The following is a 72,089-nucleotide window of genomic DNA, read 5'->3' as shown; positions in this document are numbered from 1 at the left end:
GCGTGGAACATTTGGGGGTGCTGAACTGTGATCAGATTCCATCTGGGGCAGGGAGGGAACATCAGCTCTGCGGCTCTGCGGAGTGGCCCGCACTGGTGGTGGTGGAGGTGGTGGTGGTGTCTTGGACCGCGAGGTTGGTGCTGGTGGTGTCTTGGACCGCGAGGCTGGTGCTGGTGGTGGTGGTGGTGCCTTGGACTGCAGGGATGGTGGAGGTGTTGACCGCCGTGGTGGTGAAGGGGAGGACATGGCTTCAGCGCCATGTGAGCACTCGGCTTCTGACAACACTGGCGTCTCAGAGATCACGAGGCGGGCACTGTCGTCTGAATCGTAGGGGGATGCATCTGTGTGTGAAACAGTGCATAGTTATAATCATGGTATAGTATGTGGAAATAGCAGTGGCATCTCACAATAAATAACATTTTCAGTCTGACAATTGGCCCTTAGCTGCTGTATTCATCTCTGTGCTCTGGCATGCACCCATTCATGTATGTACTACAACTCCCATGGTGCAACACATTGGTGAAGGTATGTGTTTAGGGCAACACTACATGGGCACTGGGTCTGGCATGGGGGATTGGGCAGGGACTTAGTACACGCTGCATTGTTACGCTGCCATGCTTCTTACCTTGTCCTCCTTCCACAGCACCAGAGGTGTCCAGACGTGTGACCCCCACAACAGCTTCCCGTTCTATGGTGGACTCCACTAGATCCTCCAGGACAGTGTTTGGCGTCACGTTGGATGTGCCCCCTCCTGTGCCATCAGCATCCTTGACCCTCTGCGCAATCTTCTCCTTGGCCCTCTTCCTTAGGTCATACCACCGTTTTTTTAGGTCGTCGATGCTGCGGTGGGTGACTCCGCAGGCATTTACCTTGTCCTTGATGCGCAGCCACATCTTGCGTTTTTCTGCCTCTGGCACCTTCAGGGACAATTTGCCAAACAGTCTGTCACTATTGCTGGTCACACACTCGATGAGGATTTCCAGCTCCTTATCAGAAAACTTCCTTTTGCGCTTTCGGTGTGTGTCCTTTCCCTGCTGGGGGGCCTCCTTCTCCATCTTCTCCTGCTTGCCTTGTCCTGCTTGCTACAGGTTCAGTCTTGGTCCTCAGCTCCTGTGCTCTGCCTCCTCCTCAGTGCAACTCCGAACACAGAATGCAGCATGGCGGTCCTACTTCCTGGTTGTGATGTCATCGGCCCGCATCCGAAGCGTCGCGTAATTTGCCCGTTTTCGCTATTACCGAAATCGCTAATACCGGATTCAGTAATACCGATTCGGTATTAGCTAACTCGGTATTTGCTACTTGTGCGGGTGTACTTTCGCTATTTAATAGCGATTTTTACTGATTCGGTAATTTTTACCGATTTGTTTGATGCATCGCGGTTTGCATGTCCTTAATAGCGATTCGGTATTTTTCGCTATTACCGACGTGTATTACCGAATGTTGATGCATATGCCGGATAGTACTTTAGTTTTCATTTATTTTCCTTTTCATAACCTAGGATCAAAAGAACATTTTTATCACATTTTTTATATTTTTTTAGACAAAAACAGATAAATATTACAGTGCAAGAAATTCATTATTGACAAAAAAGAAGAAATTTTGACTCCACAAAAGAGAACTGTAAAGTGCTATTTAGAGATCCATCATTCATTCTTCATCATTCACGCCTAATCTTACATACTCTCATTTATAACAAAGTGCTATAAAAAACAAACAAAGAACAACAGTACATCTGAGATCCCAATTGATTCTTTGCGGCTAGATGTCCACTTCTTTTCCTTTTATTATATCGAGTTCATGAGTCACTTAATCATAGGCTTCTTCCTCCTTTTTATCTTTTTGTGAAGGGGTCTCAGGTGTATATGGCCTACGTACGTTTCGATGAGCCTAATTTTATCACCTTCATCAGGGCCGACAAAAGACAAAGACTAATACACATATATTTAAAATCAGGGGGTCCTTTACATTTAATGAATAAGGGAACCGCTCTCCTTGGTGCAGTTCAATAAAATACGCTGTGCAGGGAAGAGTAATTTTAACCTGCTGGCGCAGTATTCTCTAAGATTTTGTCGCAGTGTTCAACATATATTGTTTGTATTGCTTCTAGATGGGATTGTGCAAAAGTTATAAATGGCACAGAGTAGTATGATCCTGTCCTCGTGCTAATGTTCGTCATGGCGTCACCAGTCACCCACGCAGTCGCGGCTAGCACAATGCATGTATGACTTACCTCATCTGCAGTGGAAGTCTTGAGCACTATGAAGTTCAGAGGAGTGTGTCGCCATGCCCGTCCAGCATACGCAGGGCAACTTATCATGTCAGTGCCTCCCAAGAGTTGATGGCTCCAAACTTAGCTGGATGATTTCTATGGAATTCTCATAGTAAGTGTGGAGCATGCAGATTTGAGGTTGACTCCCATGATCACTTCTCATGATCATACCTTTTCCAATCCATTAACTATTGAAATTGTCTTCTAACAATGTGTGCAATTAAGGTCTTATGTATTTCATAGTCATTTTCAACATTCGCCTGAATAGAAGCATGATTTGGAGGGAGACGACTCTTTAGAGAACAAGGATAATAAACCAAGGGGTGAATTGTCATTGACTTTGGCACTTTTTAGCGCAGGTACAGGAGTTCAATTGTTTAAATAGTAAATGGGCTGAGAAGCAAGGGTTGTAAGTAGAAAGCTTTTTTCAAATGCAAATTCTTTGTGAATATTCCTCCTTGTTTTACTTCAGTACAATATTTGAGTGCTGGAATTCTTTTCTTGTCCCCATGGAACTTATATGTAGGCTTGGACTCTTCTGTTGGCTTTGGATTCTCTGAAGTACATTTAAATGTTTCTGTACTGAAGGAATTGATGCAGACAAATACAGATCTAATGGTAATACTCTAAGTTAATTTCCATGCACACAGAAAAAAGAAGCGACATCCCTGCAGAAGTAGGTTCAGCATTATAAAGGATAGTTCTGCTAAACAGAACATCTTAACCCAATCTTCTTCTTGCAGTAACATTTGACTAGTTTTGAACATTTGGTGAAGATTTGTCAAACCGCACCAAAGTTATTAGCAAAACAAAAGCAACCAATCAGATCTCTATATTTCTTTTTTCTTTAATAACTCCGAAAATACTGCACAGATGTACACCAAATTACAAAAAGAGATCTTTCTTGACCAATATATAGCTTTCTGCCAAATTTGGTGCCAATCTGTTCAGTGGTGTCTGAAAAGTTATTTTTTTTGTTGTATAAAAGCAAGAGCACATCCACCAAACACACACCACTCAACACTATGCACCAATTTACAAACATACATAAGCTTCTGGAATCACCCTGTGACATTGCATAACATTTCCACCCCTTAATGGGGGGTGGGGTCCAGTGCCACCACTCCCATGTATGCATATCATCGTGCTCCCAATGCAATTAGTTGAACACAACCTGGGGCATGGGCCCTCCGCACCATCACCACCCCAGTGGCGACTCACCCCATTACCCCACCTAGCATAAAAAATAGGCACACCTGCCTTGATGACACACAACCCTGACCGACCACAAAGTACGCACCTCCATGTCCCAAGGGCCAGCAGTCTGGGGTCCCCACCCAAACGCAGCAGCAAGAACATATGTTCACGCACACTTCAGAATGACAGCACTCAGCACACCTGTGGATCATTAGAATGCATTGCAACCACAGCCCCCAAAGGCATCACAGATGAAACCACAGGACCACTGCATACATAGCCAGACACCCTAGCAGGAATGTCTGCCAAAATAACCCCACTTTGCCAATTACATCACCACACACCAGTACTTCACATTACACATGTGACCTTCAGTCCCACTAAAAGAAGTAACATTAGTAAAAGCATTTCTGGTGCAAGTACACCTCTCCATCTCCAGGCGATGCCCCCCAAAACATCCCCAACTCAGCCCCTCACACCTGGATACACCTCTCAACACACCCTCAGCTGTAGAACCAAAGTTCCAGCCCAGAGGGTGTCAAATGCAAACTGAGCCCCGAGGGGTTATACCCTTCAAGTCCCCATCTGACTTAGGTAGGGACTCCTCTTCATGCTGGGGGGAGACTGTGCTTCTCCAGCAGCTCCCCCAGCACCTTTGCATATGTATTGTGGTGACCCTGCTCTCCTGGGGCCATCACAAGCCATGAAAACACTGGGTTGCCCTTGCAGGCCGGTCCTGGCCTGCAAGGCATTATGGGTTATGCCGCATAATTGATGAACAGCTCTCCCGCTGCTCAGGGGAGAGCGCGATGTGGGCCTCCGCCCACTTCTTGGGCCTCGGTGGGGGGCCTGCTCCCACCCGGACCCCCAGGTCTCTGTATGCAGCTCAGGGAGCCCACCCCCGGCCGCTCCTTTGATTTTCCGGGGCCCGGTCCCACCTGGGCCCCTCGCACCTCCAGTGGTCATCTCGGGGGTCCTGGTTCCACCCGGGACCCCAGCATGCCTGTTCAATGGAGGGCAGCCCAGGAGCTCACCCCCGGGATGTGGTCTGCTGGGGCGGACGGTGCTGGAGCCTGGCGACGGGCAGCTGGAGGGAGAGACGCCCTGGCAGCACCGGAGGAGGAGAAGCAGGGACCTCTGCGCAGGGAGAGGAAAGGTGCAGAAGTAGAGCCAGGCAAGAGGATGGTGCAGGGAGCAAGTGAAGACCACTACCTGCAGAGTGCACCCTCTTGAAGACCCGGAGGGCAAAGGAGAGTGCTCCCAGTGGCTTGGGGCATCACCAGGAGCAGGAAGACGCGAAAATGGGTCAGATCAGACCCCAAGGGGCTGAGATATGGCCCGGGAAGGTAGGCGGCCTTTGGCCCCTCAGAAGACCGACGACGAAGCGCGTGGGGCTCTGCCACCGGTCTTCAAGATGCCCCTGGGGTGGGTCAGGTCCCAGGGCTGCCTCCAAGGAGAAGGGAAGCCAGGGAGAAAGTGTCCTGCAGAGGGGCCAGGAGCCCACCCTCGCACCCACCGAAGATGGTGAAAGGGGAATGCTGTCATGACCCCCCATGAAGAGGTCTGGAGGGGGCCCAGGACCCCAGCCCTGGGCCCCAAAGCCAAGCCAGGGAGCACTGTTGCTCTCCCTGTTAAGATTCCCCAAAGCAGGACACCATGAGCTCACCCTGGTGCCCGCTGAAATGTCCAAGGACAGGGAGCACTGGCACACTCCCCATGAGGAAGAGGAGGAGGAGGGCACTGGGACCCCATCCCCGGGCCCGAAGCAAAGCCGGGGGCACCCCCGTAAAGATGGCCCTGGGGACCAAGGACCCCATCCCCGGGCCCTGATGTGCGGGAGAAGGCAGGGGAGTGCCGCCACACTCCCTCGGGCCAGGAGGACCCGCAGGATTCCAAGCGTCTGCCCCCCGGAGTAGGCAGACCCGAAGACAGGAGCCGGCTCCCACGGCAGCACGGAATAGTGTCTGAAAGGTTATATTAGGGTGTGAGTAGGTGCATCAGATATTATGTGGATGATGTCATGAGTGATGTCATCGGTGATGTCACGGGCCATGTCATGAGTGATGGAAGATGTGACATCATCAACAGTGCATTGCAGGGACGTGAGTTATAGTTAGCTCAGCTAACTATAATAAATAACTGAATTTCTCTGATTTTGTGAAATATCAGCTTAGCTATAACGTCTCTGTAATCTTTGTTTTTTTCTGTGAATTTCTAAGAGTTTTTAAATGCAAATTCCTAAATATAACATCCCTGAACCCTGTAATTTTTTCAGTAAATATTTATATGTATATACATATATATATTATATATATTACCTTCTGGCGGTTGCCAGTATGTAGTTATAGTTAGGACCTATTTTCCATAGGAAATCTGCAACATTCTATTTGGAATAACTTTGGTGCCGGTTGATGAATCTTTGCTAAATTTTCAAAACTAGTGGGGGGCTCAGTCTGCTCGAATCCTGAAAGTCTTGGTGATTCGTGAAGCAGGGTCTGATGAAAAAGGAGGGTCCCAAAACGTGTTTTCCCCTTTCAATTTTCGGTAGGAACTATTTATCGTGGCTACATCCCGAACTGCGGAATTACACCAAATTTGGCAAAGAGCTAGTCCTTGGTTCAGACTCATGCCTTTTGCTTAAAAGGTGTAAATTGTTCAGTAGTTCCTGAGAAAATCACAATTAAAAGTACATATATACCTGAGGCCACGGTGGATCCACGCATCCGGAGCGCACCCTAAGCGCACCATCCCGAACACGCGCTGAATGCTAATAGGCTGTCAAGTGGTTGTCAACATTCAAAACCAGGAAGTGTTGGAGGCCATTTTGTGCCTCGGTAGAAGCGAGGGTCTAGAAATCAGTGTGACAAGTGTTCAAAATGTATAAAGGGGCAGGTTATAAATATCTTGACCCTCTAGACCTACTTAGGGTGTCGAACAAGGACCCCAATATTTTTTTTGTTGTTGAAAAAAAAGAGAAATGTGCGCAGGGTGCATGGATCCGCCATAAAAAAAGTAAAAAAGAAGTGCGGGCTCCTGTGCTTGTTTAAAAATTAGCTACCTGGGGGGGCCAAATCCCGGGGTCTAAAATATTAAATTTGTTGGGGGTCCAGAGGCCTGGGGACTGCCATCGCTCGGTTCTACAAAAGAAATGTGTGAGGGACTCAAAGGCACTCCCCCTGTAAAATACTTGGGTAGGGGGGGGCTTAAAGGTCCTCTCCAGCCCTGGGGACCCCTACTCTTTGGGGCTTTCAAAAAAAATGGGTGGGGGGCTCAAAGGTCCTTCTAAGCTCCGGGGATCACCACCCTCCGGGGCTTTTTAAATTGTGGGAGGGGGGTCAGGTGGCCCCCATTCTGGAGCAGTCTTGGGCCCTGGGAATACCACTCCTCAGGATCAGCTCCTGCTGTGTCTCGGGGTGCCTACCCCTGGGACACTGCTGTTTGGTATGGTAGGGTGGAAGACGAGGTTCCCACTCTATCATAGCAAACTTGAGGCCATATTAACAAGGGCCAATTCACCGCATTATTTAAAAAAAGGCAAAAATGTGGTGAAAATGATATCGCCCTGTTTACTGTTTAGGTGTATATACAACGTTGGGGACTGTGGGTGGAGCCCCAATGTCTCTTTGGTCCTAGCCAGCTCTCTGCATCCTTCTGAAGCCACCATTACTTTTCCACACGGGGACCTGCTAATATGCAGCTCCCCGTGGGGAAAAGCAATCTGCTTTGCATTTTGAAAGGGTGAGCAAGTTTCCCTGTTCTCTCTGTCAAAATCCAAACCAAGTTTGCTATGGCAGGGCGGGAGCTTCGGCTCACACCCTGCTATAGCAAACAGCAGTGTAGAAAAAATCTTCCGGTAAGAGAACAAAGGATTTTCAAGTCCATTATCGCTGTTTTAGCACCGATAATTTTAACGCCGTCCTTGTAAATATGCCCTTCAGTTTTGGAATGTCAACAATCCCGTCTCCCATTTAAATAGCCACAAAGTATTTAGTGAAGTGCACACTGTGAAATGTGAAGCAGCAGTGTCTGATTGGGATCAATAAAGAATTGCCCATTTTTGAGTAGGCAAATTGTACATGGGGTTTTGTAATGCCAGTGGCTATTGCTCGTGCCCTCTCTTGAGGTTAATTTGAAGAGTTGTGCATTTCTTTTGCTCCTAATGTACACAGTGTTCTGTCATCTCTGTTTGCTTTCTCTTCTGTCATGTAGAGGACTTTGGGTAAATATGACGGTTTCTGTGCAGCCAGCACCTTCGAACCCTCCCCTCAAACTGCTTACTGCCTGTTACCATAGTAACAGTTCATGGAACACTCAATTGAGCAAACAGGTCACAAGTTCAGCACACAATGCTGCTAATCCAAACAGCAAGTGTGCTTGACTTTTAAAAATGTTCCATAGGAACCGTTAATCGCAGCTACAGCCTCTGGTAAAGAGCTGGTAAAGAGTTAGCCTGGGTATTACACTTCTAGTTATAAACATCATTATTTTCATAGTAAAACTTTGAGCCCCATCAGTTTTTCTTTTACAAATTAAGGGGTATAATTTTAAGGGCTTCCTTGTAAATATGCCCCCCACGTACTGTGTTAATGTCACATGTGAATTGGCCGAATAAATGCAGTTATTTGCTTAAGACTGCATCTTTGCACTGTTCTTGTTTTTATTAAGGGAGTGATCAAGTTATATTAAAGTTTTTGTATTGATCTACTATCCTTTTTTAACCTCACCACACTTTAATTTCTTTGCACTGCACCGGACTCCATCACGATCCCTTTGCTCACATGGTCTTCACTGCATCTGGAGATAAGACCCAGACAAACCTAGGTTATGAATCAGTCCCAATGATCATGGGACACACTATTCCTATCTGGATGGCCAAATGAGAATATATGATCTACATCTGACGTTGATGGACATCCAACTCTTCTCTGTATGGGTCTAGTGTATATTTTTAAGTGAATCCCACTGCATAGGTCGCTGTTGTTGGCACCCCATGAGTAAACTTTATGTTACATAGCATCGGCAAACGTTCACTGACTTGGTTAGCAGTGTGCATCTTTGTCATTTTGTTGTCTGGAGCGTACTAGGCCCAGCTTTAGACCCCCGGTGTGTGTTTCTTGTTTCTTACATGTGAATTGGGCGCAGGAAGGTGCAGAGACGTTTTGTAGTCTAGGAGACGGCCACCTTCCTGAGAATTATTTACTAATTGTTCGAGGAGTTCGAGGCAACTTAAGTCTGGGAATTGTAATACTCAGGATCTTTATTTTAATATGCAGGGTGTGCCTCTGCAGTCTCTGAAGCCTCGGTGGTGCTAGGCAGTGCCTTATTTGTTTTGTAATCACACAGACAGTACTTATGGTGTTATAAATTAATACACTCATAGAACGCTTGTAGTTGTGTAATTACTCAGGATTTATGTGCCTAAGAGTTACTTACATTATTTTTGTAGGTGCACTCTAGGGTTAAATAGTTTTGATTTTAAAAGCTTCTCTAAGCAGATAATTTTCACACTAAATAATAGTCAAATGTTGTCAGAAAAAGAAGACGTATACACTCAGTTATTTATTTATTTATTTTTACATTATTTTTAAGAAAGATAATTAAACCACCAGGGCATAAAAATACAAGTAAGTTTCATATACTGGGCCTAGCAAATACATAAATTCATAGGACCAAAGTTAAAAAGTAGTACAGGACAAATATTAAATTTATATATTGTAGAATTCCATAAAGTGCCAATTTAGTTTGCATCAGCTTTTTTTCTGTTTCTTATCAACCATGCATGAAGGAGAAACCTGGGGGGCACAAATGCAAGATGTGGGGTTGTGTCGGCTTGAAGGATCCTATAGGCTTCCACATTCCTTGAGGTGCCTAATTCCTCACAAATAGATATCAATCATTTTACATTTGGTCCTTTGTTGGCTTCACAGAAGAATAGCAGATGGATGGATCCTCTTTCTTAGAGCCACACTTTTGACACTAGTATCGATATTATTCACTGTTCCTAACCATTTTGAATTAAAACTGTTGAGGGGGAGATTTGCATGTCATAACCCTTTAACACATGTATCGATTCGTAATGATGCCTTCTGTCGATGTCCTATCAGAACAGTTCATAAGATGGTATTGTCAACCACACAATTTATCTTTTTCTGATTCCCACAGGCTACACTCTTGTCATCTGAATTGATACAGTCCTGTGGCATAATTGTTACATGAAGGAAGGTTCCCAGGAGAACCCTCTTACCTAATCTAAAGACGCATTTTGAGTTTCAGCGCAGAAACAAAGGCTAGTCAGCAAATGTGAAAACATATATTGAATTAATAATAAAGAAACTTTATAAGTCCACATCACCATTTATTCTGTTCAGTTTCAACAAGTTTATTATTCTTGATAGAAATGATCTAACATTGAGTGAGAAGAACTGAATAAAAATAATACTAAAGTCAGCACATTATTTTAGATGACATTGATGTTAGGCTGTTGCACAGAACAACATTTTACTATGAGCAAAGGTCAAAAAGAAGCTTTGGGCCTAGTGGCTGCACAGGCTTAAATATAGTTGCTTGGTGAAAAATGTAAAATACATGCAAGTACAATGAAGCATGTCTATTAATATCTTTTACATCTATATTTGTCACTCTACAATATGTTTGGGTTTTATTTACTTATTCTACTAAAATATGTTCAAACATTTTGTCAGCCATTTTACTTGTATTAGAATATTATCTAGACTACATTTCTAATGTGCTAACATCTTTTGATTTCCAAATATGCAGTAATTTCTCTCACACCACAGAGAGAAAGCAGCAATTTGTAGGAAAGGTTGGGGAAAAACATGGTTGTAGAAGGTTTAAAATTGATGTAGCAGTTTACATCCAAGTAATCTTATTTATCCTTTGTTTCTTTATAAACACACACAACCATCCACTTACACCACTCCTGAATACCACTCAACAGAATAAATAAGAGACACATCTATGCAGAAAGTGGGCAGGCTGCTCAGAAGATGTCTCTCTCACTTCTAGTGCGATTCCCATTCCCTCTGGGGGTGATCCATTCTGGAGTGTAGAACTGTGTCAGGCTGTGGTAGTCTCTGGAAGGATGTGGGTGCTATCACCTTTGAGACCCACGTCACTCCTACAGGATCACCCAACTTATCAGGTTAGTGCTAAGGTGTTACACAGATATCCTCATCCGCCCTATTACAAGTTCCTTAGGGTATTAAAGGCTTAAATCTCCACTCAGAAGTGCCGAACAGCGAAAAAGTGACCAGCCAGTGCACAATAGTGGAACTGACAGCCATATAGTTTGTGCATTTATTTTGCCTGTATGGGGTCCTTTTGTCTGTAGATCAATCCACCATTGAAAGCCATTATTGTTTCATTTTGGGGTCCATTGAGATGTCTTTGGGGTTGCAGTAATGTGCCTGGCATAATGAGATACTCTGCCTTTCCCTCTATACAAAATGTGGCATTTTCTATTGCCACATGGGCTTATAGTCTGATATTGCGTAACGGCAACTGGAATAAAACATTTTATTTTGTATCAAGCTAATCAGATAGATTGTGTGGGTTCACAGAACCTTGCTGGTTCTTTTGGCATTATGCTGAAGGTTGGATAAAATGCACCCTGTCAATCACACATTCATTTTTCCTTTAATTAATGGACACGTTATCATTTTAGGGAAAGAGAGAGGGAGGGAGAGAGAGAGAGGAAGTAACAGAGAGAGAGAGAGAGAGAGAAAGAGAGAGAAAGACGGAAAGAGAGGGAGAGAGGGGGAGAGAGAGAGACACAGTGAAAAAAGAGAGGGATAGAGAGAGAGAGTGCTGACATTGCGCACCCAGGCCTCAGTGCTAACCTGCTGGCACTGGTGTGTCTCCAACCATGCGCCGGTATGCACTGCAGTTCATCAGGTCCCTCATCTGAAATAGAGTCCAGAGTTAGGAATGGCGCACCCAGGCTGCTGCACCCTCAGGCTGCTGCACCCCAGTCCTCCCGCCACCCAGTGGTACCTGCCCACCCAGCGCACCCAGGCTGCTGCACTCCAGCCCCACCCGCCAACCAGCGGTGCCTGCCCACCCTGCGCACCCAGGCTGCTGCACCCCAGCCCCTTCCGCCGCCTAGTGGTGCCTGCCCAACCCTGCACAACCAGGCTGCTGCACCCCAGCACCTCCCGCCACCCAGCGGTGCCTGCCAGCTTCTCTGCACCCAGGCTGCTTCACCCCAGCCCCTCCCGCCGCCCAGATGTGCGTGCCCGCCACTGCTCACCTTCAGCCACCAGCGTGTCTCCAAGAGGGCACACCAAGTGCAGGTGCAGGCCCCAAGCCTGGGGCCCGCAAACATGGCACCCTCCACATCTTGCAGCCCGCTACGTGGGCCACCAGGTCTCACACTTGATTCTGGGTCTTGATTTCGCTATGGCAGAGTTCATATCAGTGCACACTGCATCATCGCAGGCTTTACACCTGCTCAGCCCATTATGTGCCACTAACTCTGTGACCCGCGAGGCAACGCCACATGGCGGTAGGCCAGCACAGACCGCTGGCTCAGGCCTACTCTGTGGTCCAGAAGGGCTCACAATGATCCTCACCAGTCCGGACCGCCAGGACAGGGCATCATTGCCGGCTGCAAACCCGCTCAGCAGTTAAGGTGCCCCAACCTCAGTGCACCAAAAGTCACCGTCCTGTGGCGGTGTGCCTGTGCTGGACGCAGTGTATCCGGTGCCACCAAGTCCGTGCCCCCAAGTCATAGACCCTCTATGATTGAGTATTGGGGTGCAGACACCATCATGTCACCTCCGGCCCTGGGGAATGTGAAGTTGCAGGGCAATAGGCCCTCATACATGAATAATAACCACACAGATACACCCAGAAAGACAGGGGAAATGGTGTTGAGCACATGTGTCCGGCCCTTTTTTTTGGCAGGGTTCCATGTCCTGTGATGCATGTGCTGGATGGGTGTGGTGTGGGTGTAAACCAGCCGTGAGTGAGTGGCTGTGGCATGCTGACAACTAGACCTGTGATCAGCACATCACTACAGGGAAGACCTGGGACATGCAGCATTGTCATCCCCCCCTGTGAGCGTAAGTGGAGTGGACTGGCGACTGGAGTATAGGGTAATAAAAAACCCACTTAACAATGTTGGCCCATGGAGGGCCAGCCTGAGCCCTTAATGGAATGACAAGTCCAAGGGAAGAGGAAGAGTTCAGTCCGCAATCTGAATGCTGTGTCATGGTCGATCAAACTAAATATAGCAGTCCATTTCGAGGTCCAAGGTGAGTGTCGCAGAGTGTATCGTGGGCCAGTGGAAGGTGATGATGCAGAGTGTAGAACCAAGCAGAGACTGGCCATATGGTGGAGATGAATGCTACCTTGTCCTTCTTACCATGAAGGCAGGCTCATCCACATCTTCGTCCACTGTTGTTTCATGTGCCTCATGTTTGGGTGGTGGTGTTCTGTCTCCAGCCTCAGGGACCAGAGGTGGAATGTCTGCTGCACTGCGTGGCACTGACACTTCAGGGGGCAGAAATGTGGATGTAGTGGTAGTAGCAGCATGCATCAGCCTTGTTGCAGCAATGCCATGAGGACGTCTTGAGGTCATTGAGGAACCCAGCTACCTCATACTGGTATGCAGCCATGGCTGCCGCTCTATCTGCCTGCGTCTGCTCCATGGTCTGCATTATCCTCCGCATGTGTCCCAACTCAAATGTGACATCGCTAGTGCCACTCTGACTGGACAGTTGTTCTTGTCTCTGAGTCAGGACTCCAGAAATGTCAGCCATGGTTCCTTGTAGAGCATGGAGCAGACTGTGGGTGTTCTTTAGGGACTGTGAGTGATCCCTGATGGGTCTTAGACACCCACATCTGGTTTTGCTGCCATGCGGTCAATCCTCACCCGCACCTGATCAGCCAGCTTCTCCTGGCACCCCAACACAAAGGTGTTGGAAGACCATATGCTCTTCTTGGGGGTCCTGGGAGGCAACCGTGGTGGTGGGTGCTGCCTGCTATGTGGTAAGTGCAGGGGGTGGGGTCTCATTGATGCAGCTGGGCTGCCTGCTCCAGGAGGTGGGGTGCGGAGACAGTCAATGAACTCTTGGAGGGCGTCGGTGTCGTAGGTGTGGTGGTCCTCTTCCGCATCAGAGAGGAGAGGTTCGGGCTGCTCTGCAGGAGGTGTTGGTTTTCCCTCTGCAATGTGAAGGGGAGATGCATAAACATTGTGTTCACATGTATGTTGACGCATTGTACAAGTTTACATACAGACTGCATGACAATGTACATTGTGACTGTTTGGGAGGAACTATTTGATGTGGGCCAGTGGACATTTTAACAACATCACGGATGTATGTTTGTACTTCTGCATTGTCAACTCACATTTCCCTGCAATGCTACATGTGATTGGTCAGTTTCTACACACATGCGGCATCAGTTGTGTCCTCTCTTCTGTTGTGGACGTGTTGCGGTTTGTATCACATCATTGTCAACGTTGATGTGCTCTGCATGTTATGTGTGTGTGCTGCATTTTGGGGAAGTCCCCCTGAAGCTCTGATTTTGCTGCCCCTCCTCCTTTCATGAGGTGTGCCTTCGACTTCTGTGCTTATACAGTGCTGAGATGTTGCATACTTTAGTACATTGGTCTCTTGGTGGGTGTTGGGGGTCTGTGGCATGGTTTGTGTACAGATATGCTGTACTTAATTGTGCATGTGTGCCATTGTGCCCATCTCCCTCCATCCCCCAGTCCCTGGTAATTACTCACCCTGGTGCTGTTGTGTCAGGTCATGTTGAGCAGTGTCCAGTTCCCCAACTCCTGCCATCGTCTCCCCACTGATGAATGTGGACACCATTTCCTCCATATCGTCCAGCTCCTCCTGTGGTGCAGGCCTCCCACCTCCTGTCTGCATTGCTGCCTTCCGGTTGTTTGCGAGTTTCTGCTTGGTTTTGCGCTGCACATCATTCCAGCGCCTCTTGACCTCTTCCATTGTCCTCTTCCGCACTCCTACTGCATTCACCTTGTCCACGATGGACTGCCATATTCCATTTTTTGTTGAGATGATGAACAGTAGTTGATGGTGTTCTACCACCTCTTTTATTTAAGACCTATTGGCCACCCTGGTGGTCAACTACGCCTCTGTCTTGGTGCTAGGCAATTTTAATTACTGGCCCTCGGACCCTTTAGAGTGCACTTCATCTAAACAATTCACTGAATCTCTCCAATCCTTGAACTTTGTCCCTCACATATCCGTCCCTACACATTCTCATGGTCATATACTAGACCAGGTTTGGTCTCTTAACCTTTCTGTTTCCCCTGTGTCTGTATCTCCCTGTCCCTGGTCTGACCATGCCCTCATCTCCTTTTCCATCCTTCTCAACTCTGTCACTAAGGTTCCGCATGCCAAAAACACCTGGGCGCGGAATTGGAATCGAGTTGATCTTCCTTCACTGACCTCCCTGCTTCTGAACTCCTCTCCGAACCTCACTGGTCTATCATCTAATTCACAAGCCATCGCTATCAATACCTGGCTGGCTGGAGGCTGCAACTCGGTCGCCCCATTATGTTGTATCTCTACTCGACGACCCAAGGACTCTAATAGGTGGTTCAATGACGACCTAAAGGAACAAAAACTGGCCGTACGGCAAGCTGAGAGGCAGTGGAGAAGAAATTACTGCCCCTTGTTAAAAAATCATTATTCCTCATTATTAACTGAGTACAAAAAAGCCATTCTAGCTGCCAAAACCATTTATTTTTCCACAAAAATTCTGACAGCAGAAAATAAATCTAGGGAGATTTTTGGTATAGTCAACGATCTAGCCTATTCTGATAGAGCTTCACCCCAACTCCCTCCTACCCAGCCCCTGTGTGACCAATTAAGCTCTTACTTTCTGGATAAGATTGCAACTATCAAGGCTAATATCCCCCCCCCCCTTCTATTTTTGTTGATCCTTCCCCCCCCTACTGTCCAGTGCCATCTTACCTCAATTCCCCCCTTACTGAGGAAGTATTCTTAGAGATACTTCCTAAGGTCAAATCTGGTTCTCCGGCAGACATCTGTCCGGCACGAATCCTACAACAGATTTACTCTGCTTGCCCCCAGCCCCCAATTACTTTTCTTAATAGTTCCCTTACCCAGGGAGTTGTGATCCCCGCACTTAAATCAGCCACAATAGTGCCCATTTTGAAGAAGTCCGGCGCTGACCCGTCCACCCCAGCCAACTATCGCCCCATTTCCCTACTGCCCTACTTGGGCAAGGTGCTTGAGCGCTATGTCACCTCGGTACTCACCGCCCACGTAGAAGCAAATGGTGGCTTGGCGTCTCGTCAGGCCGGCTTCCGCCCCAGGCACTCCACCGAATCCGTCGTGGTGTCGGTCCTGGACAACCTCAGGGAGGGCATGGACCACAACAAACATCAGGCTCTGGTGCTCCTCGACCTCTCCGCCGCTTTTGACACGGTGGACCATACCATCTTGCTTTCACGTGTCAGAGCGGCGGGAATCGAGGGCTCAGCCCTGGTCTGGCTATCGTCCTTCCTGAGGGACCGCACCCAGGCGGTCCGGTTGGGGGATTTCACGACTACCCCACTTCAAGTCACTTGTGGTGTTCCCCAGGGCTCCTCACTTTCTCCCTTACTGTTCAATCTTTATATCTTTCCTTTAATCTTTGCACTTCAGCAGCTGGAGGTCACCGTATATAATTATGCGGACGACCTCCAGCACATCTTCAGCCTCTCCTCTTCTCCCCTCTCTGTCTCTAATTTCCAGTCTATTATGATTTTCATCAGGGACTGGATGAACCACAACCATCTCAAGTTGAACCCGGACAAAACCGAGTTGGTTCTCACAGGTGGTTCTTCCAGTCTCTGGAACTCTCTTTTCTGGCCCTCTTCTTTTGGCCCTTCCCCCACTCCTTCCTCCACAGTTAAAACCCTGGGCGTCAAAATGAACAACCAACTCACTTTACACTCACAATCAGTTCTGTTGTTTCTTCCTGCTTCCTCACTCTCCGTACCATTCGCACTGTTTCCCATTTTTTTTCCCCCCTGGCACTCAAACTGATCATGTCCGCTCTGGTGATTTCGCGGCTGGATTACGCCAACGCCCTGTACAACGGCATCCCAGCGTACAGCCTGCGGAAGCTCCAGATGGTTCAGAACCAAGCGGCACGATTGGTGTATGGTCTCCCGCGCTTTCATCATTCAACACCCCTCCTTAAGGAGTTTCATTGGCTTCCTATCAAGGAACGTTCCCTTTTCAAAACCGGCTGCATGGTTTTTCAGGCTCGCCAGGGTTCTGCCCCCGCTTTCATTTCTTCCCTGATTAACGAATATGTTCCTGCCAGAGAGCTTCGTTCATCGTCCAAATCCCTTCTGCAAATCCCACGCTTCAAACGTAAAAAGTGGGGAGGGGCCAACTTTTCAACTCTGGCTCCTACCTTTTGAAACTCCCTCCCCGACCACCTACGATTTGCTTCACATTATTCCTCCTTCCGCAAAGACCTTAAAACCTTTTTGTTTAAACAGGCCTTTTCCTTGTAATTTGTCCCTGCTACTTCTCTGCGCCACTCTTCCACGGCCCTGATTTGCTGGACCTGTCTCCATAGCGCCAAGAAACCGTAGGGTGAACGCTGCACTTTACAAATGTTTTAAATTTAAATTTAAATTTTATTCCTGTGGACTGAACCGCTTCTTCCTACTCTTCTTGTCCTTGTCATTGCCCTTCCCTGACCCCGAGGTCCCAGGCTGGTCTTCGGGGGGCTTGTGGGGTTCTGGTTGTCCTCTGTACTTGCTCTGGCAACATCCATTGTGCTTGCCTGTGGTTCGGCTTTTGTTTGTATGTTTTTTTTACTATATTTATGGTGATTTTTCCCACCTGACATGTGTGAATTGCAGGCCTGTCGCTGGTTTTCGCTGATTTTTGTATCGTGATTGACCTCATTGCAACTTTTTTTGCATTCATGTTTCACATTTTTGCGGCACCGCGTTGACTTTATCGCGGACATTTGATGCGTTATCGTGTGCCTCTCACATGGTACCACCGTGTTGAGAATATAATGTTATTTTCACGCGATAGACTGCGATGTGAAGAGTTGCGTTAAGATAATTTTGCGGTAATTATCACACGTTCTTGAGAATATCCCCCTTAATGTAATACTTTGAAGGCTACCTGACACTATTTAGTAACACAGACATCTCATAAATTACTGAATGGGTTTACAACAACCTGTGAAAAGACCCTACCAAGGGCCTAATTACAAGTATAGGTGCTATTTACCGCACCTGATAAATAGCAATACCACGGGGTTCGTTACTTATCAGGTGCGACAAATAGCACCAATTATGACTTTTTGGGAAATAGCATGCAGATTTTGGTGGTTAGCACACCAACATCTGCATGATTCTGTAATTACCATAGGGGTTTTCCCTGTTGAATTTTGGCAGGATTGACATATGTAAATGTAAGGAAGGTTGAGGTATTTAACACATCCATTAACCAACACTCAACTTGGAATTCTGACCCCTGCGTAAACAGAGGTTTACGCACAATTTGAGAAAAAAATGAAAAGCCTCGTAATAGGGTCTCAAGGTTCCAATGGTCCCCTGAATAGAACACTTTTCTGTCCTCATCTTTTCCCCTTGGACAGACGTGCACAAAACTAGACATAAGGAAACCTAGATTTGCTAATTGTTTGCCTTCTCCAATCATTTAGTTACTTGCAAATGCTGTTGATTTTGAGGGCTTCAGAGGATGTTCAAATCTTCATTGTGGTATGAAAAATAAGATATCATTGTAGTTTTACAGTGCAAGAGCAAAGCATTGCTTAAGTATACCTTGTTTTTGTTCTGTGGCTGCAGCTGAGCCAGGATCTGGCAAATTAGTAGCGTTGCATGTTTTCAGTTCTGGAATTGTTCCATCTATAGTTGAAAGGTAAAGCGAGAAAATAAGAATTCTTATATTTCTCCACTGCTAATGAATGTTTAAAATAAAATGCATTGAGATGGTTTGTATATACCATTACGCTTGTGACCTTTTTTATTCATCTGATTTAGAAACAGATTGTGTCAATTGTTTTGCAGACGTCAACTTGTTGCTATAGAGATGATATCTGTGACTTGTCAATTGTTATAAACCAACATTAATCAAAAATTTGATTTTATGTCTACATGCATTGTTGTTGATTTGTTCTCTTCTGAGTGAACCTGGATAGAGTGTTTTTTGCTAACAAAAGGTAAAATGTATACAAAACTTTGAAAATATTACCCCCCAAACGTGCTTTTATTTTCAGAATTTGCATTCAGTTTTCCTAACGTCAGACTGCACAAATGTGGTTGTCCTAATTGAATGATCACATTCTAATTTTGAATAACATATAAAAGATAGATTTTATATAGTGCACATATAGATAATTCAATAAGAAGTGCAATCAAATTGATTTCAACCTACCAATTTCACTTATGATATAATGAGTATATATAATAAATGTCTTTCACAGTAATATCAAATTATTTAATGCCACGTGATTTCTGGAAGTGCCTTTGTCCAGTGGCCTTAACTGTTTGTAATGACGTCCTCTTTTGTCTTGTGACGTTGTGTGAATATGCATGTACACTTTCAAAATGCTAATAAAACGTACTAAATAATGACGACTCTTGGAATTTGGACTTCTTTTGCTTTGCCCCCTGCGATGGAAAGTTATAGGTCCCTGAGGAATGAAAGGAGTTAGGTCCACTACAATGTACTAATTACAGTGCAACATATTTGGCCACACAGTAAAGCTCAGAATCGAGTGATGCGATTAAGTATGTATTTAATGCAAATTGAAAACCAAGCTGATATAAATCATTCACAGAAACCTAGTAAAAAAATACAGAATCACTAAGGGATATCCAAAACGGCTTACAAAATGAATTCTTAATACGTGGAAGCAAATGAGGAATTCTGTAGCTGCTATGAGAAACAATGGGGCTTATTAACAAGCCCTTGCACTGTCAGTGGTTCATTTTTATTACATAAAAAGTGATGGCCTGGTGGTGCAAGGGGCTTGTATATAAGCCCCAAAGCCTGCTGAGTAGATTGAAAGTGTTGATCCTCTTGCCTATACATGAGGTTATCTAAGAAGACCTACTAAATCAAATTCTAAACTGGGAATCAGGAAAACCCCATTAAGTCAGGGAAGCAGAGAAAATAGTCCGTAAAGCAGAGATGTCACAACAAAACCTTCCAGAATCCCATGTCACATGGCTCATTAATTTCCATCTTCAAACAACAAAACTTGGAATCTATGTTGAAGATATCTTTATTTTGGTACACAGATTAGAACATCCTTGGATTTCTCCCTTCTCCCTATTACGCTCGGACAGTAGTCCTCCCTTTGTACATTAAAATTTCTTGTCCGTACCAAAAGATACTACTTTTGAGTCTCATTATCTCTTTCACACAATGTGCCTTTCTTTAACCATGAGCTCATGGAACTGCACCTGCAGATGAAAGAAACATTCAGGTTAAACTTTAAACATTATTAAATCCCAATTCTTAAGGCATTTGGTAAACTAAGTGCAGCAAGCATTTCAGTACACGCTTAAGTGCATGATTACTGTTAGATATGCATTTACAATATAGATGTAAAGCACTATTCAAATGGATACATTTTCAGATATAAAACAAACACAGAGTAATAGTTAAATGAATATTCCGATACATACTAATTAGCAATATTATTCAAACCACACCAGTGCAGATATGTGTAAGAACTGCAATTTGTTGTTACTGTAAAGGAAAATATGAATATGCACACTCATATGAATGTCGAGATTGCAATATAAGTATCTATTCAAGTGTGCAGCATTACATTTATAATTTTACAGCAAAAGTACATAAGGCCATGTGTAAACATGCATGTGGCCTAATCACACATGAAGGAGTGGAAACAAAATTACGATACTCAAAAAAAATAGTAATACCCTCCACTTATTAACTATAAAATAACTGTTGAGATGTGTGTTGGGTGTATTATTTAACTTTCCATATCATGAATTCTTTTTGAGAGCACAGCCAATTAAGTCTTTATTTATCACAGCAACTTTAATTTCATACAATTTAGTTAGCTCCCCTCATTACTTTAAAAGAGGAATCAGTGATCCCATATTAATAAAAAGATGACTGTATCTGTGCCAACATCAGAATTTTATTCACAGTAAAATCTTTGCATTTCTTCTATAAATATGGGGTAAGACTTTGTATGGCTCTTGAGTCGACATGCCTTTTTTCGTGCAGAGTAGGTTTCTTAAATTGGACGTGTTTTTTCCAGTTTGAGTTTTTGCATTAAATAAATCACTAATAATTTTAAATGTCTAAATGAATAACAGCCAGGGGGCGTGGCTTGGACGCCGATCGGGATGGCGGCGTGAGCTTGCAGCTCCGCGCGGAATCCCGCTAATTCTCCTGATTCCTGCACCCTGAGCGACCCGTGGTTGATCATCCTGCCCTACGAAGTGTAGGGGAGCCACTGGGCATCAGTAGAAAGCTGCTGGGGGTCCGCTGGCCCCGGGGAGACCTCGGTGAAAGACGGCCGAGGTGTTGCCGAGAGTGCGAAGAAAATGGCGGCGGAGCGGACCGACAGCTCTGGACGACGACATTGAGCAGCCTTGGTGCCGACTAGTGGGGGGACCCACTGCTGTGAGATCGACGCTGTGGGGGTTGTGGCGACGGTCCTGAAGATTGGGGGACCGGGAACCCGGCGCTGTTCGGACACCGGGGACGATTGCTCGCCGCTATCCCTCCTCCTTCCTCTCCTCCCCCCGGACCCGGAGGGGGCAAGTCGGACGGTGCTAGCCCATCTGGTCCTTGGAGTTGCGGGCATTGGAGGTGGCACTAGCTCCTGTACATTATTGAGACGTTTGCCCCGTCGCACGGTGACTGCCGGGACTAGGCGAGTCTTTTGGCCTGTGACGCAGTAACCTAAGATGGCGGCTTCGGGAGGAACGACGACCATGGAGCAGAGACAGGAGGACTTGGCTGCGCTGTCCCAGGTGGGCGAGGCCCCCCCGACGATGTTGGACCAGGAGCAGCGACTGAATCGGCGCTTGGATGCCATACTGAACGCTATCACCTCGACCAAGGAGGCGTTGCAGCAGGACATTGCGCAAGTCGCCACGGGGCTGGGGCTATTGCGAGCGGACCATGCGAAGCTGGCGGATAAGGTCAAGGACCATGATCAACTCCTATCGGACCTGAAACCGTCGGTGGTGACCGCGGAACATAAGATAACAGACATCCTGGCCCGGTTGGACTCGCTGGAATGACGTGCGGAGGATGCCGAAAGCCGCAATAGGAGGAACAACGTGCGGGTTGTAGGCCTGCCGGAACGAATTGAGGGGGAGGATGCGGTGGCCTACATGGGGAACTGGTTTCGAACTGTGGTGGCACCAGAGGGGCTCACTCCTTTCTTTACCCTGGAACGAGCCCATAGGGTACCGGCTCGCCCGCCAGGGCTTGGCCGCCCCCCCCGACCGATGGTGGTGCGGCTCCTCCATTATAAGGACCGGGACCTCCTCATCCAGAGGGCTCGGGCTTCGGGCCCGTATGAGGTGGAGAATAGCAGGGTTACGATCTTCCCGGACTACACCCAGGCGGTCCAGAGGAATAGGGCATTGTTTCTGGCGGTGTAGAGGGAACTGCGAGAGGAGGGCATCCAGCACTCCTTGCTCTTCCCGGCCAAGCTGCGGGTCATTCTGGATGAAACCACGCACTTCTTTCAGACCCCGGACGAAGCATGGCAGTGGCTGGAATCGTACAGGGCTGGGACGGATAGGTCTCACAAAAGTAGACGAGATCAGCCTAAGCCACCTCGGGTCAGACAATCACAACGGATCCGGTCCCGCAATAGGCGCCAGCGGGAGATACGGGAGGCCCAAATGGCTGCGGACAAGAGAGAGGCACTTGCAGCGACGGCGGCCATTACGAGGTCGCAGCAGGAAAGTGAACAGGCGGAGTCAGACTCTGGCGACGACGGCGGCAGGACTGGAGAGGACCTTTCGGAGGCGGAGAGTCCGAAGGGGCCGGTGGTCACCCCCCAGACATCTGATGGGATTTTTCATGGTTGATGCTTCATTGGGACTTGGACTCGGTTTTCGGTAGGGTGATATCCTGTTGGAGATGGGTGGGTTGCCGGGCAGGGTGCCGCGTTGGCACGATGGGATAGGGAGCGCGGGGCGTGGGCTCCGCTCGCTGAGGTCGGCGATAACTCACCCCCCCAGGGCCCTTAAGGCCTTCTGCGGTGGCGACCACAGGTTAGGCGGATGTGTGTTTGGGTTGAGGTTTGGATCGGGGCTGTCACTGGGTTTGTAGGCTCTGTCCTGGGGAGTGGGGTTTGGGGCGTTTTCTTTTTCAAAGTTTGTTTCGGGGGGGCAACTGCTATGGTGGGGGTACGAACTGGCAACGTTTGACTTGGAGTGTTCACTGCTGGTATGGGGACGTTACCTAACTTAAAATGCCTGATGTGGATTGTCCGGGGGCTGCGAACTATGGTCAAGCGCCACAAGGTACATGCATATTTGGTGCGAAGGGGGGTCCAGGTTGCCATGCTGCAGGAGACCCATCTGACGAAAAAGGAATGTGCCGCACTGCAAAAAAGATGGCGGGGTCAGGTGTTTGGCACCACTTACTCAGCGTATGCTAGGGGGGTACTGATATGGGTGAGAGCGGGGATACCGTTTCAGGTACTAAACCAAGTGGTGGATCCTGAGGGCAGGTTTGTGGCGGTGGAGGGACGGTTGTATGGTCGGGATGTGGTTCTCTGTTGTGTGTATGCGCCAAATGCTGATCAGGCTCGATTCTTTGATGGCCTTTCCGGGTCCTTGGCCTCTTTCCTGGCGGGCCCGGTGATACTGGGAGGGGATTTTAATTCAATTACGGATGTGGTCTTGGACAGGTCTCACCCTCCCCTTGTTGATTCCCCGGTATGCAAGTTAGCCATGCACAGGAAGGATTGGCAGGATAGGTGGGGGTTGTTGGATGTATGGCGGGAACAGCACAGGGATGCCAGGGATTATTCCTTCTTCTCAGCCCTCCATGCACTACATGTGAGAATTGATTCGGTGCTTTGTGGCGGGTCTCTGGCCCCATTGATCTCTCATACGGAATATTTGGCCAGAACCATATCGGATCATAATCCCCTATTGATACATATCCAGTGGCAGCGGGAGCGCTCGGCGATTCCAACATGGCGGCTCCGGCCAGACACGTTGGAGGACTCAGTGTTCAGTGAAGCGGTCCAACAGGGCATCGATCATTATTTCAGTGAGAACGAGGGCACTGCTACGTGTAGGTCTGCTGAGTGGGATGCGATGAAAGTGGTGGTGAGAGGGGTGTGCCTGGGGAGGTTTTCGAATGCTCGTACGACTGTGTTGAATGCACTTGCCAAAGCGGAAGAGACACTGAGAGACCTGGAGCGGCGCCGGCCGGCCCGACCGGACTTGCAGGCCCGGTTGCTGGAAGCGAAGGAGGTGGTCGCCACCGAAACGGAACGGTTGAGGTGCTACGACTATAGGCAGTACGCCATCAGAGCGCATGCTGAACGGGATAAGGTGGGCACGCTCCTGGCCAGACTTGCTAACCCTGAAATTAGGGGCTGCCCGGTCCTTAGCATCAACAATGCACTGGGGGAAACGGTGTATTCTCAGGCAGCGGTGCTGGAGTGCTTTCGTGTGTATTATGAGGAATTGTACCAGAGTCAGTTGGGAGTGGAGGCCCACGAAATTGCAGAGTACCTAGGGGCGAGGCAGCTTCCGGTCCTTGACGATGAGGATGCGAAAGATCTAGGCGGGCCGATCACACTAGCTGAAATAAGGGCGGCCATTAAGCATATGGCGCGGAATAAAACACCCGGTGTGGATGGGTTGCCAATAGAGTTCTACCAGAAGTTTGTGGATAGTTTGGCACCCAGACTGCTGGTGGTGTACACGGAGGCCTATAAGTCAGGGGGTTTGCCCGGATCCATGAGGGAAGCATTGATAGTGCCGCTGCTAAAACCTGGCAGGGATGCATCGGATGTGAGGTCCTATCGCCCGTTGTCCATGCTAACGGTGGACTACAAGATACTGAGCCGGATCTTGGCCACCAGGCTGGCTCCACACATGACTGGCCTGGTGCACAGGGATCAGGCGGGGTTTATCCCCACGAGGAGTACGGCGTTGAATACTCGTCGCCTGATTGGGATAATGGAAGCTGTAGTGGATGAGAACGGGGCACAGGCGGTACTATCGGTGGACATTGAGAAGGCTTTCGATAGTTTGGAGTGGGTTTTTCTGGATGGAGTGCTAGAGAGGTTTGGTATTGGTGAGGGGTTCCGCAGATGGACGAAGGTGCTGTATTCCTCGGCGACGGCGCGAGTACGCCTGGGTGGCTTGGTGTCCGCGGCTTATCCGGTCGGTAGAGGCACGCGGCAGGGGTGCTCCCTTTCCCCCCTACTGTTCGCCCTGGCGATGGAACCATTGGCGGTCCATGCTAGGTCGGGAGACACATACGCGGGGATAGAAAGCGGCGGGCGGCCACACCACATCTCGCTGTATGCGGATGATCTGTTGCTGTATTTGGATGACACGGAGCGGGCTTTAGAAGGGGCGATGGACCTGTTGTCGGAGTTTGGCCAGTTGTCGGGCCTCAGGGTCAATTGGGCAAAGACCTGTGTGTTTCTGCTGCAAGCGGAGTCGCCCTGCCCTGCTCGTGACTTGGGGGTGGTTTGGGAGCCATCTTGCTTCACTTATTTGGGAGTCCGCATCTACCACGTGACCGCGGACCTATTAGAAGGCAATATTGGACGGTGTGTACGGGCGCTGAGAGGTAGTATGTCTTTTTGAGCAACCCTTCCACTGACGGTACTGGGTAGGATTGCTCTCTTGAAAATGGTGGCGCTCCCCCGGCTCCTGTACTACTTTCGGACGCTGCCCATTTGGGTTCCTCAGAGGATCTTTAGGGACCTGAGGACGATGGTTATCGGTTTCCTGTGGGGACATGGCCGCCGTAGAGTGGCACTGAGCACGTTGCTACGCCCCAAGATTGAGGGGGGGATGGCCGTCCCCGATTTTGAACTGTATTACTTGGCGGCGCAGCTCCAGGTTCTCACGCAGCACGTGGCTCGGGTGTTCAGGGGACCGGAGTGTGATCGAGAGTTGGGGATACAGCGCCATGTGCTGGCCTATATCGTCATGCAGCAGAAATTGGAGCTGCGGGGCCTCACTATGGAGGAACGGACGCTCAGGTTATGCTGGCAGAGGAGTCTCAGGAGGGCGAAGGCGACTCGACCATATGCGCCGGAGATACCGATTGGCATGCTGACAGCCCTACCGCATGGAGGCGATTGGTCCCCATTGCTGGAATGGGAAGAGGCGGGACTTCAAGTGGTGGGGGACCTGTATGTCGATGGGACTTTGGTGCCCTTCGGAGTACTACAGGAACAGTTCGGGCTACCTGAAGGGGGTTTCCTCTTACACACGGCGGTGGTGGCGGCTATACAGAAGCATTGGAGGGGAGGGCTCATCTTACCGGACACGACTATGGCATGCCAGTACGTAGTTATGGCAGCGGGCACCTTTAAGGCGGTGACCTGCCTCCATAACAGGATGTTGCACGAGGGACTGGAACCGCTCCTGGGGCTCAAGGCGAAGTGGGAGGAGAGTGTGGGTAGGCCCATTCCGGACACGGCGGGGAGCCATATTCTACAGCGTACGTGGAAAGGCACAAGGAATGCGCGTTTCCAGCAAATGCACTTCTTTGTGTTACATAGGGCCTATCTGACTCCGGAAAAGATAAGGCGGTACTTCCAGGTGCAGGACGCACGGTGCCCGAGGTGCTTGTCGCCGGAGGCGGACATGGATCACCTGTTCTGGGGTTGCCCGAATCTGGAGGCCTATTGGGCAGAGGTGGGGGACCTTCTAAACGAAGTGACTGAGAGGGAGGTGGAATTTTATATGCCGGCATGTCTGTTGCTCTGGTTCCCGCACACCAAACACACTAAGGTGACGAGCAAATTCATTGATCTGGGGTTGATACTGGCACAAAGAGAGATATCGTGGCATTGGAAGTCTAAGGGAGGGCCGTCAGTACGGAGGTAGAAGAATGACTTGCTGCGGTGGTCCGAGTGTGAGAGTGTGCTCCGAATGAAGCAGGCTGTCAAGCTTGATAATGAGAAGGCCTTGGATACAGCGCGAGCGTGGGAATTGGTGGTGCAGGCCTTGCGTGATTCATTAGTAGAGGATGAGGACTGAGTGGATGGGACCTGAGGACGCCGCGAGGCATACTAGTTCAGAGTTACTATTGACACTGTAGCGGGACCCATACTACATTCAGGAACATGACACAAGCCATTAGCGGTTGCCGGGGAGGGGGCACTAGGGGATTGTTTAGAGGATGATCGGGGTGGGTTAGGAGCCAGGAGGTTGATTGACCGCGGTGGCGATTCTGGGACTGGAACTGGACCTGTGGGGAGTAGGTGGACAGTGGGTGGTAGCAGAGGGGCACGGGACAGACATGATGGCCTCACAGACCACGGGGGTGGAACAGTAGCGGTCTTGTAGCATTGAACTGCACATGAAGGATGGCTGATGTTGTTGTTGGTTGTGGTTGGGGGGGTAAAATGCGGATACGTAAAACGTTTTTTCGACCATTGTCCCATAGGGACGCTCACCATGATGTCTTACTGTTACTTGGGACACTGCGCTGCCCGGCCTCCGGGATGCGGGCTGAATGGCTGTGTATGGTACACGCTCTTACGATTGATGCGGGGGGACACCATGAGTGGACTGGTTGAGTAATTGTAAGCTGTGGTTCCTAATTCTGCAATAAAAACAAATTTAAAAAAAAAAAAATGAATAACAGCCAGGGCCCAAGGTTTTAATCATAAGCATGCAATTCATGCTATTGAATGTTGGGGTGGTATTGCCAAATATCAAGGTTGCGTATTTTTCCGTCTTTCAATTTCTCCTTCTTTCTTCATTTTGGGTTGTTCTCTCTCATGTTACAGGTCAAAGTATAACAATGAAAAATAAATGCCAGTCCACAAAAAAGTTTGTTGGGGTATTGCATGGCGACTGTGAAATCCACTGGTTCAAATTTAGCACTGGTTCTTGATCACAGGTTTGCATTAATTTCCTGCTGTATTTACATTGGGATTCTGGATAGTTGTCAATCTGATATGAGAATACATTTCTGAACAATATTTCAAATTTATTATTTTCATGAATAGGGAGGAAACATTACCAGGAACGCCTGGAGGGGGTGGAGTATGGGAACTAGATGGCGAATGAACTACAGGTAGTATGGGCAGAGTGAATGCCTGCTTCACTTTTCCCATGTGCATTACCTTCAACAACATTTTGGATTATGGAAAATTGTACCATCTTGCTTGGAGCTGTAGGAAGGTTTTGCAACTCATTGCACAACCTCTGTAACTGCTAGATGAAAAGGAATGAGAATTGTAGGTATTTGCAGCAATAGCCAACATCAGTTGCTTTACCCATTGCCATCATTTGGCCCATGCCAAACATATGCCACACAGGCCGTTTCACCTGCAGTGTATTTAGAATATATGATCCCATTCCGCATTCCAAAATCCCGCATACCATGACTCCGCATTATTTACAACGCAGAGCCATTACTCCGCACTACAATCACTCCGCAAAATGTAACCCTGCATATAACTTTACAACGCATGCCTTTACAACGCAAAGGCATGTGTCGTGAAGTTATATGTGGGGAAAAGTTAGAAAATGTACTTACACTATATATATATATATATATATATTACCTACTGGCGGTCGCCAGTAGGTATATATAGTTAGGATTTTTTCTCTATGGGATTTTTGAAAATTCTATGTCTAATAACTTTGGCGTTTGTGGACGGAATTGGCTGAAATTTTCAGGAAAATGGAACATTTTGTTTCTGAGCAGCCCCTGACAATTTGGGGGAGTTTCATCAAGGGGGGGCCGAGAAAAAAGGGGGGTCCCAAAACGCGTTTTTCCCATGTTAATTTCCATAGGGCGGTTGGCCTCACTTTTAGCTCGAACGGCTGAATGGATTTGCACGAAACTTGGCAAAATTGTAGGGACTGTTAGCCCGATGTGCCTTTGCTAGGTCTCAATATATGTGCTCCAGTGGATTTTGAGTAATTAAGGTTCAAAAAAAGATATATATCTGGGCGGAGCCTAACCACACATCTGATCTGATTGGCTGTCAGCACTTCATCCAAGAAGGGTTGGCAGCCATCTTGGGACCAATATACATGATAGCACCTCATTAAAAAGCATTGTAGTTAATAGAGGGTTTTAGGACTTTAGTTACATTATAAATCATTTGTTGATGGTACCATACTCGTTTTAGGAATTGTGGTGGGTTCTAAGGTGATTTTACCATGTGAAAAAACCTTCTGCTGTGATATCATGAATATTGTTTGAAAGAAAACTAATATCTCATGATTTTCCCACAGTGGTTTGGAAGGGGATCTATAAGCTAAACTGAAAGCATATTTTCTGTAAATTCACATTATCTTTCTCAGTCATGTGAAAATGAAGTCTGACATTCTCAGTAAAACATAAACATCCAACAAGGACAGAGACTGTCAGTTGATTCCTTTGTGTTCTACTGCAGCCTCCTAGAGTGTTCTAAAGAACAACTAGAGCGCTAACAGTCCTACTTATTACAAAGGTATGGCACACCTGAAGCCATCTTGATTGGAATAAAGTGGTAACTCTTAAAACATTTAATTTAAAAAGAAACAACATGAGGGGGTATATTTTGCCATAGAAAGTATGATTAGTGCTGCAGAATGAAAAATTAGGGCACATTTTGAGTGACTTCTCAAATCCTTTTCTATTTCATTAAAACATTCTGACATGCAGTCTCCCAAAATGGCCACCAGAGACAAAAGAGCCCAAATGTAGCCCAAATATCACCCAGATGTAGCCCAAGTATAGCCCAATGACAGAATGTCCCAGAGTGTTCTAAAGAACAACTAGAGCGCTAACAGTCCTACTTATTACAAAGGTATGGCACACCTGAAGCCATCTTGATTTGAATAAAGTGGTAACTCTTAAAACATTTAATTTAAAAAGAAACAACATGAGGGGGTATATTTTGCCATAGAAAGTATGATTAGTGCTGCAGAATGAAAAATTAGGGCACATTTTGAGTGACTTCTCAAATCCTTTTCTATTTCATTAAAACATTCTGACATGCAGTCTCCCAAAATGGCCACCAGAGACAAAAGAGCCCAAATGTAGCCCAAATATCACCCAGATGTAGCCCAAGTATAGCCCAATGACAGAATGTCCCAGAGTGTTCTAAAGAACAACTAGAGCGCTAACAGTCCTACTTATTACAAAGGTATGGCACACCTGAAGCCATCTTGATTGGAATAAAGTGGTAACTCTTAAAACATTTAATTTAAAAAGAAACAACATGAGGGGGTATATTTTGCCATAGAAAGTATGATTAGTGCTGCAGAATGAAAAATTAGGGCACATTTTGAGTGACTTCTCAAATCCTTTTCTATTTCATTAAAACATTCTGACATGCAGTCTCCCAAAATGGCCACCAGAGACAAAAGAGCCCAAATGTAGCCCAAATATCACCCAGATGTAGCCCAAGTATAGCCCAATGACAGAATGTCCCAGAGTGTTCTAAAGAACAACTAGAGCGCTAACAGTCCTACTTATTACAAAGGTATAGCACACCTGGAGCCATCGTGATGGGAATAAAGTGGTAACTCCTAAACCATTTAATTTAAAAAGGAACAAAATGAGGGGGTATATTATGCAATAGAAGGTATTATTAGTGCTGCAGAAAGAAAAATTAGGGCACATTTTGAGTGTTTTTTCAAATCCTCTTCTATTTCATTAAAAAATTCTGACATGCAGTCTCCCAAAATGGCCACCAGAGACAAAAGAGCCCAAATGTAGCCCAAATATCACCCAGATGTAGCCCAAGTATAGCCCAATGACAGAATGTCCCAGAGTGTTCTAAAGAACAACTAGAGCGCTAACAGTCCTACTTATTACAAAGGTATGGCACATCCGAAGCCATCTTGATTGGAATAAAGTGGTAACTCTTAAAACATTTAATTTAAAAAGGAACAACATGAGGGGGTATATCTTGCCATATGAATTATGATTAGTGCTGCAGAAAGAAAAATTATGGCACATTTTGAGTGACTTCTCAAACCCTCTTCAATTTCATTAAAAAATTCTGACATACAGTCTCCCAAGATGGCCACCAGAGACAAAAGAGCCTAAATGTAGCCCAAATATCACCCAGATGTACCCCAAGTATAGCCCAATGACAGAATGTCCCAGAGTGTTCTAAAGAACAACTAGAGCGCTAACAGTCTTACTTATGACAAAAGTATGGCACACCAGAAGCCATCTTGATTGGAATGAAGTGGTAAGTCTGAAAACACTCAATTTAAAAAGGAACAACATGAGGGGGTTAATTTTGCCATAGAAAGTATGATTAGTGCTTCAGAAAGAAAAATTAGGGATCATTTTGAGTGACTTCTCAAATCCTCTTCTATTTCATTAAAAAAATTCTGACATGCAGACTGAAACATGCACTTTGAATACCAGCAGCAGACGTCCCTGGTGAGCAGTAGCTTTACTACAGTGATCTAATGTGCAACTAGAGTGCTAACATTCAGAATTTATGGCAAATGTGTGACACATCTGAATGCCTTCTTGATGGAACCAAAGTAAACAAGCATTGAAAATGCAATAGATCTCGCCCTCGTTTAAGTTAAAGCCATTCTGTTTGTAATGAGGTGGCTTTTTAGCTTTGCTTTTATTAGTGTTTTTTCAACTTTCATGTAAATAACATGCATCTGTATGCATATAAGTATATGTATGCATGCATTTATGTTTGTATTTATATAGATATACAGATGATATATGTTTATATATGTATGTATATATATATATTCACTGAAAAATATAGTTAGGAATTAGCATTTACAAAACCTTGAAAATTCACTGAAAAAACCATAGGTTATAGACCATATATAGTTAGGAATTAGCATTTACAAAACCTTGAAAATTCACTGAAAAAACCATAGGTTATAGACCATATATAGTTAGGAATTCGCATTTACAAAACCTTATTTTACTCACACAAAACCATTGAAATTCCATATATAGTTAGTTGCACTAACTATATATCGCGCACCCGCAATCCACTGCTGATGATGTCACATATTACATCATTCATGACATGGTCAGTGACATCACTGATGACATCACTGATGACATCTCAAATGACATCACTGATGACATCTCAAATGACATCACTGATGACATCACTGATGACATCTCATTTGACATTACTGATCACATCACTGATGATATCATTCATGTGATAATACGATGAACCTCTTCAGACTCTAATATAACCTTAGATACAATCAGTGTAAACAGACACTCACAGACTGTCACTCATCCATGGAGTTACTCACACACCTAGTCAGTCATGCAAAGAATCAATCACACCTCCATTTCCTCAACTATACAGTTATACAAACTTTACTTATTCAAACATATACTAACACATATTTACTCTCTTATACAATCCCTGATACAAGTTAACAATGATCCATACAGCCACTCACACATTCACTGGCTCTTATGCACAGTTATTTATATATGTCAACTCTCACATGTACTGTGTTTTACATATGTACTTACTTTGACATGTAGCACTGAGATATCCATTCACTCACCAATACACTCATGCACACAGTCAACCGCCCATACAGCTGTTTCCACATGCACTTTTGAAACCATACATCTAGTGAATCAACTGCTCACACATCTATGCACAGAGTCATACACCTCCCAGCCACCCACACACACACTCAGTCTCCCATACAAATACTTGGGCAACCAATCAATAACCCATATAGTTACTCATATAGCTACTTATCAACACATGCAACAGTTTACAGAACAACAGACATAATGATGCACAAATTAAGACAGTTTAGTCACTAACCCATGCACTCAGTGAGACACATTTAATCACTCACTCATACAGTCAGTCATGCACCTACTAAATCCTTCATCCAGACACTTATACATCCACTCATTCTTCAATATGTAAGACATATTTTAACTTTACAGAAACATACAGTCACTGGATGTTGTCATCAGTGATGTCATCAGTGATGTCATTTGAGATGTCATCAGTGATGTCATCAGTGATGTCACTGACCATGTTATGAATGATGTAATATGTGACATCATCAGCAGTGGATTGCGGGTGCGCGATATATAGTTAGTGCAACTAACTATATATGGAATTTCAATGGTTTTGTGTGAGTAAAATAAGGTTTTGTAAATGCGAATTCCTAACTATATATGGTCTATAACCTATGGTTTTTTCAGTGAATATATATATATATATATATATATATATATATATATATATATATATATATATATATATATATATATATACACAAACACATAAATATATATTTATATATATATATATTCACTGAAAAAAACCATAGGTTATAGACCATATATAGTTAGGGATTAGCATTTTGAAAACCTTATTTTACTCGCACAAAACCATTGAAATTCGCATATATAGTTAGATGCACTAACTATATATCGCGCACCCGCAATCCACTGCTGATGATGTCTCATATTACATCATTCATGACATGGTCAGTGACATCACTGATGACATCACTGATGACAACTCAAATGACATCACTTACAACATCACTGATGACGTCATTCATGTGATAATTCGATGAATCTGTTCAGACTCTAATATAACCTTAGATACACTCAGTGTAAACAGACACTCACAGATTGTCACTTATCCATAGAGTTACTCATACACCTAGTCAGTCATGCAAAGAATCAATCACACCTCCATTTCCCCAACTATACAGTTATACACATCTTACTTATTGAAACTTATTCCAACACATATTTACTCTCTTATACAATCACTGATACAAGTTTTCAATGATCCATGCAGCCACTCACACATTCACTAGCTATTATACACAGTAATTTATATATCTCAACTCTCCCATGCACTGTGTTTTACATATGTACTTACTTTGACATATAGCACTGAGATATCCATTTACTCACCAATACACTCATGCACACAGTCAACCACCCATACAACGGTTTCCACATGCAATTTTGAACCCATACATTTAGTGAATCAACTGTTCACACATCTATGCACAGAGTCACACACCTCCCAGCCACCCACGCACACACACTCACTCTCCCATACAAATACTTGGGCAACCAATCAATTACCCGTATAGTTGCTCATATAGCTACTGATCAACACATGCAGCAGTTTACAGAACAACAGACATAATGATGCACAAATTAAGACAGTTTAGTCACTAACCCATGCACTCAGTGAGGCACATTTAAACACTCTCTCATACAGTCTGTCATGCATCTACTAAATCCTTCATCCAGACACTTATACATCCACTCATTCTTCAATATGTAAGACATATTTTAACTTTACAGAAACATACAGTCACTGGATGATGTCATCAGTGATGTCATTTTATTTGTCATTAGTGATGTTGTCAGTGATGTCATTTGAGTTGTCATCAGTGATGTCATCAGTGATGTCACTGACAATGTCATGAATGATGTAATATGTGACATCATCAGCAGTGGATTGCGGGTGCGCGATATAAAGTTAGTGCATCTAACTATATCTGCGAATTTCAATGGTTTTGTGCGAGTAAAATAAGGTTTTCAAAATGCTAATCCCTAACTATATATGGTCTATAACCTATGGTTTTTTCAGTGAATTTTCAAGCTTTTGTAAATGCTAATTCCTAACTATATATGGTATATAACCTATGGTTTTTTCAGTGAATTTCAATGGTTTTTTAATAGCAAATATCAAAAGCTGTAAAATGTATTCTTTTTTTTTCTCCAAAGTACGCTCCCCGGTTCGCTTACTGGTGCGCGTACCGGGCACTCCCCCCGCGAAATTTGTAAAAAAAAAAATTCTTTATTTTTGCATGTATCAGCATCCTAATCCTCCCTCCGAAAACCTAGAGGGTCACAAAGTGTCTACCGTGCCCCCTTCTACCCATTCCGAACATTGTTTGTCCTCCATTTTGTGTCTCAATTCTACCAATACTCAAAATGGAGGACTCCCGTAACGCTGCCGGTTCGCGTACCGGGGAGCGCACCGGTGAGCGCTCGATAAAAAAAGGTGGGAAAGTAATTTACAGAAAAACCACTACAGACACTTTCATCAAATATAGAATAGCCCCTACTACATAACAGTCCCTACCATTTCCGCAAATTTGATGGAATTTCATTGTGAAAATTATGCTGTAAGCCTGATTAAATATCCTGAGGTAAATTACCTAACCAAAACACTTATGAAGTGTTAGAATTGACAACCAATCAAAATGCTACTTTCAAAATGTTCTATTATTTCATGACATTTTATTGGTTATGTACCTGAATATATATAAAGAAAGAGAGAGAAACACAGCCATTTTGACTACTACTTCTTGAAGTACATATCAAGTACATTTCAACTGATAACTTAAAGTTCTATTTGAAAGGTAAGATGTTATTTTAAAAACTGAAGTATGTTCTGTACTGTAAGTTAATTAGGTAAACATTTTCTGATAGTTATATACTATCCCTCTGTAATACTTATAGAATAAAATAGACTTCTCTGTTTTAGTTATGGATGGAGTTAGACTTGTCTTGTATAATTAAGAATTGACTTAGAGTTTATTTCATAAATGTTTTGATATTTCTACTTCCAGTTTGATACCATACACTGCCCAACGAAAAAATCACTGTTTAAAGAACCAAACTACCTGTCTGTACTTAAACCCAACAGTGCCCTATCTGTACTGATATATTTTTTTTAAATTCATTTTACAGCATACAAAATGGAAGGAGAGCAGAAAAATAACATAGAAATTGTTGCAGAATGCAACCAAGACACAGCAAATGATTCAGAATTCTTTGATGAATCAATGGACATAGAACTTCTGCAATGTGTTGAAGCTGTGGATTTCCTAATTGAAAATGAGTCAAAATCTGACCAAGAATTATTAGAAGTTCTTTTTAATTTTGAAAATAAATCAGAATAATAAATTTATATATAATAATTCAAAAATTGTTTGAGACATTATTCATTTTAATATGTATTTTTAAACTAGTAGCAAATTGATTTTAATGTAAAATCAGACTTTAAATATACTGTGCAACTTTAAGTTTGCTCATAGTTACTTCCTTTCATCCACTATATCATCTCCAATGTGTATTTAACATCTCTTTATCATCTCCTGCCTCCATGGTGTTTCTGCTTTCCTGACAGACTACGCTATGAATTCCATATACCTCAATAACTTCTGAAACAACCTGCAAGATATCTACAAAGGAAACAATGTATTTTTATTTTTAGACTCTGCATTGGCACCTACATGTTGGTACTTAAATAAAATAAATTAAAAAAAACCAAAAATAACAGTCAATAAACATACAATATTTGAACATTCTTTCATCCTATTTTCCCAATATTACGCTTTCCGGACCATTTCCCGGTGCGCGTACCGAGCGCCCCCCCCGCAAAAAAACGATATAAAAATTATTATTTTTTAACCCCGTGAGGCCCTTTTAAAGCCCCCTCATCAAACCTAGGGGGTCAGGGAGGATGTACTCTGCCCCCTTCTGCTCATTTCCCACTTTGTTTTTCCCACCTCTTGTGTCTCGATCCTACCGAGACACAAGATGGCTGCCGGGCCGGACTGTTTAGAATGTTGACAGACACCGGAGAGCCAATCAGCTTCGCTTCGCGAAGTTCCGTTACGCGTCAGGTACGCGAACCGGAGCGCTAACCGGAGCGCTGTCACAGATATATCTGTTTTTTAAAACGTTAATTTCTCAAAATCCTCTGGAGCACATATATTGAGACATAGCAAAGGCATGTCGGGCAAACCATATCTACAATTTTGCCAAGTTTTGTGTAAATCCATTCAGCCGTTCGAGCTAAAAGTGAGTGCAACCGCCCTATGGAAAACTCAATGTTAAAAACGCGTTTTGGGACCCCCCTTTTTTCTCAGCCCCCCCTTGACGAAACTCCCCCAAATTTTTAGGGGCTGCTCAGAAACAAAATGTGCCATTTTCCTGAACATTTCAGCCAATTCCGTCCACAAACGCCAAAGGTATTCGACATAGAATTTTCAAAAATCCCATAGGAAAAAATCCTAACTATATATACCTACTGGCGACCGCCAGTAGGTAATATATATATATATAGTGTATACATATATATATCTATATACATATAAATAAAAATAAATATATAAAAATAAACCAAATAAAGCATATGTATATAAATAAATAAATATTTTACATTTATATTTTAAAAATAATTAAAAAAAAAATATATATATATACAATTTTAAAAAATACACTTAACACCCTAAAACGAATACCACCCTACTCCCTTAAAATACCCCAGCACCCCAAAATCCAAACCCACCCTACTCCCTTAAAATACCCCTGTACCCCAATACCCAAACATACCCCTTAACCCTAAAAATACCCCAAAACCCAAACCTACCCCTTAACCCTAAAAATACCCCTGTACCCCAAAACCCAAACCTACCCCTGAACCCTAAAAATACCCCTGTACCCCAAAACCCAAACATACACCTGAACCCTAAAAATACCCCTGTACCCCAAAACCCAAACCTACCCCTGAACCCTAGAAATACCCCTGTACCCCAAAACCCAAACCTACCCCTGACCCCTAAAAATACCCCTGTACCCCAAAACCCAAACATACCCCTGAACCCTAAAAATACCACTGTACCCCAAAACCCAAACCTACCCCTGAACCCTAAAAATACCTCTGTAACCCAAAACCCAAACCTACCACTGAACCCTAAAAATACCCCTGTACCCCAAAACCCAAACATACCCCTGAACCCTAAAAATACCCCTGTACCCCAAAACCCAAACCTACCCCATAACCCTAAAAATACCCCTTTACCCCAAAACCCAAAGCTACCCCTGAACCCTAAAAATACCCCTGTACCCCAAAACCCAAACATACCCCTTAACCCTAAAAATACCCCTGTACCCCAAAACCCAAACCTACCCCTGAACCCTAAAAATACCCCTGTACCCCAAACCCCAAAACAACCCCTGAACCCTAAAAATACCCCTGTACCCCAAAAACCCAAACATACCCCTGAACCCTAAAAATACCCCTGTACCCCAAAAACCAAACATACCCCATAACCCTAAAAATACCCCTATACCCCAATACCCATACCTATCCCTTAACCCTTAAATACCCCTGCACCCCATACGCCTAACCCACCCTTAAAATACCTCTGAACCCCAAAAACATATACTCCAACACCCCCAAACTAAAACCATATACTTACCATACACTTAAATATAAAAAACATATGCTTTTACCAATCATGCTTTTACAACGAATTTCGTTGTAAAAGCATGTGTGGTAAAAGCATATAATATGTAATCGCATGTGTTGTAAAATTTTGCGGAGTAACGGTACCTGCGTTATCATGGTATGAGGAGTAATGGTATGTGGAGTAAAAAATGCGGAGTGATGGTGTTTTATCGTGTATTTAGCCTAACTCTCATGCTTGGCATCACTCCATAAGGAATCTTAACTAATCAAGCTCAGAGTATAGAAGTTATTTGTATCTTTATCCAAGATCTTCTTAACTGTTTTTATGGGAAAAATATGCACCCGCATTATTATCAGAGTTTCCATGTCTGTCACATGTAGCCTATTTTTATGTGTGTGTTTGAAAAACATTTATAAAATTCCAAGTAAAAGGAGGAGGGCTAGTGTTAGATGATCATTGCAAATAAAGGGAAATGTGTGTTGCTTTGCATTGCGCTATTGCATTCTAATTCTGTTTGTTCAACAAATGAGACGAGGTTTGAAGTAGGCAAACAAGCAGTTCTTTTTTTCCACAATATATGGCCCTCAGATGGGAACCACCCATTCTCAGCTAAGGTGAGAATAGGGTTGAACTGAACTCCACATTACAACTCCAGGTGCTAAAGGTATAAGAGAGATTTCTCTGGGGGAACTGGGGAGACCATGCAGCCCAGCACTCAAGACCACTTATTAGGCTAGGCAGCATTAGAGTGGTTAAAAATATTGAACTATGAAGTCAGTGCAAGCTTTTTATTTGCATTGCTAGGGGTTTTAAATGAATTGTCTTTGTAGTAAAGCTAGGTTAGGAGGAGTTTCAGAATCAAGGAGTGTGAATGTCATTCAAGGTATAAAGCAAGTGGCCACTATAAGGAGTACAAATAGTGAAGATAGGCAGATGTCCCAGGACCCAGCCATACACTCTATAAGGATGAATATAAGTTTGTAAGGGGCCCACTGTTAAAGCCACCACAAAGTCTCTGCAAACTTTGTCGATGAGATCAGAGAATTTCCAAAAGCAAGGGGGTCAGTGTGCACAACATGTTCGCACTTCTTACAAAAGACAGTTAGAGTGATACATGTATGGTCCTTCCTTTCCCATTTTCCTTTCTCCCTTATCTCCGTCCATGGGATGGGCACCAGCAGAAGGCTGGCAGACTCCATACTATGTTCCTATGAATTAGTGTAAAGAAATACTTGGGATGTGGGCAAGAAAATCTAAATGATGAATGTCTCCAGTAAAAGGGACTCCTAACCAACTACTAAATACTACCAGTATGGAAAAAGCATGAGCAGATATTTTAGACAGTGGGTAAGACTCACTAGCGAGGAGAGGATCAAGTCCTTTCTGGAGGAAGGTATCTTTGATTTTAAACTGCTTAAGTAACTTGAGAAGTTAATTGAAAAACCCGAAAGGATAAGAGTGATACACACCAATGTGCTGTTTCACTAACTTGGCTCAATAAAGTAAATGAAAATATGAGGTGCAAATGTGTGGGCTAAAATAAACTCATGAGAAGATTCAATATCAATTAGACACTTGAAGGAAATGATCAGAGCTTGTACCATGACTAATTCACTTCCTCCTTGTTTTTTCCCCAAAATTATTACAGAGAAGTCTGGTCAATAAGAAGAAAGGGGGGGACCTTTTAGATGTTTTGTGTGTTTTCTGTTGATGTTGAATGATGGCGAAGGTGCATTTGGTTATGATGGGTGTTTACTATTCAGCCAGCAAAAAAGGCACAAGGACACAATGCACGAGTGAACGAAGTGGGAAAAGCGAGACAATCTAAAGGCAGTGTGGATGATAGGAATTAAAGGAAAACATGTGGTGCACACAATGAGAGGTTGACTCCAAGACAGCACACTCTCGCTTTGGACCTCAAGCCTATTTGGTATCAGGGCTTGCAGTCCAACTATTGTCTGAGTTAGTCTAAAAAGTACTGTGAGTAGATTAGCTAGAGAAATAGGGGCAGATTTATTTACGTTTGACTGAGCACACCAAAACAACCTGGTTGTAGCACTGCATTGTGTTAAAGGAGAAGAGCAGGAGAGCACCATATTTACTACAATATGGGGCTATTTTTCTCTTTGTCTGTGCTGGTACACTTTTGGCAGCCCTGCATCAAGCATACACCCTTGCACTATTGTGCAAGAAAATGTGCATGATGATTAACATAGGTTTTATCATGGAAGGAAAGCTTTTCAGCATAAAATCTTTTGCTTAGAAGAGTTTCCAAGTCTGTCTGTGTCCTGTGTATTACAGCATGCAGTTGGAAAAGTTCGAAGAAAAGACATCTTTTATCCAAAGTTATGCCTGGTTAAAAGAAGAGTACATTTTTGGTGCATAGCCCTGTTTACCATTTTTAGCAGGTAGTGCTTTGCCTCGAAAACCATGGGTAGTTGCATGGGAATCACCCAGGTACCACTCATCGGATGCCCTCTTGACACAAAGGGCTCGATTCCGATCCGGTAAAATGCGCTCCGAATCGTCGTACGGAGCAATTTTCCCCGTACGAATCGTACCCGTATACGTCCCCGTACGTACGACGTAGTACGATCCGTACCAGGAGCCAAAGACCGTACGAGTCGTACAGGACTCCGTACGACTAAAATATCCGTACGAGTCTCACTCGGAACCCGCTGTACGTGACATCGCTACGGTTCGCGACGGGTTTTTACGACCCAGCAAGTACAATTCGTGTCGGGTACGCAATGTACAACCCTTTTTTTTACGGGAGCTGGAAACAGCCGTAAACGCATAGTTCGCGCCGAAACAAGTACAGAACGCCCCCCCCCCCCCCGGGGATGCCGCGTACCCCCCATGATCGCCGGGGTACGCGCTGTACCCCTGCGATCATGTGGGGTATGCGGTGTACACCCAGCGTACATGGGGTACGCACCGTACCCCATGTACGCTGTGTATGTGATTGAGCGCTTTTCCGTACGAAACGCCCTTACCTGACGCCGACCGTACGAATAGCGTCCTGATCACCCGGTCCGGATCGTACTCGCCGGGTCGTACGGTGTGTTTACGAGTCGTACGGAAACGGCTACGAATACGAATCGTATGGGGGATTTTTTTTACCGGATCAGAATCGAGCCTAAAGTAGGGAAAAGTGGTGCAAACTACTTTCCAGTGCACATCAGCATTTAAATGAAAAGTAAATCCTAATTCCATCCTTTGCACCAGTTTGCATCATGTTTTGTGACACTGCACTGGTGTAAAGGATTGATAAATCCGGCCCTGAGAGCAGAATTCTTGTGAGGGCCCACGTACCCCATCCTCCAATGATACTAATTGCAGCAAGCCCCAAAACCCTGCAGATTTACTCAACATTAAGAAACAGTTCTGCAGTAGATGTGAAGATCCTTTAAGTATTCATCAAGGATTGTAGGCTGTGTGTGAATGCTGCAGCCAAACTGCGCAGATGTGAACCAGTGATTGAGTTTGGCAGTGCCAAGTAAAGTAAGGGATTGACTACTGACTGATGAGGTATGCAGACAAAATATCGATATTTAAATATCGATATACAATAATATTGAAGTTTAAATATCGAAGGGACATAATATAGAAGGTAAGTAATATCGATCGATTTAATATCGATATTAGTGATATTGAAGTTTTAAATATCGATAGTAATATCGATGTTAATAATTTTGATGTTACTAATATCGATTTTTAAATGATTTTTGTGTAGATTATTATGTATTTATTATGTTTTTAATTTATTTTTATGTAATTTCATTAAAGTTTGTATTTTAGTACTGTAGCGGGTTGTGGGTTTATAGGGGAATTGGGTGGGAAGTAATTTAATTATGTTAAATTAATTATTATTTAGTAGGAATTATAAATTAATTTTAATTAATTGGTAAATATTTTTAATTAATTGGTCATTCATTTTAACTAATTTATTAATTGATAATTATGTTCTGTAGCGGGTTGTGGGTTCATAGGGGAATAGGGTGGGAAGTAATTTAATTATGTTAAATTAAGTATTAATTAGTAGGAATTATAAATTAATTTTAATTAATTGATAATTATTTTTAATTAATTGGTATTTTATTTTAATTAATTGATTAATTGATAATTATGTTATGTAGCGGGTTGTGGGTTTAATGGGGAATAGTGTAGGAAGTAATTTAAATGTAATTAAGTAAAAATGTTTTTTAATTAATTGTTTTGTTAATTATATAATTGTTAATTAATTATTCATTGGTAATTAAATATTATTAAATGGTATTTTTTATTTTTATTAATTTTTAAATATATTTTGCTAATCATGTTTTTAATAATTATGTATTGGTATTTGTAAATGGTTTATATTTATTTAATAGTTAAGTTTTTTATTATTTAAAAAATACATTTATTTATAAGTATGTTATTTTTACTCCTACGCTATCCAACACTTTCCCTACTGTTGCACTCTCTGGAGTGGGAATAGTAATTTTTACCCCTACGCTATCCAACACTTTCCCTACTGTTGCACTCTCTGGAGTGGGAATAGTAATTGTTACCCCTACGCTATCCAACACTTTCCCTACTGTTGTACTCTTTTGAGTTGTAATAGTAATTGTTACCCCCATGCTATCCAACACTTTCCCTACTGTTGCACTCTCTGGAGTTGGAATAGTAATTGTTACCCCTACGCTATCCAACACTTTCCCTACTGTTGCACTCTCTGGAGTTGGAATAGTAATTTTTACCCCTACGCTATCATACACTTTCCCTACTGTTGCACTCTATGGAGTGGGAATAGTAATTTTTACCCCTACGCTATCCAACACTTTCCCTACTGTTGCACTCTCTGGAGTGGGAATAGTAATTTTTACCCCTACGCTATCCAACACTTTCCCTACTGTTGCACTCTCTGGAGGGGGAATAGTAATTGTTACCCCTACGCTATCCAACACTTTCCCTACTGTTGCACTCTCTGGAGTGGAAATACTAATTTTTACCCCTACGCTATCCAACACTTTCCCTACTTTTGCACTCTCTGGAGTTGGAATAGTAATTGTTACCCCTAGGCTATCCAACACTTTCCCTACTGTTGCACCCTCTGGAGTGGGAATAGTAATTTTTACCCGTACACTATCCAAAATGGATTTAATTTTTTTATTTGTTTTACATTATTATTACCTGTTATTTATATTATTATTTCATGTATATAAATGTATTTGTAATTTATTATATTTTCATTTATTTATAAGTTATTAAATAATTTATTAGAAGTATTATTAATGAAGTATATACTATGTATTATATCTTTATTATTATTCGTTTTTGTTACATTATTTACAATGTTTATTACATTTATAAGTATTATTTTGTTAAGATTCTATATTTTAATGAAAAAAAAACGATATTTTTAAAAAAACGATATTTTTGACATCTTTATTTTTTTCCGATATTTTTGTACTTACCTTGTTAGAGTTAGGATCTCGATATAAATGTAATCGATATTTTTGTTGCGATATTTTGTCATAGATTCGACTGATGATAGTGCCTTGGCTGTAGATAAAGATGAGTTGTTTAATATAGGGATGGAAGTGTGTCCAGCAAAGACAGACTGGACCAAGATAACTAGCTGTAAGCAAAATAAAGAGGATTCTCCAGCAGACTACATATATTTACTAAAGGGTGTTTTCTAAAGCTGTTGACCAGCCAACAGAACATGATCAGGAAACTGTGGGTGATGCTTTTGTGCAAGGATTGTTGCCTACAGTTCAGGAATATTAGCATACTGTTTGAAATGTTTGCAAACAGAAGGGTTTGCCTCAGGTAGCCACTGTCACGCACTGGTGTTTCACAGTCAAAGATAGGAAAAAAGAATCACATGATTTTAAGTTGATGGCTTTGAATCTGCAATAGTTCTGAAAGACAAGACAAGGGAGGAAAAGGGATGGGGAGTGATGAAGGGAATGGGGGGTCAGGGTAAACACGAAGGATTCGAAACCAAGTCCTGTCAATCCAGATCAATACAGTAAGATAACAAACCAGCCAACACGTGTTTTGTCACAACGTGGTACAATTGTGATTCTTCAGGGCTGGGAAGGACACAAAATCAAAAAAAGATAATAATACAAAAGGATAATAAAAGTCATAACTTTGGCGGGTGGCTAAAAATATACGATTACTATTCAATAGTGACAGGAAAGTGAAAAACCAGTGAAACATGTGGAGACCCTATGTTGTGACAAAGTACATGAATTTGTGACTTCACACTACATGGAGAACCCCAAAGGTCGAGTGGTGGACAAATGAAAAAATGAAAAAGGAAACACCAAGAAGATTCTTGGTGGCGACATATTCCACAACAAGAACACACTATTAAAACGAGAGAACTATTGGATCCGGTACATGGCCACAATGCAACCGAACGGGTTGAATGATCGGATGGAATTTTTATGTTATCTTTAATATCATTTTGTTCAAGTTGATTGCATTGCAGCTGATTATTCAGAACTAACATACCAGTCGTGCTCAGGTTGTTTATGTAGTTTGCTTATTTAGCTTTTTGTTCAACACCATATGTACTTGGTTCAACTGCATAGCTTTGTTAAGAATTGTGGGGCACCCCAGATTCACTTTCTCAGTTTCACTCCCCATTTCAATATGGCGTCCGCTATCACGCTTTTGCTCGTTAGTCCTTCTACAGTGTTTTTATTCCACAACACACTTAGCGTCTCACTCGGATGCCGTACACCACCACACGAGCAAGATTGAAGCCCCGACACGTCGCGGAATCCCCTTATCCCCAGTAAGTACCTCGTATGAGGACCTGTGCATTTGTTTACCGGATAGGGCCCGTTAACAGAACGTTGATGTTTGGACATTAATTGCAGGTTTCACTTTGTCAAGAACATGCCCCGTGAGTACGGTTGTTTATCCCTCGAGATTCTATTGGGGACACCATGCGCTTCACATTTTCAACCGAACCGAGCACTAGAAAGCAACGCGGTTTTTAACTTCACTCGTTTTTTTAAATATGGTAAACGAAGGCTTTTTATATCATTCTATCCTTCACTGTGCTTATTTGTATCTGCACTAATATGTTTTAAACTCAAAGCACACGAGCATGATCACGGCACACTGCAGTGTAACTTCACCTTCCTACTTATATTAACGCGTGCTTTATCTGTTCAACACACCATCACTGATGGATTTTCACTTTCTTTACCCGTAGTGTAATCCCCTGACGAAGGGCTGCAAGTGAGCCCAAAATGCATTGGGATATCTGAAATTACCTGGGCATTATTCTAATGATGAGGATACATTCGTTTAAATCGTAACCATGAAAATAATGAGTTATATAACACAAGATCAATGAAGAAAAATAAAGAACTTTGAAACTTTAATCATTGTGAACACTTTTCCAAGTCTTGGATAAAAAAATATAAGACTACCAGTCTTCAAAGCGGTGCACGGAGGAGTCTCCCCCAGTTCCAGGGGAAGCTTTGTATTAGTCTCTGTATATATTTACGCTGTGAGGTTCAGACAGCGATTCTTCTGCTGCACGCAAATGAACTAACCATTTTGGAACACATTTGTAAAAACTTAGCAGTGCCAGTCTCACCCACCTTGTTGTCGACATATTCAATTGCTAATCTAAGAGAAGAAAAATTATGTAATCAACAACCAACAATGAGGCTGAAAAGACAGGAAGCCATCTGGATTATGCGTCTTCAGTCGGTCAAACATGGTCTAAACCTCGACCATGAACTACAGTATTTTCTGGGATCATAGACTTTCTTTCTCATACTGTTAATGACTGAGGGTTTCTGTACTGTCCACCTTACAACATGATAGCATCAGGTCTGCTTGATATTGACAGTTTCTTTGCGTAGGCCTGACCTTTATGGAGACTGTGCTTGTTTCTGCATTATATACCTACCTGAAATATTTAGTTTTCTCTGTTATAAACATGTATTTAAATGTTTATTTAATTTTATTTGATTGTGGCCACTGCCAGCAGATTGTGCTTCTAATGATTTTGCCAAATGCCTTTTTTGGGATATACACGTCATTTACGCATGAGCTCTGTCTGTCTTCCTTTCTATACATTATTTTGTTCTATCAACTCTTTAGCATATCTCATATGCTGAGGCACAGACCTCTTCACCAAATAGACATTTTGTAAGGGCATCTATCATTTTGATTTTCGACGCCTTACTATAGCCACATGCACCTCAGAATACTTCACAATCATTACCGCACATTGGGTGTGTTGCCTTCCAATTTTGGTTGTGAAGCACATTTTCTTTTTTTTAAATTGTTCTTCTTTAAATATTATTAGTTCAGGGTGTTTATTACCACACCTGGGCGCCTTAGGGTATGCGTTATTACTCATGCACCTCATAAATGTCTTCTCGCTTTTACATTCTGCGTGCCCTTTCATCATTTGGGACGCATTTCAGTTTGTTGCTCGTGCTTCAGTATTACTCGAGTGCACGCATTTTCCTCACTTCCGTTTTCCCAACCGGAACCACCGCCTTTCGTTCCAGTGTTTCGCCCAAACTCCCACTCCATTTTCTTATTTTAACTACCAGCTTCTCCTGTCCGTTTCCACTACTCTGGAGAGGACAGCGTAAATCTCTGACACGAGATCCGGGAGCGCGGGTAAGCCCATATTCTGTTACTTTACATGCCAGCCCCTGTGTTACAGTTGATTTTGTAGCTGCAGGATATTTAGACCACAGTCTTTATTTTTTTATCCCATTTTTAGACTGCCTCCAAACTAAGACATTCCAGTCTTTTCACTGGTGTCCCGTTACCTGGGGACACATGAAAGGATCCCTTTTCACCCTTCCGCTTTTGCTTTAAACGTAACCCATGTCGCTACCGGGTCGGAAGTATCACCTGCATTGCGGTGAGTGACAGGTTCTTTATTACCCTGTTTTTCCTTTCTGGCTGCGTTCATACCACTTGAATTTCCCCTAATACACTCCTTTTTTGCCCTGTTCCTGTACTCATTGTCCGCCATGCATGACGCTTCTTGTATTGATGTATCCAAAGGGCACACACGTCGCCAAATTATTCTACTGTTTCTAGATGTAAAACTTTCGGACGTGCATTGTATGACGAGTGTTTTGGGGACTAACACCTTTACCATGTGTGGGTTTACGCAATAGGGTTGGCCTGCTGGTGTTTCAGTTAGTGAGTCTGTTCAATAACATTTTGGGCCAGCCAGTCAATCGTGCCTGATACTTCATTCAGTATTTGGGTTAATGATGATTTCTGTACGAGTGGGTCTAGTCACATTCAATATTTTGGCAGGCATAGCAGCTGTTTAATAACGTTTGGGGGATTTACCGATTTTTAGGATGTTTTGAATTATCTACGTGTGATATATTTTGCCCGCATTGGTGTGTCCTAACAGGCTTACCTCCCTTTTACATGATATGGTTACTAATACAGAGGTCGTTTTAGGAACTTGCCAATTTGTCGTTATAGGCTACTATACGTCGCAGTATACACTATGTCACACTATGTCACCATTTCTTCACATACATCATGGGTCTTTGTTGGAAATGTAAGAGCAATGAACTCCAGGCCTAGACTGTATCTGGTTTTATTAAATTTTGTCTTCTCTTAGACCAGCACTCGGGCGAGCCAGCGTCATTGTTGGTTGTTGATTACATAATTTTTCTTCTCTTACATTAGCAATTGAATATGTCGCCATCAAGAATCTTCTTGGTGATTCCTTTTTCATGTTTTCATTTGTCCACACCACTACTACTTGACCTTTGGAATTCTCTATGTAGTGTTATGTCACTTAATTCATGTACTTTGTCACAACATAGGGCCCCATGTGTTTCTCTGGTTTTTCACTTTTTGGTCACTATTGAATAGTAATCATATATTTTCAGTCACGCGCCAAAGTTATGGCTTTTATTATCCTTTTGCATTATTTTTTTTTTGCTTTCGTGTCCTTCCCAGCCCTGAAGAATCACAATTGTACCACAATGTGACGGAACACTTGTCGGCTGGTTTGTTTTCTTTCTGGATTGACATAAAAAATCCATATTTATGATACACTGGATGTTGACCACCATAATTGCGAAGACAAAAATAATGTTTGCCATTTATTTAGAATTTACATAGTACACTTAAACCATTATCCCGATACATGTGCAAAGGACTTGGTTTCAAATTGATTGTGCAGGTCTTTGACCCAGACACTTACAGGGGTTGTTTCATTTGGGTTTATTCCCCCTGACCTGTAGGCACCGTACATTCTCAGCCTCAGACTGTAATTTTAGCGTACATGCCAGAGCGCCATTACTTCCTGAACTTAAGCTAAATCCTCCGCCGATACAAGTAAACACGAAGGATGTCGAGGGCTCAGAAAGCAAAGCAAGGGAAGAGTAAAAGGTGTCCCTCAAGGAGTTTCATGACTTAATTGTGGTCAGTTAGCATAGTGAATTGTGATTGCCCCAATCTAACTTCTAATGTGCTAACACAGGCTGTCCTTCCTGAACTTACCCAGGAAATGTATACTCAGAATACACATTATTAGAACACTCTGACAGGCACCAACTACCCAGTGAATAGCTTGATTCAAGTTGATCAAATGATCCATATGAGGAATAAGTAATGAACTGCATCACCACATCTTCTCTAATTGACACTGGTGCTCAGCCAATTAGTTCTGAAAACCTCAGGGTTCCCTCCTTTGCCTCTCTTGGGCTTTTCCATTACTGCAGTTGGTATTTCCGATATTAGAACTCCGCCTCATGTTACTGGATGTAAATCAATTACACTAGGTCCTGTAACTGATCCACTAGCTTTTATGTTGAGTCCCACCTCCTTTTTAAATATTTTGGCAGGCAATTACATTTGTAAATTTAATCGCATGGATTATTGAACAAATTGTGGTGTTTACCTGCATGTACAAATGGCTAATAAAAATGAAGTATTAGCCATGGTAAGTGCATTATATGTATACAAGAGCAAGATGAGGAATTGCTTAAACACGTACCTTCTACTTTATGGTCAGAACATGCAAATAATGTAGGCTGTGTCGTATCCACGGTTACTGTCAAAAATAAAACCAAGCATATGAAGAAAATACCTCATATCCCACAGTACCAGCTTTGATAAAACAGGGGGTCTTGGTACCTACTTTGAGTGTGTGCAGCATCCCTATACTCCTGAGAGAAAAAGATCAGTAAAAATGAATGTAATATTTTTCCAGGATTTGAGAACCATTAACAATGTTGTTATACAGAGTTTTCTTGTACTACTGATTCCATCTAACATATTGTCATGTATGTTTCTTATTGTTAAATGTTTTATGATCTTGATTTATGAACCGTTTTGTTTTCCTTTCCTACACTCAAAGAGAAGCAGTTTCCCATTTTATTTTGTTTTGACGAGTTTAGAGGGCAGAGGCTCCCACATGGGTTTATGGAGCTTCCCTCCTTCTTTTCCCAAGTGCTTAAGACTAATCTTGACACTCCCGTCTTTCCTGATGGTACTCTGTCTGAGTACGTAAACAATGTATTACTTGCTTCTGCTACTCAAGATTAATGCAGGGTGATTTGATGTGTATGCTTACTGAATAGGCCAAGAAAGGGAACAAGAGTTAGAGAGCAAATGTACAAATTTGTTTCTCTGTGTTCGATATTTAAGTCACAACATACATGCAGGGGAGCACCATTGATCAGTCAACTCGATTAAAGCCCTCCACCTGGTTACAGTCTCCAAGGTAAGCACTCTCTGGGAGTTGGTGGGAGACTGTATACAATAGAATTTTTTTTCCCTTGCTTAAACCTTTTTAAAGATTATGTCAAAAAAGAATTCCACAGTCCCATTGCCATGTACTGATGAGGCAGAGCAGGTACTTGTGAAAGTGAAGCAGGCACGTTCTTCGCCTCTACCCTGGTATTTCACAACTACTCCAAGCCCTTTGTGCTGTATTGTATGAACTAAAGATGTGAGCTTTTGAGGTATCGCTGCAAAATCGTGGGTACCAAAAGAAATCAATTCTTACATTCTTGATCGTGTGGCAACTGGTCTCAAGCCTTGTTTGTACTTGGTCAATGTGGCAGGCCACCATGTTGAAGCATCTGTGAATAGTGTCAATCAATCAATCAATACATCCAGGGTTTATTAGGTGCAGCTACTCACTCAAGAGGGTCTCAAGGCACAGGGGAGCAGGTCCAGGATGTTCACGACAATCCATAGAAAAGCCAGGTCTTGTGTCCTGAGCTCCACATTCATAGTAGCGGTTCTGCATTCTGTAGGTGTCCCATTGTTCTCTATGAAAACCCAACTTTTGTCAACTGTAAAAAATGTCACAATGAGAGATTTTATGACTCTCCATCTTCCATTTTACATACACTTGTTGTCCTGCATCGAACCCATCCTCACTGATGCTTCAGTCCAAGATGGTGAACCCTTGAGTGCCCACTCATTAATGAATGTGTAACAAAGCCCAGCATTTGTTTGCCTGATGACCCATACCCATCAGAGAACTTGTTTACTACTTAGATGGATCCTGCCTTAGAAAAGATGTTAGGATCCTTGTTGTAAGGTATACAGTATTGACATGGTATGAAATGGTAAACAGACAATATTTACCTCAAGTGCGTTCTGTCTAGGTAGCTGAACTTATTCCTCTCACACATGCTTGTGTATTAAACATACAACATATTGATACTGGATTTACTGATTCTAAGTATGGAGTGGATTTTGCCCATGACTTGGTACCTATGTGGTTGCAACTGAGTTTCCTCACTGCTTTAGGAACACCCATAAAGTAGGGTACTTATGTGAAGAATTTGTAAGACAGTTTTATGCTGCCATGTAAATGAGAAGTATATTTTCAAATATACTTCTCACCAATCTAACCAATGATTGTTTTGCCATATAAAATAACCAAAAGAGCTGCTTTGCCCTCCAAATCTCAAATACAATGCATATTGTGTGAACTAATATATATCCTATCATTACTAATTTGCAGGGCAAGCATTTGCCACTGTAATCCATTGGTTTGTGTCACTCAACAGTTGCGTCACTCCTGAGTCATTTGCCAGGGCCAATATATTGAGAATGGGATTAAGACCATTACACTTCCCACCTGCCTCCTAGGTGCCCCTTATTTCACCTATACATGGATTTTATTCAGTTACCTTATTCTTTCTGCTGTTCATATGCTGTTCTGATTGATTGTGTCTTCACCTGTGCAGTCGCTTCTATGGTAGCTAAGAAATTGCTTAGGGAGTTAATATTCAGATTTCTGGTTCCATTACAGCTTTGTCTCTTTTGTGGTTCAGAAAGTATGTAACTTGTTAGGGATAAAACAACATACTATTGTGCCTTTTAGCCTGGGTGATCAGGCAAGGTTGAGATTTACAATGAAACACTCAAGAACAAGTTGGCCACAATTTGCCCTGAAGCCCACCTTAAGTCGTCCAACACACTTCACTAACACTCTGGTCAATCTGAGCCATACTTTCTACAAAATTTCAACCCATATGAGATTATAGGCCGTCCTATATTGCTCCCTTCTAACCACCTCATCTCACAACGTGCCATTTAGCCAGTGTATACCCATGCTTAGCACACAGCCTTGACCGTGTCAATCAAGAACAACAAAAACCTGACATCGGATATACGTGCTCACCATCGGACCAAAGGCAATGACTTGAGCCAAAGAGTGGTGACGGACACAGGGGTGAAAAACTAAGCCCAGAGCCAGATAGTACCTTCAACTTTAATCGTTGGCTGGCCATGCTTTGCCTGCTCAAGATCATTCAATGACTGAAATGATCAACTGTACTGCACACAGTGAACTTACCCGTTGCACATTGGAACAAAACCCCCTGGACAGCATAATATTCAAAATTGAGATGTGCATTTATACTGGAAGGCTAGGCCTGTAGTTCACTCACATAAACTAATCGATAAACAGTAAAGCCATCTCAGAGTAGACTGCACACCTTCACCAAAGTCCAGGTGGGTGATCTGTACATCACTTACTATTAGCAGTACATGGAGACACAGAGTCATAGATTCATGCATTCTGGGACAGACCAGAAACATATTTTGATGCAGCACTTCTGGTTGTTACTGTCTGTCATTGATGCAATCAATACAACATGAGAAACTCCCTTAATGTTCTGACAGCTTCACCCGCAACTCCAGGTACTTTCCATTCTGGCCAGGATTGTTTGGTATAGTCCAATACAGTTGTGCACAGTCATCTGTATATACTGGAGAGGTCTTCATGACACTCAGAGATGACCTTTCAAAGAGAGGTAGGGAAATACTACACTTCAAAACACATATTTGATCAGCCACACATGCCCCTATGATCCAGGGGCAAGTTATCCAATCAAAGTATATGCCCCAACGAGGCAGCTGAGAAAATTATGCTGCCTACAAATAGCATGACCAATATCCTGCTGGAAACTGGGATGAGAGAAATGCCTCAATCCATTCAATGATCGTCGCAGGGAGAGAAGACACCTGGGCCAAGAACAAATAGAACAACTATCTATATGGGCTGATCAAGGTACCTTTCAAGCCCGACTTGATGCAACAGAATGGAAAATACTGCCAATAGAAAATCACATAGACATAGCTGATAAGGGCCCAGATTTCAGTCAGGAGCTATGATCTATGTGGAGGAAGCTGATAGAATTGAAGGACCATAGAAGGAGAAACTATATCTGATACAAGGTGGTTCAGAAGGAAGGTGAAGCAGATAATGTACAAGGGTTTCTGGCCACATTTATCCAGAAGACAACAGGTAGTAATTTTCAACCTTCGCTTGAATTTCAGAGGGTGTGCAGTATCCTATCCAGGCAAGTAGGACTCTCCAGGCACTGCAGCAAATTACTGCATGTTTCTTGCAGCATCACCAGGCCAGGCAGTTAAGTTTGGCAGCCAATCTGCAAAATGTACTCTTTCTTTTCAAAGACACAAAGATCTATGTGGCAGTGGATTTTTCCCAAGAAAATATGATCAAAAGGATTACATTCTTAACACAGAAGCAGAGACTCCAGAAATGGAACATTTTTTAAGGACTGCTGGAACCATCTACCATGATCATTACAATGAATATACAAACCTGACCTAAACTGATGACCATGAAAGTTTCATGGACAGAATGGACATATCTAGCATGGATACTTCCCAGCTGCAGGAAGAGCTGCCTAGCTTAGACGTCCTGGGTGCCTTCCGTCTAACTGGCAGCACTTCAAATGAAAACCACATATAGGAGTGTGGACAACTAGACCCAGTGGTGATGAAATAGGAAGAAAGGATATAAAGAGAGTCAATGAAGTGGCCCACAAAGAGAGAAACAAACCCTCCTGCCTCTTAACGGCTTGAGGAACTGGGGCCATGATACACCGTTGCTGAACTTACTTCAGTATCGAGCAAAGACATTTTAAGTCTAAGCAAAACAATTCTAAATCCCAGGTTTCTAAATTTAGGCAGGAGGGGTACACTCTGACACCAGCCAAGGGTTCCAGGACCTTAGTTACAGCACCTGAGGGTTACGACTCACTCCAACAGATGCCATCAGCAGGATCCAGCACAGGTCCAGTTGAAACTGGTCAGCTGGGTCCTTCCAGTTATGTGGGTTCTTGCAGCTTTTCTGTCCCTGTACCTCAACAGAATGTCAGCCATCTGATCCTTGGAGACCATTACTTTGTCCTGGGTACATGTTGGAGCAGGTTCATCCCTTATGGCTCTCCTCAAAGGTCTCAACAGCAGGTGCTGCCCTTATTCTGACTTCAACAAGTCCAGTAGTGTTCTGAAACAGGTGCCCAGAGTGGCATATTTGTTCCAGGCACTAGCCTATGGGTGAGGACAATTCATGGCCCATCCATAACAAATAGGCACACAGTTCCCTGAAATACTTCACGTTTGCAGAAGTTCCTATGTGCCCTACTCACCGCAAGCAATTCCACACTTCACATCTCTACAGAAAACAAAGATTGTAGAACCTTTCTTCCTCCATGCAGAGCTTTTGTGCCCACCATAAAGGTGTGGCCAGGTGAATGAGCAACCCCTCTTCATGGTCACTAAAAACCTATCCTGAAGCAGCTCCTCTCCCAATGGGCCTGGTGCCTGATTGGCTAGGGATACAAAGGAATGGGGCAGCTCAAGTGTTAACTACATCTGCCTGTGACATGAAAGTCCTCTTTGGAGTAAATTAGATATTTGGGCATAGCAGGTGGACATACTTTTAGAGGAACTGAACACCACCCCACATCTAAGGGCTTTGTCTCAGCTGTGGGAGCATGTTCACACCTTATCAGGGTGCTATTCTGCTCCTGGTCGACAGTTGAAATTTCATGCAAATGGTCATCTGTAGGCTTTAAGCAGGTCAAATGTGACTTTTTAGAAGTACTTTTTGTAAAATATTTCATACAAAATCAACTTTACCAATAAATTGGATTTGTAATAAATATATTTTTTTAATTAGAGTATGGACTCATAGCTGGTTTCTAAGAAGAGATAGCGTTATTAACTTTAATAATATATCCCAATATTTACCTATGGAATAGCTAACCCTTCTTCAGTAAAAAATAGCTTTTGGGACGTTGTCACTGTAAGGACAAGTTTTACATTAAACTCTTACATATTCTACTTTTAAATAACATGCACTCTAAGTTAATGGAGAATAAAGGCCTACTTAGGGGGGACCTATTAATATTTAAACACCTGGGTAAACTTTGCATCATATACTAGGAACTTATAAGTATGCTAAATATGCTGATTGAGTGTGCAGCCCATTTCAACATGTTTTCGAGGTCAGAGCACATGGACTGGGGCCTGGTAAGCAGATTCCCAGTGCACTGAGCCAAAAACAGCAACATTAGTCCATGGGGGTGACCGTGCAAAAAGAGGCATTTGCCTACACATACATAGCCATGATGTCCCTGACATCATCCTGATACAGAAGGCAAGTGTATCACGTACTGAGATTAGGATGGCAGAATTAAGAGTAGCAATAAGACACAGGGACAGACATTCTTTCCAGGTACATCTTCAATTCAGACATCCTCCAAAAAGAGTCAAGTTGTGCCTCTATTTAGGCAATCTCTCCAGTACATGGTGCTGAAAACATGAATAGACACCATGGTCAGATACATCTGTGCCAGATTAAAAACCATGGACACTGGGATCGTAGTGGGCTCATCTATGCTCCTAACATGAGAATAATCTCTACCTCCCTCCATCTGCTTTTCCTAGAGATCAGTGAAGAAATAGTAGTAGGAGAAAGGGATTAGAATCTACTTTAGATCCCTACCTTGACCAATCAGTCCCAGTAGACAATTATGAGGACCAGGCACTGCTAGACAACATCAAACAAGACAATGGCTAACAGACCCCTGGCACCCGTTGCACCTGATAGATAAAGAATACACTTTCATATCATCTGTTCACAGGACATGTTCCGTAATCAAATATTTCCTACTTGAGCATCACATTTTTCCACTGTTATGAGAATGCTTGATTGGTAAGGGTGGAATATCTGACCATGCATCTAAATTGCTAACACTATAAATAGAACCTATCAACCCTCCCTCTAAGAGATCGAGGATTAATATGTCAAAATACAAATTGACACAGGGTAAACAAATGTTAAGCGACCTTCTATGTGTGTACCTTGATGAAAACAAGAACTCAGCCACATCGTTGCAAATACTATTGGTAGCTGGAAGTATTCTGCCTTAGAAAAAAGTATTGTGAGGATGGTGAACAACAACTAGAATTACTAGTAACAAAATTGACAACACAGTACATGCATATCCCACTTCACAACTTCTTTAGCAAATTTAGAAAGCAAAAAATGATCACAATTCTTGCTCTATGTCACAAGCTGAATACTCCTTAATTATTTTTAAAATAGCACCATAATGAGCAGGGAGAAAAGCTGGTCAGTTGCTATCACAACATCTTTGGCAGCGGGAGGCCTAACTAAACATACTGGATGGGAAAGATTAAGGAGATTCTCTGATTGCACAGGTAGTAGATTTAGCAAAACCATTCACACTCCTTTCAAGTAATCTATATCATTGCTAAATTCTTGACAATGAGCATGACAAAGGGACTTTTGTGCAGAGGATACGTCTCCGTATGCTCTTGGTTGAGGGTATGCGATTACTTGAAGGTGAAGTAACTGTAGAGTGGAAAGCAGAGGCTATCTCTAATCTGGCTTATAGCAAAGTACCATAATATGGTGGGTTTCCCAACAATCACATAGGCTGAACAAACCAATAATGGTCCCCGGTTGTGCAAACTCTTTAAAGAAGTGGAAGAGATGGGTATCCTGAGAGCTGATTATAACAAAGTAATCATCAGCCTCATATTGAAATCAGACAAGAACCCGACTCAGTGTACCAGCTACAGACCAATATCTCTAATCAATACTAATTTGAAAATATTGTCCACGGTCCTGGTGACCCGATTGAAGTCAGTTATACCAAGTTTAATTAATGAATCTCAAGTTGGATTTATGCCTAGCCGAACATCAAGAAACTGCTTGTGCCTGATGACAAATTTACTATGGGAAATCTGAAATGACATAGACACTAAAATGTTGCTCTAAGTAGAAGCTGAAAAAGCATTTGACAGAGTTTAGTAGGAGTACTTCTTCCGTACTTTTGAAAGAGTATGGATTTGTTCACATTTATTGGTTAAAATAAAATGGTTGTCTGCAAACCAACTGCTCAAATAGGCCGTGGAGGACATATATCAGAGCCTTTTCAGATCGAACGAGGGATGAGGCAGGTATGTCCTCTTTCCCACTGTTTTTAATGGCCTTGCAGCTTTCAGTAGTTGCGATCAAATAGATTTACCAGATGTATGCAGATGATGAACTCCTGACACTCAGTGACACAGAGGTGTCTAATCCTTCCCTTATATCTATGATTGGTGCTCTCTCAGATTTTTTCTGGATGCAGACTTAAATGATGCAATACAGAGATCTACCCTATCACAAAATGTTCAAATAAGCAAGCAGCATAGGATTGCAGGTTCAGTGAGAAAGCCTCTAAATAAAAGTACCTGGGTGTCCTGATTAACAGACCCTGGAGAACATGAACATTGTCAATTTTTAGCCAATGCTACCTAAAACCGAAAATGAATTTTGTCTACAGTCCTCAATACAATGCTCACTGTGGGCGAGAGTACAAGGTGTGAAAATGGTTACGGCCCGTGATGCAGCTATCTTCTGAGCATGACACCCTTTCACATCCCTAAAACAATCTTACCTACCATATATAAATATATAAAAGACTTCACACAAGTGGGCAGGAAACCCGGAGGAGGTTGTTGCTCTGGGGTGGAGGTTGTGCCTCTGGGGGAACATGGCATCCGATGGATAGAAGGTCGCACAGCTCTCTCACCTCTCGGGAAACTAAGTGTGTACACTGGCATGCAGTGCAGCATAGGGAGTTTTACCTGATGACAGAGTGAGCTAGAGACGAGGGGGGAGCACAGCAGTTACTTGCTCCCACATAGTGGATGTGTGCGGTGAGTGGAGACGCAGCTGGGAGTGATCGAGGAAGAAGGGCCACAGCTATCACCCCACAGCATGGAGTCAGAGTGTGGGCGGAGGCTGCCGCAGGGCTCTTAGTAGACCATAGAGCTCTGGGCAGGATATCGCATGGACGATCCCCAAGCAGCGCAGCCCTGTCTGAGGAAATGTGAGGAGAGAAGCAGGTGGGAAGCCAGCATTTTTTTCAGAGAGATGAAAACACATTTATGTGACCAGCAAAAAAAAAGTTGAGAGGTAAATAGCAGGAGTGACAAATCCCTCCCCAGTTGTAAGGAAAAAAGCGGCCACCTCATTCACGAAGCCTGAGACTGAGGTATGGAGGTCGGAAGGGCTTTCAAAAGGGAAGGTAAATAGATATGCTCTTATAAATAAACAAATTCTAGAAAACACTGAAATATTAGCCCCAGCTCCACAGATAACTGTCGTTACTTATACCTCCCCTGTCCCCTCAGTTCCAGGAAGTCCAGGAAAGTCTACTCGTTGGTCATAAAAAAGCAAAAGGAGCAGGAGCCGGAAGGAAGGAAGGAAAGAGACGTAACTTTCTGCTCGATTTTAAATAACACCTTCCCTGTGATCATATTTCAAAGTCCAAGCTCGGGGAAAGGGACAGTTGAATCAGACGCCTATAATAGAGTTACTCAACAAACTTAATAGAGGAGAACTACGCCCTGAAATGGCAGAATTCGGCAAAGACAAAATCACCAGTACTTTTGCGGGTACTTTAGAGTCTCCAAATAGATGTCAAGCCTTGGCGGATTAAGAAGAAGAGTCTCTACAAGAAAAGAGATTATTTCCTCCCACCGAGTGTATAGTACAGGCTATTTACCAAACGCAAACAGGGACTGAGATACATACAGAGATGGAAAAAATGATAACATCAATTTTTGATGAAAATAAAGAACGATTTGACACATCTGAAAAAAATCAAGGAAGAATTCATGAAATGTGCGATAGTTTCGAATGTAAAATGAGCAAAATAGTGGTAAGAGTGGGAAACATAGAATCCACCGTAGAGAAATTAAGCAAAGAGGTGGAGACAAATAAAAAAGAAATCTTTTCCTTAAAGGTAGGAGAAAAAGACTTAAAAGACAAGATCGAGACTTGTGAAAATAATGCGCGACTGACCAATATAAGGATTTAAATATCCCAGAAGGCTTTGAAGTGTTGTAGTTTGGCAGCGATTAGATTAAGCATTAGCAGAAGACATCTCATATTTAGCCATTATCGTGACATTTAGCGGAATCCATTTTGTATTCATGGCAGCCATTTTGTTTGCCACATGCTGCCATGTGTCGACCATGTGCTTTGTCCTATCTTCCTGTTAACTGCGCTTGAAATCTGCCCGGCAACAGGTTATATTTAGCATCCCCCACTTTCGCGCATGCCCAGTAGGGTGTGCAGCTGTTAGTAATTAGTAACAGACAGAATTGTGTTTACTAGTTCCCAAAACCATTAGCTCCTCCCACCTATCGATTGTGCCTTTCTATATGACCTTATATGTACAAAAAACTCGCTTCTGTGTTTGTACCGCCTTCTTTTGAGCCCCTGCATGGGTATAAAAGGACCATGCTCTTTAAGTTCGTGGTGCTACTTCTTGCAATACCGAAGGGTACTGTTTGAGCCGTAGCACCACCTCATGAGGTGTAATAAACGTTATCTTTTCTATTCCAGTTTCTGTGCCAACTTCTTCCTATATGGCCTGAGGACATTGTGCAGAGAAGGGCGAACCCCTTGCACTGGTGGGCCTTGCTGAGGCTTGCTACGACTGAAGGGGACAACATAAAAACAGCAATAATAGCTTAATAGAGGAATTTATACCTGATCTTGAAAACAGCAATTTTTGAAGAAGATGTACAACGTATTCATCGTGACCCTTTCTGCAAATCAACAGTTAGGAAACCCTGAGGAAGATCCTAGAAAATTTCCAAACATATCTGCTGAAGGAAAAAATATTATTAGAGGCCATTAAAGCAGGATCATATAAAAGAGGAGATGGGTCATTTAGGATTCCATCAGACCTTTCCAAAATGACTCAGGAAAGGCAATGGGAGCTGGGAAACCACATGTAAGAGTTGAGATCTTTGTAGGCTACCGCGCAAATGCACTTCCCAGCCACTCTCAGGATAATGTGGAGCAACAAAATGCATAACATTAAAGACCCAAGGGAAGTTGAAGAGTTAATCCAACAGATAAAAGCACACCAGAAAGAAATCTTTTTTTTTTCATAACCCCGAAATGGCGACAGAGCTCAAATACTATAGAGTGCCCATCCCAAGGTCACCGGGAGATTAATGGGAGGGTTCACCGGGGAGGGTAAGGGGGGGCACACTTTTCATAGGGAAACTTGTATATACTTTGCACAGGGTGGGGATTATGTGGGTTACAATTTAAAAAAGAGTCCTCATGTAGTAATAATATGCTTGAATCTAATAGAGATAAAAAAATGAATAAACTTCACCCCGATCAGAAATAAATCTTAGGAAATGACCTAAGAATTTAAAAGAAAAATGCTGAATATTTTAAGTTGGAATGTCAATAGACTTAGGATAGCCAGCAGACGGAGAAAAATCCTGGAGTATTGGAAGCTATCACAGAGCAAAATATTTGTAATACAGGAAACACATCTGCTGAAAGATGAATGGAGTAAAATATTAAAAAATCAAAGATGGATAAAACATGTTTGTACAGATTAGGAGTGTTGCATAAAAGGGGCGGCAATTCTCTTTAAAAATCCATTAAGGCTTGCTTGGGGGATTGTATGGTTGATAAAAAGAGAAGATGGATTATAGTTAAGGTTAAATTGTACGACAACTGGTATGCAATTGAAAGACACCTTCATGGATGCAGAAGTCTTAAGGGTAGCTGCATATCAGAGGAATATTTAAAAGCTATAGGATCACCTGGCTAAGGTTGGGAGTATATGGGGCTCATTCATCCATGACAAACAGATACATGTTGGTGGCCAAGGGTAGCAGTCCCGCTTGCAATTATATGAAAACTGGTTGAGTAGGAGTGATATTCAGCTATTCAGTACTATATATGCTTCCTGCACTTCCTTTCCCCTTCTCCCCCTCTATTGCCCTCCCTCCATCCTCACAGGTAGAGGAATAATGGTTGATATATAAAAGAAAACTCTATAAAATCAAAGAGGCAATAAGAATAACAATGACCACAAGGTGACCACTCTCATTGTTATTTGCAATGAACTGTATCAGAGAATATGATCATGTGGAACTAAACAGAAAAGAGAGACAAAATGGTTAATGTACGTTAAGTTTAAAATCAATAAAGAATGACTAAAAGAAAGAAAAGAAAACCTATAGTTAATTCATGTAAAGCATTAGATGCTCTTTGCTAATGAGAGAAAGCCCTTGCTGCTTTGCATATATTTTCTAGTTAAGATCATGAAGAAGGTGTTTTCAAAGCAGCTTAAAATGATTATCAAGAGCTATGACATTCACAGAATTACCAGTCTGAATTCACGCTGCGATGCAGTACTAAGATGGCAGCCATGTCTGTGGATGTCAATATTTTTTTGTATTGCCAACAAAGGCAGAACCAGGTCTTCTTCCGTTGCAGTGTAATCAACCATCACTCCCTGCTAGACACCCTTTCACTCTGAATGCTGTTCATCCGAGTCTTCCTACAGAGGTTCACTTTATCCCTCATAAATAGAATCCACCTGGTGCAGATGAGTTCCTCTAGGTCACAGATCATCTTTATCCCCTACAGTTTCCTCTACGTCTCCATCAGCTTACCATCTGTATCCTGCACATAGAACTCCTAATCCTAATGGCACCTGTATTCACTAGTACATGGAGTAAGTACACTTAAATCCACTTAAAGGTGTACTCCATCTATGACATTGACTAGCTTAAGGAACTGCCTCTTTGCCCTCAAAACATTGTGTTCCAAGGCCTACTTCAACTTGTATTCCACCCAGACAGAATAGATGCCCATTATCAGTAATTGCAATTGGGGTTCCCCATTGACAAAACATTAGCTTCAGAAAACAATCATTAAACACAAATTTAGGAGTGACTCCAACTGAATCTATTCCACATGGTGATTCAGTTCAAACCAGAAGTAGACTTAAGAAAAGCTATTCATTCACTAGAACTCTCTCACCTTAATTGAAATAATAGTTTGCTCACTGTTGTTCATGTTGTCCATGAGACCCACCTGAAACTGTTGAGAAGCATCATACATACATCAGCCTGTCACATCAAATGTTTGCAATGTATCTCAGAATCACAGTGCTAGCTAATTCTGCACACTCACATTTTATCGAACATCTGCTGCACCCAATACACAGAAGTCAACTTGAACACTACCCTCCATCTTGTGAACAATGCTAAGATCACCAGTGGAATATAAAAGCCATAAAGCAGCAGAAATGCTAGTGTGGAAACCTAAAAATGCAAGCACATATCAAGCTGCCAGCTTTCCTCCTGCTTCTAGCATGTGAGATTACAATTAATTCCATATCAACCAGACCTCACTGCATGCCCATTTTGGAAAACTTATTACGATGCTTCTTCCCAAGCCCCACCTCACCACAGCAGAAATACTTCTGCCCGAACCACCATAAAATATATTGCCATTTCCCCGACTCCCTTGAAACCTGCGGTTTTCACTCTCCTTCTCCTTTCTACTGTAACCCCGGTCTTATTACTTGTGCTGAGCCTCCTCTTTCTCTATTCTCCAATATTGGCCCATTCACGAAACTGTAAACACACCTAACCCTCTCTCTTTGTCCTCAGTTTGGTGCCTCATTTCAGTCCTTTCACTGCAACCCTCCTTTATCATTGCAAACTTACCTCGCTCCCGTTTGTGCTGCCCCTATTCTTATTACTTTAATAGAAAACACTTCTATTGTATAGCACTTGGTCTGTGCTATATAAATAAGGGATCACTGAAATAATATCGAGAGACATAATATCGACCATCAAGAATATCGTTGACCAAATATCGACTGACAAAATATCGAGTTTCTATCTACAAACAGGTAAGTACAAAAATATTGAGTTAAAAATATCGTTTACAAAAATATAGTTTTAAAAAATATCGACTTTACTAAAAACAATGTTAAAGTAAATTAATATTAAAAATTAATTAATAAAATATACTTAAAAATACTTAAATTAACTTACAATAATTAAATAATTAATGAAAGTTCAAAAAAAATTCTTATTCATATTTCTTAAAACATATATATATAGTAACAAAACATAATTAAATAATAGCCAATATTATTAACGTACAATAACAAAAGTGTAAAAATTACTATTCCCACTCCAAAGAGTGCAAGCATAGGGTAAGCATTGGATAGCGTAGGGGTTAAAATTACTATTCCCACTTCAGTGGGTGCAACAGTAGGGAAAGCGTTGGATAGCGTAGGGGTAAAAATTACTATTCCCACTCCAGTGGTTGCAACAATAGGGAAAACGTTGGATAGCGTAGAGGTAAAATTTACTATTCCCACTCCAGTGGGTGCAACAGTAGGGATAGTGTTGGATAGCGTAGGGGTTAAAATTACTATACCCACTCCAGTGAGTGCAACAGTAGGGAAAGCGTTGGATAGCGTAGGGGTTAAAATTACTATTCCCACTCCAGTGGGTGCAACAGTAGGGAAAGCATTGGATAGCGTAGGGTTTAAAATTACTATTCCCACTCCAATGGGTGCAACAGTAGGGAAAGCGTTGGATAGCGTAGGGGTTAAAATTACTATTCCTACTCCAGTGGTTGCCACAGTAGGGAAAGCGTTGGATAGCGTAAGGGTAAAACTTACTATTCCCACTCCAAAGAGTGCAACAGTAAAGAAAGCGCTGGATAGCGTAAGGGTAAAAATTACTATTCCCACTCCAAAGAGTGCAACAGTAGAGAAAGCATTGGATAGCGTAGGGGTAAAAATTACTATTCCCACTCCAGTGGGTGCAACAGTAGGGAAAGCGTTGGATAGAGTAGGGGTTAAAATTACTATTCCCACTCCAAAGAGTGCAACAGTAGGGAAAGCGTTGGATAGCGTAGGGGTTAAAATTACTATTCCCACTCCAGTGAGTGCAACAGTAGGGAAAGCGTTGGATAGCGTAGGGGTTAGAATTACTATTCTCACTCCAGTGGGTGCAACAGTAGGGAAAGCGTTGGATAGCGTTGGGGTTAAAATTACTATTCCCACTCCAGTGGGTGCAACAGTAGGGAAAGCGTTGGATATCGTAGGGGTTCAAATTACTATTCCCACTCCAAAGAGTGCAACAGTAGGGAAAGCGTTGGATAGCGTAGGGGTTAAAATTACTATTCCCACTCCAGTTAGTGCAACAGTAGGGAAAGCGTTGGATAGCGTAGGGGTTAGAATTACTATTCCCACTCCAGTGGGTGCAACAGTAGGGAAAGCGTTGGATAGCGTAGGGGTTAAAAGTACTATTCCCACTCCAGTGGGTGCAACAGTAGGGAAAGCGTTGGATAGCGTAGGGGTTAAAATTACTATTCCCACTCCAGTGGATGCAACAGTAGGGAAAGCGTTGAATAGCGTAGGGGTTAAAATTACGATTCCCACTCCAGAGAATACATTAGGGAAAGTAAATATTTCATATATTATTCAAAAATCTAAAAATGAATATCTATTAATAATTAATTAAAAATAAATAAAAATGTTATCTAATATAATAATTAATATTTTAAAATCACTAAATAACAATAATTATTTCAATTAATCACCTATTAATTAAACATTAACAATTAATTATTTAATAATTAAAAATTATTTTACAATTATTTCCAAATAAATACATTTTAAATAATTTTATTATTTAAATAATTATTAATAAATTACTTTCCACCCTATTCCCCTATAAACCCACAACCCGCTACAGAAATTAAATTAGTAACATTTACATAATTATCAATTAATCAATTAATAAAAATTAATTAACAATTATAATTAAATTAATTAACAAATATAAATTGATTAACAATTAACTACTAATTACTACCAATAAATAAATTTACATATTTAATTAATTATAATTAAATTACTTCCCACCCTATTCCCCTATAAACCCACAACCCGCTACAGAATTAAATTAGTACAATTTACATAATTACCAATTAATTAATTAATAATAATTATTTTCCAGTTACAATTAAATTAATTAACGCATATAAATTAATTACCAATTAATTACAAATTACTATCAATAAATAAATTTACATATTTAATTAATTATAATTAAATTACTTCCCACCCTATTCCCCTATAAACCCACAACCGCTACAGAATTAAATTACGCAATAATTATAAAAACAAAATCATTAAATAAAATTATTTATAACGTAAATACACACTTTACACACATATTATAACATAAAAATACACTATTAAAAATTATATATTATTAAAAATCGATATTTTTAACTATCTATATTATATACTTCGATATTTTAACTATCTATATTTTTAACAGTCGATATTACTTCACTTACCTTAAACACAATATTTTTGTTATCTATATTCTGTCCTGTCGATATTTTGTCCAGTCTATATTAAAAACTCGATATTATGTCCAATCGATATTTTGGACCCGATATTATGTCTGTGCACCATAAATAAGGTACATGCATACATACTTGTCTGCTATGTCCAGAACAACCTTCCTCTTGTTTTGCTCCCCCTCTTCTGAGCTTTGTGACTTTTAGAAAATTTGCACTGCATATGGAGTCCCGAGAAGGAAGAGATATCCAGTGGGTTTTTATGCTGCTATTGGGCCACTACCACATTGCTCTCCTCCATGCCCACATGGCTCCTCTGCTATGGCGGAGGAGCGTTGCCCGACAGCTTTCTTGCAGTGCAAGAAGCAAAAACATAAAATTGTAGAAACATTTGGTTATTACCATTTTATGTTTGCTTTTTAATGTAAGAGAATGTTTCATCTCTTTGGGTTTTCCCTTGCTTACTGTTCTGTTTACTCACTGCATACCCCCTTCCCATGGCCTCAGAAAAAAAGTCAACAATTTTATTCACAGGTTTGTTAAAATATTCACCACTTAGTTAAGTAGGTGGCGATTTCAATTTACTAACTCAGTTGCTTTATATAATAAAATTATAGGCCCTTCATTATTTTCTGCATTTCCCCCAAAAATACTGTATGGGGTTTTACCCATCAGAAAAGGATTGGAGGGAATAATAATTATGCTCTTCTGTAGAATTATTGGGTTTATTTTGCCCAGAAGTTATTGAATTAATCAAGGTAATTTCAATGCAAAATTAGAACCTATATATAAAATGTTTCCAATTTGTGAGTAAGCATAAAACATCTCAGAATCAAACTTGGGTGTGTGTAAAAAAATATCTTTTAAATGTCAGTGGTATGTTTTGTGTCTTGAGGGTGTCTGAACGAAATGAGAACACGACGCGGTATGTGGTTGCACACTTTATTCACCTATCTCAGGAGTGTCCAACACGCTGCTCACTCCACAATCATGTGTCTCAGCCCCGCCTTCCTATCTCCTCCATAGCTGCATCATGTCACTTATCTTTCCTTCGCTCCACATCAGTCTGGTTCTACAGCTCCCCCGTTTAAAGATGGACCCAGTCCTTTTGTCGTGGGTTTACATCTCTATGAGCCTTCGATGCCTCTTCTTGTGGTGGTGAGAGCTAGTGGTCTGCTTTGAATGGGACACGTATCTCACCTTCAACCCACTAGAGGCGTTAGTCCGTATCTCAGGATATGCAGTGTCTCCGCTGTAGGTGTGCTACTTGTGCGGGAGGGTGGTTGCCTTAAAGTGCGATGCGTTTCAAGTGATGGACTTCCCAGGCCTGGTCACAGTGACCATACTCCCTTTCAGCTCTGTTGCATGGAGTGGTTTGACTTTCTCCGCTATTATTGTTTGATCACCACCCACCACCGATAACATCATATTCCTGAAGGCATATTCCTCATCTTACAATCCCGGGTAGCAATTTTGCTCTGTGATTTCCAGATACTTTGAGGAAGGCCTGCTGTTCAGTTATGATGGTGAGCTGTTGCCATACAAGAAGAAGTTGAAATGTTTGCAAGCCCAGACTACCACTAGGCTCTCTTTCTCCAATTGGGAATAAGCTCCTCCTAGTGTAGGCTACCACTAGTAACTGGGCTTCTGGTTCCCCAGTGTATTGTGCTAGAGGTGTGGTGCAGCGGCCAGGGCAGCTGACTTCAGAGCACAGGGTTCACGGTTCGATCCCTGGTGGCAGCTCAGCTCAGCACCGTGTAACTCTGGGCAATAGCTCACTTAATTTCCACGAAGGCCCCCAGTGCCTTGAGACCCGTAAGGGTGTTTAGTTTGCACTTTACAAATATGGATTGATTAATTTGTGCTAGGATAGCCTATAGCCCAACTGGCTGGCATCTACAGTCACCTTAGTATCCAGTTTTGGATCAAAGTAGGCCATGACAGTTGCCTTCTGATTGGTGCTTTTATTTGGTGAAAACTTTAGTCACACTCTGGTATAGTCCTATATGAATCTGACACTGAACCTTGCCAATGTCCCAGGAAGGATCAAAGCATGTTGACATCTCGTGGTGCAGTGAGATCCACTACTTTGCCGGGTTTGGGCCTCAGTCCTTGCTCTGATACTATGTGTCTGGAGAACGTCAGCTTAGGCATATGGAACTGACATTTCTTAGCATTGAGATTGAGCCCCGCTTCTGTGAGTAGATAGGAGACCTTTTCCAGTACAGCATCGTTCCCTGCTCACATGGTTCCAAATACCAGTATGTTGTCACTGTAGTTGAATGTGTTTGTACCAGCTGAATGATTTGGTGTTTGAGTTCTTGAAAGCTTTCCACCACTGACGAGATGCAACAATGTAGTCACTTCTATCTGCAGAGCCCCAGATATGTTGAGAAAGTTGTGATGCATCAACTTCGTTCCTCTATCTGGTGGTACCCTTTGTTTAGATCAAGCTTGGAGAAATGTGTGCCATTCAATTGGGTAATCATTTCTGCAGTGTGCATGTCTGAGTGGCATTCTGGCTCGATTGCTTTGTTCGGCTGGCACATATCACCAAGGAACCACACATCTCGTTTCTTGTGCTTTTTCGGCCCCACCACTATCGGGGATAATCACGGGATGGGGCCTTTGGAAGGCTCAATGATGTCGAGTTCGAGGTGATTGTGGATCTCCTTCTCATCTCTTCTTGCAGATGGAATGCTTCTCGCCGTTGCCTTTGTGCCACAGTGCAAACTGCACCACTGATGTGGAAATTAACATGGATGACTTTCCGTTTTCCTTGGCCTCTGAAGAGGGAAGGGAATTTTCTTGGTGACTCAATAACTGGCCTTTGCGTGGTAGTTGATAGAAATGAGGCCCATCTGTGCGCCTGTGGCAAAGCTGAGGAGGCTTGCCCCTGATGTCTTGCCTTGTAAGGCATGTATGGTGGTTTCAGTGACAGTCTTTCTAATTGCTGTGGTTGCTGTGAAGGATCCTCAGATGTATGAAGGTTTGACACGGCCCATGAGTAGACTTGAATGTCCAAGCATTTGAGATATGGAGCTGGTGTGAGCTCTGTGAAACGACCGAAGTGCATCACATTGATGGATGCACTGCTATCAAAGATGAAAGGAAATACGTGGTTGTTTACTTTCAGGTGTACTACTAGGCATTTGCCATGAGTCTTTTGGTTGTATGTGCTGGACTGTTTCTCCTTCGGCATGTACCTCCATGAGTTTCAGTTGGACAGCGGTAGCTAGCCCTAGAAATCTTGGTGTAAATGTCTGTCTTTCAAGTATGCAGACTTTGGTAGTTGTTACATGTTCCTTGTTTTTTAGAATCATGGTGATTCTTTTGGTGTAGTGCAGAGGCTTGCGTTCGACCCACAAGTACATTTTCTTCCGAGTCTATGTCGGTGGTGGGGGATTTAGGAGGCCTGCCAGATCCTGCTTGCTTATTATATTTACTGTGGCGCTGCTGCTGACAAAATCCATGTTGTGAACTCCCATCTTCAGAGTGACAGGGGGTTGCTGGTCCACCTGCCCATGCATGGACAGCATGAGGAGATATCCATCCTCTTCGCTGTCTCGGGCCAATGATGCAGTGGATGAAGCTGAAGATGAAGAGGAGGGCTGTGATCTTGAAATTGATGCAATGTTCTGCACATGCTGTTTTCCTGTGTCCATTGATCTGTGGAAGAATCGCCTCCCCCATCTTTCTTTTTCTTGGATGTTTGAAGGTCAGATGTCTTTTACCTGTCCTGAGCCTGTAGGACTGATAGGAAGTGCTTTTCTTTTCTACCACCCTGGCACGTTTGCCTTATATCAGGGCTTATTGCCATCATGTGGGTAGGATAGACAACATCTGTAACATGTCTTCAGATGCGTACTAGGTGCAGGTCTCAGCTTGTCTCTGTATGACTGGTGGCTGGTTTGCATGGCTAACACCATCGATCTTTGGGACGTCCGTGCTTCCATAGCAGCTGCTAGTTTTTAAGCATGTTCTTCGTTGCATGCCACAATAAGAAAGGGAGTATGTTTTTCTAAGCATACTTCTCTGAAATTTCTCTGGTTGGCACCCATCGATGATCTTGAGTTGCATGGCATCCTCATTATTGAATTAGTTGAACTGGCAGTGCCTGAGGAGGGTTCCAGCTGCTCTACAAATTCATCCATGGTTTCTGCTGGTTGTTGTGGAGATTTATTAAATGTATACCTTTTCATAGTCCATGTTGGTAGCAGGATCAAATATTTTGGTGAGTGCTCCCTTCACCTTGTGGTACAAATTGACCTCTTTCTTTGGGATCTTCTTGATAACTTCTTTTACCCTGTTAGAACTAGGATTTCTGGTTGGCTAAGGCTTGCGCCAAAGCCAGGCAGAAACCACCACTCTAGTCAGGGCAAGGGAGTTACACGCCAAAGATAACCCAAGCTCACCCCCTTGGTAGCTTGGCAACAGCAGTCAGGCTTATCCTGGAGGCAATGTGTAAAGTGTTTGCACACACACACAGCAACAACATCCCAGGCACACTACAAAAGGAACTCCACACAAGATTATATGTAAAAATAGCCTTTGTATTCTCAAAACACATCAGATAGTAATCACACAATATGCATTGTGCCAACTGGCAAGGGCAATATTCACAAGGGATTATTTACACAGGACAGGGCCACGTGGGCAACTGTCAGGATCAACCCTTATCAGAAATTGGTACAAGGAAAAATAGATCATAAACCTACAACCAGTAGCCACTGGTAATCACTGTACTCCACCTCAACCTGTAACATAACTTTACATTATGCACAGCCACATCAGGCACGAATTACATCCTGCGCCAACCTCACCAGCATAAACACATTATGCAATCTCTCACTAGAATAAACACATTAGACCCTACTGTCATGCCCCGACTTCCCTCCGCCACTGTAGCTTTAACTGTAATTCACTATTTAAGATGCTAGGAACAACAGAACGCCGCTTTACGTTCTTGCGTCTAGCTCCTTCCGTTGTGTGTTCCGTCCCGACTTGTCTTGCCTGACTTCCGGTTTGCGATTGTTCCGTTTCGCTTCCTGTGTGATTCCTGCCTGCTTGGCGTAGGTGTTGTGTGCGGCTTCATCCTTTGTGCCTTATCGGTGGAATCACTGTTAGGTTACGTCTTCCCTACAGACGCCCTCCATCGCGGTGGTTACCGTATTTGCTGTAATTTTCCTATTTCCCCCTTTCCTTGAGCCCCGCCCGGCGGCCGGGACGTTTCCCGTCATCAGGCTGGGCACTGCCAATTTCGTTGTTTATGTTACTCCTCACTTGTTGCTGGATTCTCCTGTGCACTTCTTCATTCAACCCATCCCTGGGCCATCTATATATTATTTCTGGGGCTCTTGCGTGGACCAGAAAGTGGTGCATATTCAAGCACCTCTTCACAGAATCACGGTAACATCGCTGTGCGCTGCCTTTCATTATATATATATATATATTTGGTGATTACTTTGTGAGAGGTCCTGAATGTATTTCCTGTCTGACAGATATTAATGCAAGATACATGGTATTGGCTCAAGCTCATATCCATACCTACAGAAATATTGGATGTTCTCCCAGTGTAATCCAAGGACATACAGAGTGAGAATTACACTTTAGATACTGACACTCACCAGCATAGAGTTGGAGAGAGTTATTTACTGTTTTTTGTCTTCTTTGCAATAGAAAAGATGAACACCTTATTCTACCCTTCCTATATGTTCTACAGTCCAGAAAATCAATTGTGGTATGTAGTGGTCTTATATGTATTATAGACATGGTGTACATTAATGTTGTGGTTAGCAAAGATAGACAGTAATACCTTTCTTCCTTTTCAGCCTACCTGTTATCAAGCATCCATTCTGAAGTTCACAGTCAAGCTCTATTGTCTTCCCCAACCTTTTCTTGTTTTGTTTCCCTGTTTTCCCCTGGCAAGCCATTCGATACTCTAGTGTTTGATAGAGTCGGAAGGCCGTAGGGGAAGGCTGACGATTACTCTCTGGATTCCTGACGCTCCTGCGGAACCTGCTTGGAAATCATTACACCTACCTTCTAAGTATAACTCACATTAGGGGCGTAAATCGCGTTGAAGTACAATCTCACTAACACAAACCTAAATAGGTAAAACAACCTCATAAGCCTAAACCATATCTAGAGATATCAAACAGGGTGTGTAACACATACTAAATGCATTACCTTTCCTAGCACATCAATCACATTAGGGCTTTGCGCCCTATCCACATACCAGACCCCCTGGCCAACTGGCCATCCAAGAAGGGGCACAAGCCAAAAGCGCTACAGGAGAGGGAAATAAGGGGCTTTCCACAGATTCTAAGTCCTGTAGCAAAGTACTGGAGCACCCAGCTCTTGGGGCAAAGGGAAAGTCCTCCAGGCATCCAGGGGCTGGGCAGGGCCCAGGGAGGCAAGCCTTCCCCTGGGCCCCAGCAGCAGCACGCCCCTGGTAGATTCGAGTAAGGAACAAGAACATTTTCATGGGGTCACAGTCCCTCTTTTATACACCATTTCCTTTGTTTCCAAAGGTGCAGGCAAGGGGCGAACCAGATGCAACTGGTTCTTGGCACTTTGTTTTGCTCAGCCCCTCTGCCTATTCACAGAATGGGTCAGGGACATCAGACACATCACAGGGGGTGGAGCCAGCCTTGTGGAGGGAAGGCCCATCCCTATTCAGGTCCCAGGTGCACTCCTCCCTCCTATCAACATGCAGATCTCTCCATTCACCACCGGGGTAGACCCATCCTGACTCCTGGAGCCAGGCACACCAGCCAGCTCCAGCCAATCACAAGCCAGACAGTCAATGCACATTTACTGCACAGACATGCCAACTTCTAGAAGTGGCACTTCCACACTAGATACATTAAATCAATGCACACCTTCACGCAGCATTTAATATCACGAGTTTGCACATACCAAACTCGCCCCTGCACTCCCCACAAATTAGGAACTACCATGGACACACATATCCCCATGCATTCCTATGGTAGGGCAGGTCACTCTCACCACACATACACAGAGAGCGCACGCACTTTACACTGGACCACAGTGAAAAAGTGCGCAGAGGCCTAAAATTACCAACACCAGTTTACAGAAACAGGCTAGGCAAATGCAAAAAG

Source organism: Lissotriton vulgaris, chromosome 1_1 (genome assembly GCF_964263255.1).
Source record: "Lissotriton vulgaris chromosome 1_1, aLisVul1.2, whole genome shotgun sequence".
Lineage (NCBI taxonomy): Eukaryota > Metazoa > Chordata > Amphibia > Caudata > Salamandridae > Lissotriton > Lissotriton vulgaris.
The sequence above is the reverse complement of the archived record's forward strand: the minus strand, read 5'-3'. Positions refer to the sequence as shown.